Source organism: Ostrea edulis, chromosome 2 (genome assembly GCF_947568905.1).
Source record: "Ostrea edulis chromosome 2, xbOstEdul1.1, whole genome shotgun sequence".
NCBI classification, from domain to species: Eukaryota; Metazoa; Mollusca; class Bivalvia; order Ostreida; family Ostreidae; genus Ostrea; species Ostrea edulis.
This window is the reverse complement of record NC_079165.1, coordinates 23,135,520-23,207,608: the sequence shown is the minus strand read 5'-3', so window position 1 is coordinate 23,207,608 and position 72,089 is coordinate 23,135,520. Positions and strand designations below refer to the sequence as shown.

Below are 72,089 nucleotides of genomic sequence, written 5' to 3'. Positions count from 1 at the left end.
AATACGCAGAAAGTATCTACTGGTAAACATTCATAATCAGAATCCTTCGAATCGTCACTGGTAATCTTTTTAATATTGAAATTGAATCCTCTAAATGCTCTGCTTTTTTCTTAAACAATTTGAAACGTCCCATCCTTTTCATGTCGGTGTTTTAACCAGTTTTGATGAAACCTGACGATAACGAAAAGTGATCAATCTTATAATCTTATAAAGAATACAAAATTAAAAAAACATCAAACATTGATCATTACACACACTAAGGGACCAGTCAATATCTATTGGGGGTGGGATCGGTACAAAATGCAATAGAACACACATTTATTTTGACTTATATACTGATAGCACTCCAACTTTTTTTTGGTTTTCAACACTAATAAGACAGCTATATGCAAGGTGAAGATAACGAACAGTAATCAATCTCACAACTCCCACAAGCAATACAAAATAGATAGTTGGGCAAACACGGAGCCCTGGACACACCAGAGGTGGGATCAGGTGCCTAGGAGGAGTACGCATCCCCTGTTGACCGGTCACACCCGCCGTGAGCACTATATCCTGATTAGGTAAACGGAGTTATCCGCAGTCAAAATCAGTGTGCCAAGAACGGTTTAACAATCGGTATGAAACACGTCAGACAGCATTTGACCCATTGTGAGGTTGTACTGACGAACTAAATCGTTTTAACGACCATAGAATTTACGAAATGCTGACTTTAAACGAGACTGTTGAAACCCCTGTAACATCAACTTGTTTGTCAGTAGCTTACCTGGATTTAAAAACTGACTATACCCAGAACAAGCTCTTGCATATCGAATCAGTTGAGATATATAAACACCATATGCAGGTGATAATGGAATATTGCTACATAAATATGGGAAGATGACGATGGAGAAGCTGAAATCATCCCGTTTGTCATACAGATGAGTTGTCTGTTTGCCGTTAATGTCTACTTTCAATAAAATATCTAAGTATGAAGCAGAAGTCGACGACTCTGTCATGTCCTTAATTTCGAACTCACAGGGATATATCAAATCGAGATATGAATGAATTCTTAATGTAGAACCTTAAACAACAATTTAAGCAAAAAGAAATAAGATGAAATGAGATTTGTAATTTGACCAGACAAATTACCGAACAAACATGACAAAGTGATCAAAAGTTTCTCAGGACCTTGAGTCCCTTAGTTGATATAACATTTCAAGTGATTATTGTGAAGAACTCCATAAATTTTTAAAATGAAATAAAAGTGTTGTTTAATTATACATATATATTTGTTGATCAGATAGGACACACACTTTTTAAATTACAGATCCGATTTATGAAAACATCAACTTTTTTGTATTCTTAAAAGATAGGACATATTTTTTTTTAAAACAAATGGAAATATGGAATGCACCGATCCCAACCTAACCCCCCAATAGATATTGACCGGTCCCTGAAGCCGTGACCTGGTTTCAGGAGGAGAAAGGATCTCCTGTTCATCGGCCACATCCGCCGTGAGCTCTGGATCTGTCCTGATCACGTAAATGGAGTAACCCGTAGTGTAAAATTAGTAAAGAACAGACTGACAACTGACATCAAATTAGTATGTAAAGAACAGACTGACAACTGACATCAAATTAGTATGTAAAGAACAGACTGACAACTGACATCAAATTAGTATGTAAAGAACAGACTGACAACTGACATCAGATTAGTATGTAAAGAACAGACTGACAACTGACATCAAATTAGTATATAAAGAACAGACTGACAACTGACTTCAAATTAGTGTGTAAAGAACAGACTGACAACTGACATCAAATTAGTATGTAAAGAACAGACTGACAACTGACATCAAATTAGTATGTAAAGAACAGAATAACAACTGACATCAAATTAGCATGTAAAGAACAGACTGACAACTGACATCAAATTAGTATGTAAAGAACAGACTGACAACTGACATCAAATTAGTATGTAAAGAACAGACTGACAACTGACCTCAAATGTTCCAAAATTCGTATTTCATTTGCATCCAGTTCACAATCGTTAGCTTTTTCGCGCTCATTGCATATCCTGCGAGTCATTCTCCGGGAATATATCTCATTTTAATAAACATATAACGCGATGCTTGCTTTTCAATGAAAGGTATAAGGTGTTCAGTTTTTACTAAGCTGATCATATTCATCAAAATTTGGATTGCATGAATTCTTTTTCATCTTGCAATGTCGTTTCATTTTTTATGTAAATGGATTCTGTAATCCTATAAGAACACAGTTCTCGCTAAATGGACTCCAAGCAATTCTACCATCCGTTTCCAGTCGCTGTGTATTCTTCATTTCGAATGGCATATGGAATTTTCATATACCATGTCCCCGTCATTAGTTTTTTTCCATTGTGATCTCTTTGAATCTTTGCTACATTAAAATAAACTTAAGTTTGAAATAAAGATTTTCCAAGAGCGGAGTACAATCTATTAACATAAGGAATCTTCTTTGTCGTAAACATATTCATTCTTTTATTCCATCATCTTAAGTTTACGTCTGCACCCTGTATTTCCTACAAATGTACTTCTTGTTTCAACAAATTAAATATCCCAGTATGCGGAACAGTGTTGCGAAGATTTTGCTGAAAGCGGGGATGGTAAGTTTAAATTGTTTCCGTTTTTAAAATGAGGAATGAAAATGAACTCGGAAAGCAAAGAGAACTATTTCATAAAAGTTTTGAATCCAAATCTTAATAGAAAATGATTATCTTAACAATTCAACTTCAACTGAAGAACGATATTTCTTACAAAATGTGTGATAATTGTTGATAATTTCCAACGCTATCAGTAACTTATTGTGACGTCATAAAGGAGACGTCTTGTTTTTACATATTGTGTACTTCTGATTTTCGTTAACTATATATAACTAAGAATGGGACTTTGCATCATGGAGGAGAAAGCAACTCCGTTGACTAATAACACGTTCCCCATATCTAATTAATTTTTACAATTAGATAATTGGTGTAGTGTACAGATTGATAATTCATAGTTTGGTAACAATAACTGTTTTGCAAATAGCTTAAAACAGCATATAATTGTGTACATATGCACTCAAATACACTACACAAAGAAGGAATCAATGGACTTCTTAACACAAAATTAACACCTGTCGTCTTCAGGTGTCAGGTGATTACCTAATTTATGGAAGCTCAAGTAAAGAGGTTAGCAATTACAAACTTCTTTGCTGACGTGATATCATGTTATTAATGAATATTTAAAGCAGACGAGTAACAGAAGGCGCTATATTTTCTATTTCAGTCATATCTTAGCCAAGCTTCAACAACTGAAATAACTTTTGGTAAACAGAAAAAGGTAAGGATTACTTTCATATTTCTATTGTGTTACACTTCGACAAGTCTTTCCATAATTTTGATAAAATGCCATAAATCATCAATATATTATTGAATTAGTTTTTCTGAGCACTATTGTAGACAAAATATCATGTATGATGACTTATGAAAGGCTTAATGGTCGAGGTTTTCAACCGGTCGGTTTTCATCAGGTAAGTTAAGTGCGAGGCGGAGCTAATTTAAGGCAGGTGTGAAACCCCGAGCCAGAGGGAACCTTGTTAGCTGTGTATACCGTGCCAAATAGACAAGGTGTTATCTGTGTTACCTGCATTACTACTGGGGTAGATTTTCAGTCTATCTACAGCTGATGTACCGATCACGTCCCACGCCCCATTATGACTATATATTCAAAAACAGCTCCGAAAGTTTTATTTTTTTTGAATTAGTTTTTCTGGACCGCAAATCAGAATTCCATGACTACCAACGTTGTCTGTGTGACTCGTCCATAGCGCATGGTCTTACAAAAACAGGATATTCGTATTTTCCGACAATTTCTTCAATAACTGGACTATACAAAGAATTTGTTCTTCCTCTGGATCCCAATTCCGACCATTATACACAGGAAAGAGCCCTTATAGCGGTTAATTTCTCTTCCGATAAGTTGAACTCTTGTCGAGGGGAAAATTACGCTTATAAATTTTCAACTGAGTGTAAACAAGGTTTCATTGACGTTCAATGTATTTACTCATAATTAAACTGTTTAGCATAAAATCGATGTCCGTGTAAATTATATTCAACAATCCATAATAATTATTATCAATCGTACCCACTCCTAAACATAACCTACTATATTCTGTTATAATTCATATAACTGTATGCACAGTTTACTACTATTATTGTGTGACTATCTCTACGTGAAAATGCCAAAACCGTTTCCCTATCGAGCAGGTTTACACGGTAAGCATCAAACGATTGCACGGACGCCTCGATCGCCAGATGAGATAGATAAGGTATACACAAAGACTAGGAAGTAAATGTCCGTCCATTTTTAGCATCCAATCTTAATTTTTTCGATATTTTCCAATATTTTCTCCTGATTGACAAGGGTTCACAGACCAGGTAAATTTGAAGGCAGTGCTTATTTTCTCGGTCTTTAAAGCCGTCAATTTTCTTAACTTAAATCTCTGTTTGTTTTCACTAGCGCCTTAACATGAGCTTCTTTCCAGTATGGAATGGCATCATTTTCCTCAACTAGTGGTGTTGTATACGTATAAGGGTGGCAAGTGGTGTCCTGATTCGGCGACTTTAGTTTACAGCGGTAACCTCCATTTGCATTAAATGTATCTAATAGGAGTTTAAAATTGTCTGCTTAGGGCAGCGATTTTGCATTCTGAAGTATGATTTGCTGTGCTAGACAGCAGCTTATACTGTTTAAAACGACGGTAAGTTACACTCCGACTGTACGATAGGATAATAAATGATCTCTTTCTCTTTTTCTTTCTCTCTCTCTCTGGTTAACCTACTCTGAGAAATTGATAAGAACATCGCTCGAAATATTTTCCTAAAATTCAAAATTAATTTTTCAAATATTGGTAACCAAAACTATTATAAGATCATTAAAATCAACTGCAGTGTTAAAAGTTTTTCTATACTAAATCAAAGCATGTACGTTTTTACTATATTAAAACACAGCACAGTTAAGGTTCCAGTAAGGAGGCGCGTCCTAATGCAAGGTGAAGATAACGAACAGTGATCAATCTCATAACTCCTATAAGCAATACAAAATAGATAGTTTGGAAACACGGACCCCTGGACACACCAGAGGTGGGATCAGGTGCCTAGGAGGAGTAACCATCCCCTGTTGACCGGTCACACCCGCCGTGAGCCCTATATCCTGATGAGGTAAACGGAGTTATCCGCAGTCAAAATTAGTGTGCCAAGAACGGCTTAACAATCGATATGAAACACGTCAGACAGCATTTGACCCAATGCGAGGTTGTACTGACGAACTAGATCGTTAAAAAGACCATAGAATTTGCGAAATGCTGACTTCAATCGAGACTGTTGAAACTCTTGTACCATCAACTTGTTTGTCTGTAGCTTGCCTCGATTTAACAACTGACTATAGAAGCTCTTGGATATCGAATCAGTTGAGAGATATAAACACTGAGCTACGGCAACCGATACAATAATTATTAATTTTGTATATTTTGGTGGCAGTACCAGAAGGTTTAACATTGTTTATGGTCAAGTAACATCAACTATGAAAGTTTTGTTAGTTGAAAGGTGAAGATAACGAACACTGATCAATCTCATAACCCCGATAAGATCTGAAGATTTAACAATATATTGGATGAATACACAAGAAATTCACACTGATAATAAAATGGTCATGTGATGACAGCGACATGAAAACTGAGGGTGCAATATCTCATCCGAAAACCACATCATTTTACTTCTATTATCCATAGTTTGGCGAAGAAAAGTGAAAATATCAACAGAAACTATATGGCAAAAGTTCCATGACAATTTTAGGATAGGTTATGTTAGAACATGCATGCAGGTTATCACAGTACTTCTTTCACTCCTCAGGATCCGTGCACGCTACTTCATCTGGAAAGTAATTACATTGAAACATCATACATACGTATATGTCCACATATCCGACCTAAAGATTCGCGAATTCAGCAAGACAGTCCATATATATTTTGTATGTTTGAATTACTGGTTTTTACCATGCAATTTCATATACATCTTTAGTAAATGGATTTGTACCTGGGTAGATAGCTCTGCAAAACATCCCTGGGAAAATCATCATCACCAGTGGGATCATCTTAAGGTACCCCGCGAGTAGAGCTCCAACTTTAGCATGAAACAGATTCCTGGCAGCCAGGGAACGCTGAATAATAACCTATAAGAAAGGGTATGCTAATGATGAATATATAAATTAATAACTTCTACCAAATGAGATTTCATTCATGATAATCTTCCAATCTTGAAATACTGCAATGAATTTATATTGGGTAGTAGCGAATTAGTTGATCAGTCTTAATTGGTAAGAATGAGTAATCGTTGTTCACCCTCAATTTGCGAGAACGTCAAATCATAAGAGCTATACTTCTGTTATCTCTGTATTTAGTGAAATACAAATATGTATTCTCGTATATCAACTATAATATGTGCAACTTCTGCTATCAGATAAAATAATCGTATACCTGATAGCAGCACCAGTACCACAAACAACCAATGCTGGACTGAAGAAGCAAACCAAGCCATGGGTTGTCAGAGTTCACAGGGTCACGAAAAATGTGAAATGAATCACTTTATGACAGTCCACAAGTAGTGTTCTCATTTCGGATTGTATGTATGGATTCCATGTATTTCTTTTAAAATTCTCCATAACCACTAATTTTGTTAAAGTCTAAAATTAAAAGAAGTTAACTTCTGTACAGGAATGCACCCTATTGAACATTAATTCTAACACTTTCATATATATAGTGCTAATGAACATTACATGTTTACCAATTTAATACATAATAAATGTAGGCATGCCATAACTGTTTTCTACAATCAGCGTGACTGTATTGAATTACCTAATTATATATGCGTGTCAAAGGTCAGGGTGGAAAAACAATTTTATCATATATTGCTTTCTTTCATAATCTATAAGTCACCTTAGTAGACCTATTGCAATTGGTTGTCGTCCGTCGTCGTGTGTCGTTCGTCGTGCGTCGTGCATTGACAATCTAACACTCTAACATTCTAAACTTCTTCTTAATAATTCCAATTCCTTTCAAATCTAGTATAAAGCATCTTTGGGACAAGGGGGACATAAATTGTAAAATTCAGGAAGCCTGCACCCCTGGGGCTATAGGGGCGGTGTAAAAACTGCCAAAATTGTCCAATTTAAAAAAAATCGTCTTCTCTACGACTGCACATGTAAAAAAAAAAAAAAAACCCCAATTAAAAGCATAGTAATGTAGTGCAAGTAGGCTTCGACCGAAATTTTAAATTTCATGATCCCTGGGGAAGGAGTTCTGACTCCAGGGCGGGGCCAAACTTATTATATAGTGTTTATGTGTAAACACTTAAATAACATCTTCTTTAGTGCTAATGATGCTAAATTAAAACTAAATAGATATTTAAAAACTGCAGGTAGTCCAATACTGAAATTGTATATTTGATGATAGCAGGGGGTAGGGATTTTGGTATCAGGGTGTGGCCAAAATGGTCAGTTATTAAATGTGTGAACAATAGAAAGATTTAATTTCCTCTTGATAAGTACCATTCCAATTCTTTTCAAATTTAATTTGAAGCATCTTTGCGACAAGAAGGAAATAAATTGTAAATTCCAGGACTCCTGTACCCCAGGGGTCTTAAGGGTGGGGCTTAAACTGCCAAAACTTCCTAATTTCAAAACTCTTCTCTACAGCTGTATATCTCAAGGAAAACTAAGTTCATGGTGATGAAGAGCAGGAAGGCTTCTACCGAAATTGTAACTTTCGGGATCCCTGGAGTGGAGGTTCTGACTCCAGACCAAACTTGGTATATATAGTGTATATGTACAAAACATAAAATGATAGCTGCTTTAATGCTATTGATACTAAATTGAAAGGAAATGGATGTTTAGAAGGAGTAGGTAATCTTTTACCAAAGTTTTAAATTTCATGATCCTGTGGGTGGGGGTGGGGGTGGGGGGTAAAGGTTTGCTTTCAGGGTGGTGCCAAAATTATTATAATGATTTGAAGGACTTTCTAAGGTTACTGATACCGTTAAAAAATCTGAATGCATAAAAGGAATAACAGAAAAAGCAAGTACAAAAATTGTGAATTTCGCAGCCCCAGGGTTTTGTCTCTAGAATGGGTCCAAATTAGTCATATAGTGTAGCATGTTTAATGTTAATACATGTATTATAATATGTAAAGTCATTCATCAGCATATGCACTTTTAAGGGCATTGAAGTTTTAAGAACACGTCTTAGTTTATACTGTTGCTGAATATTAGAGTTTAACTTAGCTATTGACAACAGGATTTTTTTTCTAGAATTCATTGCCTTTGGAACTAGTGGTACCTTTAACTAGTACTCAGGTGACCAATAGGACCAGTGGGCCTCGCGATAAAGATGATCTTTTTCCTTACATTTTTACACGATTTGTTTACATCATGAATACAGAAGACTAAACGTTTACGTTAGGGGCGACATCAAAATTAAAATCTAAATTCAAACAGTTAAGGGGAGGGGACTCAAGTACGTTTCTGTCATCCGACACTTTAGTGGAAAAAGAAAAAAAGGCTAGTGACTGTTAAAACCACATATTGCATTTTAATGAATATTTGATAGTTTTAAGGTACACTTTGATTTGTTAATAAGCAATACAAAATGTATGCAGAGTGCTATTCGTAATCTTATTGTGTTTACTTGTTAGTCGATTAGTTTCAACATTCATGATGTTTAGTTTTAAGGGATGGGGATCTTGGTGAAAAGTATATGAATTTAGTTTTTTGTCAGACGTCAGACATAGAAATTTTTATCTCGACCCTTAGCAGATTTTTTTTTGGGGGAGGGGGGTCTGCTTTAAGAAACTACTTGTCATGCCATGCTATTTACGCTTAGTTGTTGTTGATACCCATGCTATGAGTATCCCACTTCATAAAACAACAATTTACAGTATAATTGTAAATTTTGAATACGAAAAAATTGTTTTAAAAAACGTTATACCAGCTACTTTACATATTACAGTTTGGTATGTTTAGATGGCTTTTACACCAATAATGGTACTTTTACATTAAGAATACATTATGATTAATCAAATGATCAATGAACGTGTAAATTATGGTAGTATTATCCAGGCACATTGTAGCATCCTTTTTCAAAGGGTGGATGAAGACGTTACAAATCATTGACAACTACTAAGATTTGAATGAAAAAAGTATTAAATAACCCTAAAAAAAAAACGAACCATAGAACGTACAGGTAATTTAATCTAAACCTCAAAATTCTAAATTGGGGTGGGGTGGGGTGGGGTGATATTTCAATTGATAAATTAATTCAATCGCTTCACAGTTACATTACTACTCAGTATTGCATGCCACAAAAGAGAAGGGGGGGGTTAAATCAAAATACTTTGCCATTTAAAACAAGAGTTCATTGTCAATGAAATCGGGGTACTGTTATCATTTCTCGATGTAATGCATTGTTTTTTTATTTTAGAGGTCAAGTGACTAACTCCTAGGAGGAGTAAGTATCCCTTGTCGTGAGCCCCATATCTTAACCGAGTAAAGGGTTATCTACAGATGAAAGGTGAGTATAACGAACAATGATGAATCTCATAACTCCTATAAGCAATACAAAATAGAGAGTTGGGCAAACACGGACCCCTGTATACACCAGATGTGGGAACAGGTGCCAAAGAGGAGCAAGCATCCCCTGACGACCGGTCACATCCGCCATGAGCACTTAATCTTGATCAGGTAAACGAGTTATCGCTAGTCAGAATCAGTGTGATATATATGAGTTTGAAGCATTATACGACGTATGTATCGGAAAAAGGATGCTTCACTTTGTGGAAGTCGGACAAGTGGTTTTTCTTGTCATGTTGCAAGTTTGACTGTAATGTTTTCGTGTGCATTCTAAACCTTTTTCTTGACATACATCATAGTAACAAGTTTTCATGAAGCACCCATGACAGCTTCTGAATCGTCATCGCAAAGAACTGAGAATTTCGTAATGTTTCTGAAGTCCTTTATGCATAACATTCTTTTTAAGATCAAAAGAGTGATGCTGTTGTGTGTTACAGACAATATATTATACATCGTTGGGCCCAGCGATTTGTTAATATCATGGGCAGGTAAACATCACCCTTCTGTCTCGTGCGCTTAATACAGTTTCCGTCTGGAACCAGAACTTCGTTTTATTTGTCATTTGTGCGAAATAATGTACAAAAGGAAGCAAGACATCGGGATCAGGGGATCGAACTATAACTATGAGCCCTAACAGCTGTAAATATAGAGTCGGCAAACAGACAATATAGCACTATGCATGTATCTGCTTCTTCATGTGCGATACAGGAACGGCAAAATCAGACACATTGATACCATTGTATTTTCAAATTCTCCGGGGTCCTGAAAGAATTCTACTTCACTTCTTTGTAGTGTATCCTGCTCAAAATATGTACTTTTCATTTTATCTCTGAATCTAATAGAAGCCTGCTTCTTCTTTGAGTTGCTCAAGGATTTTTCCAATTCTGATATGTCTCTTCCAAGAATGATTTGGTGTAACTTGTTTGCACCATAAACACTTGTTTGATGAATGTTTCTGTCGATTTTTCAGCTTATTATGATCGAACACATTCACGACAGTTTTGGCTACATTAAAGGCGTTTAACGTCATACATTATGATTTGTACTAGATTCCCAAACGTATTGCATGTCTATACAATCATACTTTGAATCAAACATATGCTGTTCTATATCAGTACTGTTTGAGAGGAATCAAAGTCGACATTTCACACTGCTATAACCAGATTATCATCTACAAACGATCAAGTCCTCAATAAAAGATACAGTGAAAACCCCCAAAAGTTCATTTCCTCACTTTAATCAAACTTTATCTAAATAAATGACTTGCTAAAACTGTACCACCGGTCAGAAAATGTTGTAGGGAGAGTTTGACAACCATGGAAATTTTTCAGTCGTGGGTGTGCCTGTCTATTAAACTCGAAAAATAAGCAGTTTAATCTAAGTTTGTTACGTCACTAATATCACCCGCCATTTCCTGATGATGAATATAACGAACAGTGATCAATATCATAACTACTATAAGCAATACATAAATAGAGTTGGCCAAATACAGACCCTGGATATACCAGAGGTGGGATCCGGTGTCTAGGAGGAGTAAGCATCCCCTGCCGACCTTCAGAATCCAGTTGCAAGAACGCTAGTTAACTCTAGCTAACAGTTAACTTCCCTCTAACTCTTACATTTAGATACATGTACATGTAGCGCTAACTGGACGATAACTGTCAGTCAAACCCAACTCATCTTCGTGCAGCTGGGTGCACATTTCATGTGTATCAATTGACTACGTGTAGTTATGCCATGCTACATATGTAATGAAAATTCTAAGCTTGCCAATAAATGGTGAAGATAGCGAACAGTGATCAATCTCATAACTTCTATAGGGAATTACAAAATAGAGAGTTGGGCCAACACGGACCTCTCGGTATACCAGAGGTGGGATAATGTGAATAGGAGGAGTAAACATCCCCTGTCGACCGCTCACACCCGCTGTGAGCTCTATATTTTGATCAGGTAAACGGAATAATCCCTAGTCAAAATCAGTATGCGAATAACGACCTTACAATCTGTATGAAATACGTCAGACAATTTAATACAATTGTACAATAAGTATGCAACCCTAAGTAACAATTTGTGACCTATTTGATACATGTAGCTGTGCCATACCTATGGAACGTTTATGTATATAACTTTGAATACATGCATATATCGAAACGATGCTGGTGATATTTTGATCGCTAAAACTTTGATAAAGGTGACCATTGTTTGTGATTATACGGGTGTTGTAACATGTACTAACTGATAATTACAACTACAGAGTGCTGGAAGAAACTTAGTATTAATAGTACTCATGATCACTTATTCCAACTACAGCAAATGATCCTAAAGTCAAGACAATGGTTTGAAAAGCATCTGTATAGATAACAGCTGTCAGACCACCTGTGGATTTATCAATATCATATACTGCATCAGCGGAAGTAAAGAGTTTTCCCATTACATGGTTGTTCCTCATCATCATTAATCAAAGCATTATTCGTGACTGTTCGATTGTTTTACGTCTCTTCGAGAATGTCTTACTCATGTTCGTGGTTGCGAGGAATATGTACAATTTTATTCAATTTAATTTGTCTGTACAAAAATTTATGTTGCAAGATTGTATTCGCATTTTTTTTTTCGAAATTCAAAGTACGTATATAATTCTATAGAAATGTCTACCTAGAACGGTGTATATCCCCGTGACCAGCAAGAGGGAGACTATGGCGACATAGTTATTCCAGCCCAGAGAAAGCTGTATGAATAACGCTTCGGAGAAAATGCTGACCTGATGCCATATAAAATAAAGTACACATGAACTGACAAATCAGCGGCTGATTGAGAATAAGCAGTACGACTCATCAATAGGAACGTCTATTTCTAGATATTAATAAGATACCTAGTAAATAACAATATCATCAATTTGGATGCAAGGTGAAGATAACGAACAGTGATCAATCTCATAACTCCTACAACCAATACAAAATAGATAGTTGGGCAAACATGGATCTGATTTCCTTTTCTTAAAATTCATTTCATTATCTCCATCTTGAGTGTATATCAAATTTTCTCCAATTCAGGGTCCTGTAGGATTCAATCATTTGAGTACAATAATAAAACTAAACCATTGATGAACTTGTCACTCACTATCTTAAGTGTTCATTGATGGGTTTTGGTAGGTGAAGATAACAGTGATCAATCTCATAACTCCTATAAGCAATACAAAATAGATAGTTGGGCAAAGACGGACCTCTGGACACACCAGAGGTGGGATCAGGTGTCTAGGAGGAGTAAACATCCCCTGTTGACCGGTCACACCCGCCGTGAGCCCTATATCCTGATCAGGTAAACGGAGTTTATGTGACGGAAATCAATATATAGGTTAAAATGCAATAACTTTTATTTTGATCAAAGATATGCGCCTCAGGCTTTAGAACAAACAACACAGAAGATGATCCCTGTGTCTTTGAAAGGGGGACATTTCAGACTACCACACTGTGCTTGCACTGGATAGAAAAGGTATCCATCTTTGTTTTCTTGCCCATTTTCTAATTTCTGAGGTTGATCATCCACACAGGTGAAGACAGAGGCGGCTACATGGTCATTGCGTCCGGACATTAAATATCCACTGTACTCTTTTTTCCAGCCAGTATAGCATTCTTTCCTTGCTAGAGAAACAAAGAAAATATATTGAATAATATTATTAACCAATACCATGTTTTTTGCTATACGTCTCGTCGATCCAAGGCAAGAGAGGGGCCTTCCGATCATGAAGCGAACGCTAAAACCACTGATACTCCGTGACCGGTGCTAAGTGATATTGATTATCTTTAAATCGCTAATAAGTTATTCGGACTTAAATGTTCTTAAATCCAAGATAATTTAGCGTGAGTTTTTAAGGAAATAGTGAAATCCAAACACATGTGAAAAAGAAAAACAATATATTGAATTACTTTTATGTATTGAAGTCTTTTATATATCAAATGGCAAAGTACGATATGTAAGTCTGTTCTTTTACCTGGGATAACTATGACAGAGGTTTTGTCATTAGCCTGACAGACCGCACAGGGCACATCCTCATTGTGGAACTTGGAAGTTTTGCGGACTAGATTATAAGTCTCGTACTCGGCACCGTATAAATAACCACCTTTAAGTAAATCCATCTTTTGATCACCTTCCATATACGGATCCTCTGGCAAGCAAATTGGTTCCACGGCACCACCACTGTGTCTATAATGAGACCCCCCAGCATAACCTGTAAAAGCAATACATGTTGCGTTTAAGCTTGTGAGAAGGTAAGGTGTAGATAGCTTACATGTGTATTATCATTATATCATCTTTAGAGCAATGATATACTGTGCAAAATATATTCGACAGTCCTTAAACATTAAACACATAGATTGATAATTCTTGAAAAATCGTTTGAAATAGAAACAAATTACCCGATTTGACATTATTCGTCCAGGTGTACAGATGTACCAACCACAACTCTAAAATCTTTCAAATACTATAATAAATTTGATCTACTAACCACAACGCTAACATTTGTCAGATAATAAAACATTTTTTCGATCTGAGTACAGACGTTTTTCCTAAGCAATAAAATGAATGTAATATCATTCAAACTTTATCATAAATAATTTGTACGTGTAATAAATGTATTGACGCGCTTCGATCATAAAAATACTTAATGAAAGACAGTCATGTATATATATATATATATATATATATATATATATATATATATTCTATGTTTGTATCGGGGTCTTAAAGTAGGTTCTAAACTATTGATACCATATAAAAGGTTAATAGTTATTCTTGGTAAGTACGAAAAATACACATTATTGGTCACCATACCAATATCGGAATATTTACTTTAACTGGACAAAGGTACACATACTACTACAAAATATGCAGAATGCAGAATTATTTTTTTTTTCTAGGAAAATATTTCAAGGGAGATATTTATAAATACATGTATATTTGTCAGTGGAGAGAGAGAGAGAGAGAGAGAGAGAGAGAGAGAGAGAGAGAGAGAGCATTTATATAATCATCTCATAAAGTCGGTGTGTAACTAGAGTTGTAGTAATTGTCCTTTTGTCTGGAAGAGCAGGGTGCATACGAAATGCATTTTACGCCCCGTTATCATACAATAGCTCTACTTACCGTCGTTTTAAACAGAATTAGCTGCTGTCGAGCCATCCAGCACACCATATCAGGCTTCTTCAGAAAGAAAAATCGCTGAACTAACTAAAGATTTTAAAATCCCTATGAGATAATTAAAAGGACGCTTACCGCTGTAAACTACATTGGCACCCTCAGGACAATCACTGCGACCCCAATGGATATACACAGCACCGCTAGGCGCGGAACTTGATACCATTCCATACTGGACATTTGCCACAAGCAGGACTATCACACCAACAACGTAGCTCATTTTAGGGTGCTAATGGAAACGAAAAAGAGATATGTTATGAAAATTGACAGCTTTAAGCCTTTTGTAAGTCATCATACATGAAATTTCTACAATGGTACTCTAGAAAAGTAATTAAATTTTATGACATTTTATTATTTTCATGGAAAGATTTGTTGAAGTGTAATACAATAAAGTACAAAAATATTCCTTACCTTTATCAAAACCCAAGTTTGATCTCAGTTGTTGAAGCTTGGCTAAGATGTGCCTTAAGTAGGCAATACAGCACCTTATGTTACTCATTGACATCGTATATCTGTTTATCGTCTTCGATAACATGATATCAAGTCAACAAACAAGTTTGTAATGGCTAGACTCGTTACACGAGGTATCATAAACTAGATATTCACTTGACTCCTGAAGACAACAGGTGTTACTTTCATATCAAGTGACGCAGGAATACTATTATTCTCAAAAGTGGACTAGAGAAGATGCTCATTGATTCCCTCCTTGTTTAGTATATTTCACACAATTTTATCTGGTTTTAAGTTATTTGGAAAACAATTATTAATAGCAAACTATGAATTATGAGTGTGTACACTACGCAAAATATTTAAGTACTGCTCCACATAAAAGTTAGACCGGTCGTATAATAGGTGTGGTACATGAATATCTTGAAACTGAGAAATTTCTGTTTTAAAACAATTATTTGAGTGTAATATACCTATCAATGGTAAAAATTTACCATGTCCTTCATTTAGTGTGTGATCCCAGATCTGAAACCAAATGCACTTTCTTGTATGAAAATAACTGAATATGTACTATTTTCAGAATTCAATAAATCTTGTTCCCAAATGAATATTAGAAAGTTTAAATTTTTTAGGTAATTACTATATTCATCCTTAATCCTGAGGAGTATCTAAATTTCTGTGTAAATTATTGTTGGCATAGATATCGACTTCGAAAATTTTATAAAAAACCATTATTTGCCGTACGAGTTATGTCCATTTGGTACACAAAACTTAGGTGGCGGTTAAAAATCAAGATGTCAGCATCCACTGATGTCTGCTCTGCAATAGCATTTTGATCGCCCCTGTGGAACATATCACATATTTACACCGGAAACAGCTCTAATTTATTTGAAAGATTGTTCAAGAGCAATTTTAGGACATTTAAGAATTTTGGAATTTGAGTGAGAAGTCCGTGAACCTGGACTACTTGCCATCCGTTCTGCCCTCTGGCATTCGGATTGAGATCAAAACGTTACTGTTTGTGCCAACCACAGATACAGTCATGGAATCTACAGGAAACCATCGCATAAATGTGGATTTCCTGGTCATCCTCTAGATTGCAAGTGTAAGCCACAGAAAGGCATGAATCTGGATGTGTGTTTTGGCTCAATTTGAATGAGGAAAGTTATGTAGACTTGGCAGAGGTGAGTGTTCCTAACAAAATTGATCGTTATTTCTAATAATACCACAGTAGTTTAAAGATTAATTTTCATTTACTATTAAATATACACATACATGTACAATATGCATTTTGTGTTTTTATGATACTATCCACAATACCTTATGGAGAATGATTTGCAGGAGGTATTATTTGTATTATGTGTTTGGTAGACTAGCAACTGATCAAGTAGTTCCATGTGCAATTGTTAGTATTGGTGTATATTTGTATACTTTCAGTGGAATATATTCCTGTGTCAAAGTTCAAATGTAATGACATCATTTCACTGTATTAAACATGCAAACATTTTAGTAAACTAATTTAGGGCGCTTAAGGCAATATAAATCATAATTAGTAATAAACGTCAGAGGAAAAGACAGGAAAATGTCCAAATAGATAGGATACAGGGGTCAAAATTAACTTTTTCTACGTGACAGCCTAATTTTAATAAACATCAGAGGAAAAGACAGGAAAATGTCCAAATAGATAGTATTATGACATAAAAAAAGAAGAAAACAAACTGTAGTACAGAAGTTTGTAGCATTGAGGGATTACATGTAAAATAATTTAGTGGTTGCAATGAATTATAAAATTTATATTGATTACATTTCTGTATGTATGATCACATGATAGTTTCATGTAAAATTAAACTGTATATATATATTTGTATATTGGTGTCATTTCACTGTAATAAATATATATGCAATTATACACACAAAAATTAATATCTGACACATGTATATTTTTAATAAAGTATAAATCAAATTATTTTTAAAATAATTTTTTTAAAGTCAGAGCGTTTATTCTTATTTTAAGAATGATTAGTACAAATTTGTTCATCTTCATTAATAGTAGATGATCTTCACTTGACATTATACATTATCCACATATTTGTTTTCTTTATTTAATGAAGTATAAAAAAAATAATTTGGCAATATAGATCTGTCACTTTGAAATAGAGGACATTTAATCAGTGGAGGAATATAATTCACATCACACATTCTATAAATTCTTTTATTTTTGTCCATCAGTGTTAAAACAAATTTCATATCTTCCACTAACAATTCTACAGTATATCAGTGTATATGACACAGAATTTCAACACTACCTAATATTTTTTCTGTTGCATGTAAAAATGTGTTCAGGTTAAACAGGTACTGTATACGGTACCAATTTTGATGCACCAGATGAGCATTTTGACAAATAATGTCTCTTCAGTGATGCTCAACCGAAATGTTTGAAATCCGAAATAACAATGAAGTTTAGAGCTATTATAGGAAAAAAAAACAGTGTGACAAAAAAGTGGAGTCAAATTCGTCTAAGGATAAGAGCTATGCGTGAAGAAGATAATCCTTAATTTTGAAATGAATTTCTACATATTATTACAGAAATTAAATATACATCCGTATTTTCAAGCTAGTAACAAAGTACTTAACTACTGGGCTGTAGAGACCCTCGGGGACTAACAGTCCACCAGCAGAGGCCTCGACCCAGGGGTCATCATGTCAAACTGATACGGTACCAGTTTTGATGCGCCAGATGCGCATTTCAACAAATAATGTCTCTTCAGTGATGCTCAACCGAAATGTTTGAAATCCGAAATAACGACATATGTATATGTAGACTGAGCATTGTCAAAATATTAGAATTTGAAGGATATTTGTTCAAACTCGAAACCTGCAAATAATGGCGAACATCTGTTTTACCTAATAGACTATTTCAAAAGTAAGAAACTAGTTGGTTAGTCCTTATTCTACATAGATTAGGTAAATTATTGTATTGCAGATTTGTTGGGATTCAATACACTTCCATGTACTATGAACATACTGTAGGCTGAAGATAAACTATTATTTATTTATATTAAACATTATGAACTGACAATCTGCTTACCTCTCTGATTTTGATTAATTATTACAAATTTTACTAGGACCTTTAGGGTATTATGCCTCTGGAAAGTCAGGGAATGTTAAATTTGTTTGTACTTAATTGTCCCACATTACTTATTATTCCATTATCATTGAAGAAAATAATAACAGAATAATCTATAGATCAGTTAACTTCTTTGAATAATGTATGTGACAATTATTGCATGAATTTGTATTGACTATGATTTTTCACAATTGAATACTTTACACTTAAGGTACTCCGTCCCTCAGGTGCAAAAAAATGAAGATGTATTTTTTTACCATTATTGTGAAGCTTTTCTTACGTACTTGTTATTATGACAAAGAATTGATAATTATTTACCATTGTATCCAGGTGATCTTATGAGATAATTGGTCATTATGTATACAGTAAATAATAGAAAACAAAAAGAGTTATCTCAGTTTCATCAAATTGTATTTCATATACTGTATGTCGACTTGTTTGCTGCCTAAACAAAATATCCATTGGGTGAAAGGATTACAAAAATATAAATAAATTGCATTGTATCCAGTAAAATATAAAAGATGATGACTGAAATCAATATGACATCAATTTTCAGAATGTAGAGTTATCTCTCTTCCATGAATTTGGACACAGCAGTAATGATAGATATGCGCTTTGTAATCCTGGGCTTGCCCTGAAAATTCTCTGTAAATAAGCTGTGTATCCCATCATAGCCTCTTCTCTGATGTGCTATCTGCAGGTGTTTGAAACCTAGTCCTGAAAAGATATCTTTTTACACATGCTTTCAGAAATAATGTGATTTTCAACTAATGGCATAAGAGTATGTAGATTTTTTGGGGGAAGTTTCCATCTGCTTTATGATATCAATGATGTACTGCATAGTAAAACTATACTGAAGATAAAATGAGTTAATATTGTGATGCTCAACAACTTTCTGGAGATATCTACAGTCTTCAACTGTACTATTGTAGTTTCTACCACTTCCTCGCTTTTGCCACCCAGCTTTTTCACAGGAATTTCTTGCCAGTGACTCTAGAGCAGGGACAGTCTCTCTCTCTCTCTCTCTCTCTCTCTCTCTCTCTCTCTCTCTCTTCTTCAAATTTCTTGGAGTAAGAATTGGTATGTTTAGCGTGGAAAAGATCTTTGAAACCCCAGCTTCGCCAATGCCTGCATAATTTAAAGCTGGAATAAAAGATTCATATACACCATGCATGCACTTACTGCTCTATTGTACAAACACGTATACTGTAGTAATTGACAACACAAGATCTCACAATCACATCTTTCACATCCAATTTCTGATACTTTACCATTGAGCCAAGGGATAAATCCTCTTTTCTATTCTACATACTATATATATATATACTAGTAGGAGTACTGGTACCTGCTACAACACTACTTGTATCCACATATGACCAGCTTCGAAAACATCTTTTACAGATAAATTGCAAAATACACACACGTTTAGGTTTTTATAAAAATACTTACCAACAGCAAGTTTGGTGTTGATATCAAAAGGACCTTGACCATTCTGACCTATATTGTGTCGTTTACCAGTTGGAATGATCGTCAGTTCGTCGCACTTCCTGCATCTCACATACAGTAAGCTGGCTAGTCCATAACGTCTCTCTTTCTCACAGTCAACAAGATCCAAAGGCGTATGACACAGAAAGCGCCCTCTTTGCAAATGATCCACCAGAATTGAAAATTCAACAACTCTTCTGCCTTGGAACAGATCAAATGTCTCTTTATTTTCATCATATTCATCTACCTGTGCTAGTGGATCTTCGCTGTTGACATCGATGAAGTCAGGGTGGTTGTTATTTCCATGTGCTAATGGTTATAGTAGCAGTAGACGAGGCTTTGAACCGACCTTTCTTATCTCTTTCTCGTATACAATTCCCCTCCATTTCCGTTTGTTTACATCTGTGAATTCTTATTCTTTTTTCAAAGAAGAGTTCCAAAAAATATAAATGCCGGAATTTATGATACGAATAAACTTTTTCCGGATTTTACGCGAGTTACCAAACATTGCTGAGGATTGGAGTCCCTTAATCTAAATGTTTGAAAACCTTTTAAAGAATTTTTAAGATTTAGTGTCGAGGCAATCCTTTGGTTGTGTGAATTCAAGTTCTGTTATGTCATGACCCTTTGAAGCTAGGTTGGGTCATAATATGGGGTCAAAATTTAAAATGTTAACTATCTCAACATTCTCACTAATAATGCAAAAATTGAATCTTGAATCTTTTATATATTATATTTTGGTTTGAATTAATTATTCTGACTAAAGGGCAGCTAAGCTTATAATAATATTTTCTTCTTTTCCAGCTGACAAAGAAAGAACAGACATTTCCAGTATAAGGAAACTGTATGAAAAAATTCTAAGAACAATAGTGTTTGATGTTAAATTTTGTCCATCAATGTCAATATGTACTCCAAATCTAAACTGATGGAATTATTCCCAGGGATTAAAGAACACCAGATTGATAAAGCACATTGACATACATTTATGCATGGTCCTGATGGAAGGTAATAGACAGTTTAGGCTACAAACCATCACAGACAGAAGATGGACAAAACAAAACTGGTTCATGCTGTTGAATTCTTCAGTGATCATACCTTTACACAAATGGTGTCATATGGTACAAGGAACATTACTGGACAGGAAATTACTATACCGAATGTCATTAAAACAGTAATGAACTCCTTTATTAAACCTCTACAAAGTTACTGCTCAGAATCAAGATTTGCACCTCTGGTTATCCGGGAGGGAGGGGGGGGTCCCATACCAAACCATATTATACAAATAAATTGCATATCCTAGTTTGTATTTGACCAATCAGAGACTAGACTATGATATGAATTAAAATAAATTATTTTGGAATATATAGTGTTTCACAAACACATCTTGTTCCTTAAATGTGTTATCAATCTCATGCAAGTATATCTTAGCCTTGATGATACATTTAATGAAAGGTTCAGATCTAAGTTGTAAAAGCGGTCATTTTAAAAGAACTGAAGAAAAAATCTAGAACAATAATTTTTTTTCTCATTGACATGATGTAAAATCTTTAGCTAGGTGATATTGCATTTATTAGACATTAACCCGTGTATGCACGGGTGGATATAAGATAATTATAGTAAATTTGGAAGCAAAAATTAGACATTGGAGATTTGAATTCTTAATTGAATAAAAGAAGAAAGTACATGTATTATTATTGATTACATCGGGCTTTTTGTGATTGTTTCTTGTTTGAAAGTGAAAGTTGTATACTGAATAATGCATAAATTTGACATCTCCATATATAAGTGAAATAGTTTTGAAATTTTATTTTTGAAATTTTAAATATAACCTGGTAGTTATTTCGATGAATGTTGATTCAACTCTTTAAAGAGATATGCAATTATTGCCAATACAATTTGTGATACATGTACAATGTACATATAGAAATCATGTACATTTGAAATAATAATAATAAACAAAACATTGATTTAATTAAAGAGTTTTTTTATGATCTGAGTACAATTGCACATGCACGATGTGTGATAAAAATGAGATTTACTTGAAAACAATGTGAAATTCAGGTTTCCTGTCATTTTAGCTCACCTAAGCATCACAAAGCATCTTTGGATGAAGGAAATTCACGTTTGTTGAAATGAAGGGTCATGTCCCTTTCAAAGGGGAGATAATCACAAAAATAGGGTGGGGTCACTTTAATAAAAATCTTCTCAAGAACCACTGGGCCAGAAAAGCTGAGATTTTCATGAAAGCTTCCTGACATAGTGGTTATTCAAGTTTGTTAAAATCATGACCCCCGGGGGTATGTTGGGGCCACAATACAAGATCAAAGTTATACATGGGAATATATAAAGGGCATCTTTAAAAATCTTCTTCTCAAGAACCATTGGGCCAGAAGAGTGGATATTTACCTGAGAGGTTCCTGATATAGAGTTAGATTCAAATTTGTTCAGATCATGACCCCCCGGGGGTAGGGTGGGACCACAATAGGGAATCAAAGTTTTACATGCAGTTATATAGGAAAATCTTCTTCTCCAGAACCACTAGTCCAATTTCAATCAAACTTAGTATAAACCATCCTTGGGTGAGGGGGATTCATATATTTCAAGCTACATGCGGGAATTTTTATCCAAAATTCAAATTTGCCTCTAAAATAGCCTCTTTTTTTTTTTAGAATGTATCAAATACACCTATTTTTCAGACAGAAATAAAACTATAATGGAAATGTTCAAATCATTAACTAAATATCAAACTAAATAACAAAAATACTACAAAATATTATTTTATGATGATTTGATATGAAATCAAACAACTAAATCCAGCATATTTGAATGAAAATTGTCATTTTTCATTTAAAAATGGACTTATCTATTTTATGACCTGAATGATATGCACGTGTTACCATGGCAATGGGAGTCAAATAACAGCCAAACTATGATGGTTTTACATTATGAAAATACGGATGTATATTTAATTGCTGTTATAAAATTTAGAAATTCATTTCAAAATTAAGGATTATCTCCCTCATGCATAGCTCTTATCCTTGGACGAATTTGGCTCCACTTTTTTTGGCACGCTGTTTTGGCTATATTTAGCTCTAAAACTTCATAGTTATTTCGAATTTCAAACATTTCGGTTGAGTATCACTGAAGAGACATTTTTTGTCGAAATGCGCATCTGGTGCATCAAAATTGGTACCGTATAAGTTTGACATTATGTGAGATTAAGTTGATGTGCCATAAAAAAAAATCGTGACAGTGCGTGTCGGATCCCTTATTTAAATGTTGAAGTGGTTACAGAGAATGACTGTTAATGAGATTGATTGATTGTATATTGTTTAACGTTCCTCTCGAGAATATTTTACTCATATGGAGACGTCACCACTGCAGTTGAAGGGCTGCAAAATTTCAGCCTATGCTCGGCGCTTATGGCCTTTGAGCAGGGAGGGATCTTTATCGTGCCACACCTGCTGTGACACGGGGCCTCGGTTTTTGCGGTCTCATCCGAAGGACCGCCCCATTTAGTTGCCTTCTACGACAAGCAAGGGGTACTGAGGACCTATTCTAACCCGGATCCCCACGGGATGCTGTTAATGAGAAATCATTACAATTTTAAATGCTATTTTTAGTAACAAGTGTGCATTTACACAATTTTCCCCCCCATTTACAAGCTTTTTATGATTTTATGACTGATAGTGTTAGATGTATCCAGTCTTGGGTTTTTAGATTTTTTTTATCTGAGAAAATGTTGAAAAACGGGAAGAATCTAAATTTGACTCATTATTGATTATCTCCCTTTTTCATGGACATTGACTAGATCTTACAATTGACATTAACGTATTTTTTTTATATGAACCGTTTCTTTAAACTCTATATTTCATTACAATAAATTCATTTTAAAACAATTATATCAAATTTGTGCATTATTTAATTTTTTAAATCTTACGATTATACCACGAAATACTTGGATAATAGGCATTGACTATGTCTTAAACTGGGTGATCGTTACTATAGAAACCAAACAGGTGTAAGAAAAAAATGAGGTTATATGTTCGCTTCTAAAGGCAAAAGGTATCAACATGCCAAGTTTCATAAAAATCGACAGACCTTGATGTGCCACTCCCTGCCTGACTCTTATATGGAGTAGTACTTAATTGTAATATATGATTAGATATAGCGGATGTGGCATGATTCAACGGGATTGCTTACTCCTCCTTTATACACAGTCTCATTTTTGATTATATATGGTTAATGAAAATCAGAATGACACATTGTATAAAAACGAGACGACTCCTTTATCACGTTATAACAACATTAAGTTGTAATGTTTGTTATTGTCAACAATTACCACATATTTTGTAGGAAATTCCAATTGTTAAATTGAAGTTGAATTGTTAAAAATAATTGGTTTTTTTTAATAAGACTTGGATTCAAAAATTTGAAGATTGAGTGATCTTTGGCTTTGTAGGTTATACCATTTCCAGTTCAAATTTGAAGAAAAAATGGAAACAATTTAAATTCACCACTCCTGCATTCAGCAAAATCTTCCGCACATTAGGATCTGTAATATGTTGCAACAAGTATATTCGTGGGAAATACAGGGTGTAGACGTAAACTTGAAATAAGATGGAATAAAAGACTGACCATGTCTATAACAAAGAAGTTTGCTTATGTACATGGTATATATTCCTTTTTTTGGGAAAATTTAGTTTAAACTTAAGATTCTTGATGTAGCAAACATTGAAAAATATTAGAAAAGAAAAACATACTGACGACTGAGGCACGGTATTTAAGATTGGACATGTTATTCGAAATAAAACAATACTAACCACTGGGGCACGGTATTGAAGATTGGACATGTTATTCGAAATAAAACAATACTAACCACTGGGGCACGGTATTGAAGATTGGACATGTTATTCGAAATAAGACAATACTGAGGACTGAGGAACGGTATTTAAGATTGGACATGTTATTCGAAATAAGACAATACTGAGGACTGAGGAACGGTATTTAAGATTGGACATGTTATTCGAAATAAGACAATACTGAGGACTGAGGAACGGTATTTAAGATCGGACATGTTATTAGAAATAAGGAACATACAGGAGCTGGAATCGGATGGCAGAATTGGTTAGAATCCATTTAGAAAGAACTGTGTTCTTACCGGATAACAGAATCCATATTCATAGATATGAAAGACAAAAGGACATTGCAAGGTGAAAAAAGAATTCACTCAATCCAAATTTCGATGTCAATGATAAGCTTAGAAAAACAAACATCACGCTAGGTATTATATCCCCGGAGAATCAATGACAGAATACGGAATGAGCGAGAAAAGGTTAGCGAATGCGAATTAGATGCAAATGAAAAATGAATCTTGGAACATTTGATGTGAATTACTAATCTTATTTTACATAGTGCTCTTTATTACGAAATACCCCCTCTACGTGATCAGGATGTATCGAGGGTCCAGAGCGGGCGTGACCAGTGAACAGGAGATGCTTGCTTCTCCTGGAACCTAATCACAACTTTAGTGTGACCAGTGGTCTGTGTTAGAAGTTGACTTTGTGTTCTTTATAGCATTATGAGATTGATCACTGCTCCCTGTCGTCACCTTTGAATCCAGACAATTGAACACAAACTACTGGTGTAGAAAAGCGATATCAATTGGATGAGACGTGCCAAATTGTTTAAGAAGAAGCAGGACATTTAGAGGATTCGAATTTCCAAATAAGTGATACCAGTGGCGAGTCTAAGGATTCTGATGATAAATGTGTTAAGACCAGTAAAATAACTTTTGCGTAGTGTTGCACTGGGAATCATAAAATACGATGCTCGTCGTTCGCGGAGTCGGTATTTTTTTTCAGGTAGGGGTCTAATTTTTTGCTTAGCATGCAAATGTACTAACTCATTTTTTTCATGGTATATATGTAAACTTTATACGGTACCAATTTTGATGCACCAGATGTGCATTTCGACAAGTAATGCCTCTTTAGTAATGCTCAACCGAAATAACAGTAAAGTTTTAGGGCTATTTTAGGGACGAACTGGAAATCATAAAATACGATGCTCGTCAATAACTGATTCAGGAATTTTTTCCAGGTAGGGGTCTAATTCTTTGCTTAACATGCAAATGTAATAGCTCATTTTTTCATACACCATCATGGTGTATATCTTACAAATTCCAGGAGGTCCAAACCCCCGACCCACCTTTAGATCCGCGCATACGTAACTTTAAACGTTGGAGTTGTATTATTCTGAAGCCCAGTTTGAAGTAGTAATTAAAGTTCTGTAGCGAAATGGAGACAACAAACTGCCCATATGCACCTAACGTATAAGTATTAGAATTGCACGTGTACCTTGCAGCTGCAAAGCGACATCTAGACTATTTCTCAGTGGAAATCCATGTGCAGTGGTGAAATGGTGTACATATTTACTATCAGAAATGCAACTACCAAGAATTATTGGTGTTATTGTTTAATGACCTTGAGTACCAAGTAAAGGTCAAAGAGGTGGGGGCTCTAAGGACCAAAAGCAGTCCTATCTCGGAAATGTACCATGTTTTTTTTTCCTGAACACACGTGTATGTATGGCTGTATGTTTCTAATATAATGCTAAATTGTCAAGGGAAGTCAAATTTGGAAGAAAATATAATGATAAAGTTGAGAGCATTCCACGTCCAGAAACATTAGAAATAAGCACACTGATTTTGACTACCGATAACTCCGTTTACCTGATCAAGATATAGGGTTCATGGGGGTGTGACCGGTCGACAGGGGATGCTTACTCATCCTAGGAACCTGATCCCACCTCAGGTGTGTCCAGGAGTCCGTATTTGCCCAACTATGCAAGGTGAAGATAACGAACAGTGATCAATCTCATAACTCCTATAAGCAATACAAAATAGATAGTTGGGTAAACACGGACCCCTGGACACACCAGAGGTGGGATCAGGTGCCTAGGAAGAGTGAGCATCCCCTGTTCACCGGTCACACCCGCCGTGAGTCCTATATCCTGATCAGGTAAACGGAGCTATCTGCAGTCAAAATCAGTGTGCCAAGAACGGCTTAACAATCGGTATGAAACACGTCAGACAACATTTGACCCAATGCGAGGTTGTACTGACGAACTAGATCGTTATAACGACCATATAATTTGCAAAATGCTGACTTCAATCGAGACTGTTGAAACCCCTGTACCATCAACTTGTTTGTCAGTAGCTTACCTCGATTTAAAATCTGACTATACACAGAACAAGCTAGTGCATATCGAATCAGTTGAGATATATAAACACCATATGCAAGTGATAATGGAATATTGCTACACAAATATGGGAAGTTGACGATGGAGAATCTGAAATCATCCCATTTGTCATACAGTTGAGTTGTCAGTTTGTCGTTAATGTCTACTTTCAATAAAATATCTAAGTATGAAGCAGAAGTGGACGACTCCGTGGTGTCCTTTATTTCGTATCTATATTGTATTGCTTGTAGGAGTTATGAGATTGATCACTGTTCGTTATCTTCACCTTTCATCAAACCAGAGACTCCTTTGGTTGAAGAATTCATTAACAGTACCTGGGAGCCACAGTACTTACCGGTGGTACCTGACCTGAATTTGCGTTCTATAATTTTACTATTTTGTAGTCCCCATATCTATCTCGCCATCCTTTGGGAAGCTTACAATATACAGATATGATATCTCATACATTTTATGACATATCTCATATCATGTGGGGATCCGTGTTAGGTTGGGTCAAAAGTACCCCTTCCATGTAGTAAGAGGCGACTAAATGGGGCGTTCATTCGGACGAGACTGCAAAAACTGAGGTCCCAGGTCACAGAATGTGTGGTACGATAAATATCCCTTCCTGCTGAAAGTTCGTAAGCGCCGAGCATAAGACCTAAATTTTGCAATGTTGACGTCTCCATATGAGTGAGAATTCTCGAGAGGGACGTTAAATTAATTTACAATCAATCAATCAATCTATCTTATGAAATATATGAGATATCTTATAAACTTTCTTTTATAAGATATCATATAAAAGTTATGAAATCTTGTAAAAGTTATAATGCAAGGTGAAGATCACGAACGGCGATCAATCTCATAACTCCTATAAGCAATACAAAATAGATTGTTGGGAAAACACGGACCCCTGGACACACCAGAGGTGAGATAAGGTGCCTAGGAGGAGTAAGCATCCCCTGTTGACCGGTCACACCCGCCGTGAGCCCTATATTCTGATCAGGTAAACGGAGCTTTCCGAAGTCAAAATCAGTGTGCCAAGAACGGCTTAACAATCGGTATGAAACAAGTCAGACAGCATTTGACCCAATGTGAGGTTGTACCGAAGAACTAGATCGTTATAACAACCATAGAATTTGCGAAATGCTGACTTCAGTCGAGACTGTTGAAACCCCTGTTCCATCAACTTGTTTTATATATCTTGTAAAATGTCCGAAATATCTTTTATTAAAAACGTCTAGAAGATGTCTTATAACGTTTATGAAATATCTTATAAAGTTTTTATGCGATATCCTATATACTATATAAGCTATCTCATATATTTAATGACATATCTTGTAATGAAAATATATATCTGATATATTTTATAAGACATCTTATATATAATAACGATATCTCATAAACTTTAGAAGATATCTTATTAGAATATATGAGATATCTTTAAAGAAGAATAAATGTGAAAAAGGCGTGTCATGTATCTTCACGTCGCTGGATAAATATCTTTTGATGTATTGCTTTTCTTGCTTAAGTCGCACTTTACAGGAAATTATTTTGTATAGTTGTCCCTATACAGATCTTTTCTTCTTAAATGAAGACAAAAAGCATTTTATCAGATGATATTTTCTGTTCTGTATTTTTGACATTTACATATACATTCACATCGTTGATACAAATAAAATCTATACGATATCCATAAAAACTGGAAGAATTTATTTTAATACAGATGATTTAGAATTTAATGGAAAAGGCCATATAAAATTCCTGTAATGCTAATTCCTATTACAAAATTGACAGCCAATATAGTCCGCCATTTTGAATTTTCAGTTAAAAATATCTTCGCTCGCGCATCGTCAAACACCATCTCTTCTTTGTTTTCCTCTGATGCCAAACCACATATTTCATTCACCCAATGTTTCCAAAGAGAACGGTGGTTCTTGGACTTCCCTACCACGGAAGCAAGATTTTCTTCAGACGCTGAAAAAATATGAAAGTGGATCTTATTTCTTGAATTTACCCATTTTGGTGCTGCAGATCACGTGATAAAAATCATTCCAAACACTGTATGTTCTTAATAGAATCAGAAAATACTGTGTACAGGGAAATATTTGTCCCTCTCAAATCTCTCTTTTAACACAAATATGTCTGGGCGAATTTAAAACGGGGCGAAACTGTCTGTAAGTGTAGAAATAGGGCGGAAATAACCTTGTATACAGTATTCAAATTAAAAGTCACATTACCGATAGTTTTTTCTGAAGACACCTTAAAATTAGTGTCAGGATTAACTTTGACCATTTCGTCTTCGCTCTCCTCATTGCTAATGTGTACAGTGATCCGTGTTTGCCAAGTCAGATTCTTCATCTGGAGATAACAAAGCAAAAGCAACGATGAAAAGTAAAGATAACGAACAGTGCTCAATCACAGTAATCCTTTAAAGAACACAAAATTGAGAATAGGAAAAACAAAGACCCCTGAAAACACCAGATGTGAGATCATGTTGTTTTAAAAATGTTTGTAAAATTAAATCTGTAGATATTTAATACTCAAACAGTATTTTATAATAAATAACATAATAAAGATTAGGCAGCAGGCAACGCCTATATATATCTCCTTTAAGGTATAAGGTAAAGTTCACATAATGATGTACCTAAGAAATTACAATATAGATATGAAGTAAAAGGAAAACATATCATTCAAAGTATAATGATAATATAAGGAGTATGATTTCTTGATATGAATAATAAGCTAACAAAAGAGAAATGTGGGATGGTTAATAGGAACTTTGGGTAATACAAAGGAGAAAAAATGAAATCGAATAAAAATATATAGTGAAAGAAAAACGAATAAGTACTATAAAGCAGGAGAAAAAATGAGAGTACCGACTCAACAGGATAAGAACAGACATACATTAACAAACTCGCATGTATTAAATGCATTTTCAAAATATTTTGCTTTCCAAAATGCATTTCTGAACATATTCAAAACTCTTTATGTTATCTTTGAACTCAAGAATCTCATCACCACTCAGCAATAAGTTTAATAATATGGGAACTTGCAGCTGCATTGCATTTATTGACTCTAAAAGAGTACTGGGAAGTGAACACATTCAAAGAAAAAATGATAAGCATTTTCAGTAGGGTGACCACACGTATCACAAGTAACATTATCTCGTAGAAAAGTTAATAAACTTATTTTATTTTACAAAATAGTATAAGAAATTGCTCCCCAATATCTTCAAGAACTTTTGATACCTTACATTCCTCCACATAATTCATATAAATTGGGAAACTATGATAATCTTAAATTTAGGACCTCATCACATATGAATAGCTTTGTACCTCCAACAATCAAACTATTGAATGACGTACCAACACATATTATAAACTCTTACATCATTTAAAACTGTTACAAAAACTGAATAAACTGTTTAATCATGGTAAACGCAATGCAAACAGTTTGCATTGCCAATTGAGAGATAATGCTAGTAATCTAAATTTTGACTTACATAGTCAATTTCTATGAGAAATCTGTAGATATGATTGAACTACGAATGAATTTTGATTAACATCAACTTTACGGTAAGAATTTCTTCTTTAGTTTTTTTTTTTTTTAGTAGACATCCTATTTTGAGTAAACACCCTATATCCGTTGTTTGGTTTACCTCTTCTTCTGTCTGTGGTTTGGTAAGTAGGCTGATGACGATGCTAGCGACGGAGGTGATTATAACGACTAGAGCACCAAAGTACGTGTAGTGGAGATTCGCGAGAACAGAGGGGCGTTCATCCTCCTCTCCACATTGGGGCGCAGGATATGCCAAATCGAGTCCCAACCTTATTATCCCGCTCATGTGACCAATCAGCATTCCCCAGAAAGCTCCCTATACGCCAAATAAATTAAGTTTTCCAGATTGTAATGTAGACAATGTAAATATGAAACGAATATCAAGAGATTTAAATATGTCCCGAATTCATACTTGTTCCGTCATACGTTTCCAAGCGACAGCGAGAAAAAACAGCGCTCCAATTGGTGTTCCCAGATAGCTCTGAACTGCATTGATGTAGGCAAAGAGTTGCCCTCCTTGTGATGATCTTACCAACGGTATCCATAGAATACTGACCACACAAAGGATCACAATAAAGATTCTAAAATAACATTACATAGGTCAATACACATTACGGTGATATGCGCCATGGTGATCTGCTGAATCTTATCTCGACAACTTACGATATTCTGCAGACAGACAAAAACATAAGGTGCATGCATAATGGTTGCTCAAAGATGGCGAAGGTACTAAAATCTCCCTTCCTTTATATATTCAAGTACCTGCCTACGATCAACAATTCTCTATCTCTTGCTCTAGGGCGCATGGGTCTCCAAAGGTCCATAGTGAAGATAGTACTCGAGCTATTAAAGATGGAAGTTAGGGAACTCATATTGGCTGACAGCATCACGGCCATCAGCAATCCGCGGACACCTAAAAATAGATAGACAATAGAAATTTCATCGTGGAAGACAAACTGATGCTTCGTCTCATTGTACAGTAGTTGTGCAACTGTGAATCGTATTTGGAAGCAACAATTGCAATCGACAACTCGTGAAAAGGTTTAGAGAAAAATAACATGGATCATAAAGAGAAATGACAGCATCTTTATCAGGAAAGATATGCATGACGGCATATCTAATTATTTATCTATTGATTTTTTCCCCACTCATATTGAGACGTCACCAGGTTTAGTTGAAGTACAACAAAATTGGACTTAACATTTAGTCAGCACATCGCAAATTCTATGGTCGTTATAAAGATCTAGTTTGCCAATACAACCAATCATTAGGTTAAATGCAGTCTGACTCGTTTCATACAGATTGTTAAGCCGTTTTGGCACACTGATTTTGACTACCGATAGCCCCGTTTACCTGATCAAGATATGGGGCTCATGGCGGGTGTGAGCGGTCGACAGGAGGTGCTTACTCCTCCTAGGCACCTGATCCCACCTATGATATATCCAGGGGTCCATGTTTGCCCAACTCTTTATTTTGTATTGTTTCTAGGAGTTATGAAATTGATCACTGTTTGTTATCTTAATCTTGCACCTATCCTTAGCGCTCACGGTCGTAGAAGTGAGGTCTCATTAACGTGCCAACGCTTGCCGCGACATGGGGCTTCCGTTTTTAAAGTTATATCGGAATACCCGTGATTCTCACTTCTAAATGCCGAGGGTATGGCGAAAGAAAAATCATTACCGATGTCACATTTTAGGCTGCAAAGGGAATGCTCTACGATAGGGCTAAGGCGATCGGTGCAATAATTTTTTGTTTGTATTTGTGATGGGGCTACCACAAAGAGTCATTATTGTTGATGTTGAGTTATTAACAACAATTATAAACATTTCTTAGATCTGAAGAATAAACATTTATTGGATGAATACACATGAAATTCACACCGATGATAGTATGGTCATGTCATAACAGCGACATGAAAACTCGATGTGCAAGATCTGATCCGAAAACCGCATCCTTTTACTTTTATTATCCATATTTCGGTGAAGAAAGGGTGACCAATATCTAGGCTTAACTTTACAAGTGGTAAATTTTATAAGGCAATAAGATACAAACCATATGGCAAAAGTTCCATGACAAGTTTAGGATAGGCAATGTTAGAACAGCCAACAGGGTTATCACAGTACTTCTTGCACTCCTCAGGATCCGCGCACCCTACTTCATCTGGAAAGTATTTACATTGAAACATCAAACATACGTAAATGTCTAAAAAATCGCGAATTCAGCAAGACAGTCAGTATATATTTTCGATGTTTGAAATACTTGTTTTTACAATGCAATTTCATATACATCTTTAGTAAAATGATTGGTAACTGGGTAGAGAGCTCTGCTAATCATCCCTGGGAAAATCATCATCACCAGTGGGAGCATCTTAAGGTACCCCGCAAGTAGAGCTCCACCTTTGGCATGAGACAGATTCCTGGCAGCCAGGGAACGCTGGATAATAACCTATAAAAACATCTTAATGATGAATTTATAAAATTAATAACTTCTAACACATGCGATTTTATTCATGGTAATCGTCCAATCTCGAAAAACTGCAGGGACTTAATATTGCGCGAGTAGCAAATTTCTTGATCCGTATCAATTCTCAAGAATGAACAATAGTTGTTCCCCTTCAAACTGTGAGAACTTAAAACCGCAAGTGCTATACTTTACAATCTAGGTATTTGGTGAAATACAAATATTAAGGATTTTATTACAGATGACAATTCTACAGTCAGATAAAATCATCGTATACAATAACCTGATCGCAGCACCAGTACCACAAACAACCAATGCTGGACTGAAGAAGCAAACCAGGCCATGGGTTGTCAGAGTTCACAGGGTCACGAAAAATGTGGAATGCATCACTTCGTGGCAGTCCGCATGTAGTGTTCTCATTTCGGATTGAAGGTATGGATTCCATGTTTTTCTTTTGAAATTCTCCATAACCACCAATTTTATTAAAACCTACAGTGTAAAATTAAATAAGTTAACTTCTGTACTGCAATTTATCCTACTGAACATTAATTAGAAGGCTTTCACATATGTAGCTATGCCGTGCTAATAAACATTACATGTATATCAATTTAACGCATAATAAATGTAACCAAGTTATAGATGTTTTGTAAAATCAACGTCGCCATATTAAGAGTATATATACGTGTCAAAGGTCAGGGTGGAAAAACGATTTTATCATAGATATCTTGCTGTCTTTTGATATTTTCTGATGATCTTTTTTCTTATATTTTGAGCGTTCCTGCTTTGAGAAACTATTTGTCATATCATGTTATTTACACTTTGTTGCTTTGTCATCCATACTATAAATATCCCACTTCACACAACAACAATCTACAGTATAATTGTAAATTCTGAATCCAAAAATGTAAAACAAAAGCTCTACTCATTACAGTGTGGTATTATTTGAGGTGAGTTATATTCTAATAATGGTACTATGAAAGGTGAAGATAACGAACAGTGATCAATCTCATAACTCCTATAGGCAATACAAAATAGATAGTGGGACAAACACGGACCCCTGGACACACCAGAGGTGGGATCAGGTGCCTAGGAAGAGTGAGCATCCCGTGTCGACCGGTCACACCCGCAGTGAGTCTTATATCCTGATCAAGTAAACGGAGTTATCCGCAGTCAAAATCAGTGTGCCAAGAACGGCTTAACAATCGGTCTGAAAGACGTCAGACAGCAATTGACCCAATGATAGGTTGTATTGACGAACTATATCGTTATAACGACCATATAATTTGCGAAATGTTGACTTCAATCGAGACTGTTGAAACCCCTGTACCATCAACTTGTTTGTCAGTAGCTTACCTCGATTTAAAACTGACTATACGCAGAACAAGCTCTAGCATATCGAATCAGTTGAGATGTATAAACACCATATATGGGTGATAATGGAATATATATATACATACATACATATATATATATATATATATATATATATATATATATATATATATATATATATCATGATAAGTTAAAAGAGAAATGAAAGTGTAAATCATGGTATTATCCAGGCACGTCGTAGCATCTTTTTTCAGAGCATAGATGAAGACGTTGAGAAAATATTGACAACTTCTAAGATCTAAATAGATAAAACTAATAAAGAAACCAAAACAAAAATATTCTGAAGTTGAACTAAAAGTCCTGCAAGAGTTCCTCATTCACAATATCTTTGTGGTCTTTGGTGACCAGGTCTTCGAATTGTGCTCCTTTGTTGGCTGATCGGTTTCTATATTCATGTAAAGCAGAATTTATGAAGAAACTTCTAGGTGAGAAGAAAAAAATATCTGTAACCTTCAATTCTACATTTAGATATATTGACGTTTTATCTATTAACAATAACTTTCATTCATATCTCGATTCGATATATTCCTGTGAGTTCGAAATAAAGGACACCACAGAGTCGTCCACTTCTACTTCATACTTACACATTTTATTGAAAGTAGATATTAACGGCAAACTAACAACTCAACTTTATGACAAACGGGAGGATTTCAGCTTCTCCATCGTTAACTTCCCATATGTATGTAGCAATATTCCATTATCACCTGCATATGGAGTCTATATCTCTTAACTACTACGATAAGCAAGAGCTTGTTCTGCGTATGGTCAGTTTTTAAATCGATGCAAGCTACTGATAAACAAGTTGATGGTACAGGGGTTTCAACAGTCTCGATTGAGGTTAGCATTTCACAAATTCTATGGTCGTTATAACGATCTAGTTTGTAAATACAACCTATCGTTGGGTCAAATGCTGTCTGACGTGTTTTATACCAATTGTTAGACCGTTCTTGACACACTAATTTTGACTGCGGATAACTCCGTTTACCTGATCAAGATATAGGGCTCACGGCGGGTGTGACCGGTCAACAGGGGATGCTTACTCCTCCTAGGCACCTGCTCTCACCTCTTGTGTATTCAGGGGTCCATGTTTGTCCAACTATCTATTTTGTATTGCCAATAGGAGTTATGAGATTGATCACTGTTCGTTATCTTCACCTTGCATATACAAGTTAATGACAGTGAAGAACCAAACATGCTAATTTCTTTACTTTAATCAAATTTGCATAATGAAATGACTTGCTAAAACTCTACAACCGGTCAGAATAAGTTGTAGCAAGAGTTTTACAACCATGAATTTTTTTCAGCCGTCGGGAAGCCTGTTTAATATACTCGGAAAATAAGCAAAATAATCTAGGTTTATCATCCATCATTTTCTGATTATGCAATGTGTTTCAGGACGACAACTCACTCGTGGATCGTACCCGTATCGTACAAATGATTAAATAATGAAAATAATATTATTGGAATGGTTTTGTCAACATAAACATAATTGAAATTTGTTGGCAAAAAATGAGGACTTTACAAAATCGGGTCGGACAAAATCAACCTCTTCCAAGCAGTTGTTCAATTGTCGACATTTGGCAGAATTACCAGTGAAATGCATTCAGAACTTGTATAATTCCTTACCAAGGCGAATTTTTGCTTGTATTCGATTAAAAGCTAGGACATCTAACTCCATTTTACATTTTATCTTATCAAAAGCACACGCTTGTTGTGCCAAGCGATATAACTTTTGATTGATGCTCACCATCTCCCACGAATACTTATGACACGAGGGTAACTATATGATACAGATGAACATTTTATGTGTATGAATTAGATTCGTGTAGACATGCCATCCTAATGAAGATTCTATGTAGCATTATACAAATTATGTATTGATGAATTTAATACATATAGGCTAGCTATGCAACGCTCAGTAACAATTTATGTGACCAATTTGATACATGTAGTTGTGCCATGCTTAAGGAACTTTGATGTATACAACTTCGATACATACCTGTATCAAAACAATGCTGGTGATATTGCAATCGTTACAACTTTGATAAAGGGTTCTTCATAGTTTGCGATGGGTGTTGTAACATACTTAGATTGATAGTACATATACTCACTAATGATTTCAACTACAGAGTGCTGGAACAAATTTGGTATTGATAGTACTCACTTATTCCAACTACAGCAAACGATCCTAAAGTCAAGACAATGGTTTGAAAAGCATCTGTATAGATAACAGCTGTCAGACCACCTGTGAATTTATCAATATCATATACTGCATCAGCGGAAGTAAAGAGTTTTCCCATTACATGGGTGTTCTTCATCATTATTCATCAAAGCATTATTCGTGATTGTTTGATTGTTTTACGTCCCTTCGAGAATTTCTTACTCATATTCAGACATTTGTGGTTGTAAGACTTCATTCAATTTGTCTGTACCAACATTTATGTTGCAAGATTGTATTCACTTTTTTTTTCGAAATTCAAAGTACGTATATAATTATATAGAAATGTCTACCCAGAACGGTGTATATCCCCGTGACCAGCAAGAGAGAGGCTATCGCGACATAGTTATTCCAGCCCAGAGAAAGCTGTATGAATAACGCTCCGGAGAAAATGCTGACCTGATGCCATATAAAATAAAGTACACATGAACTGACAGCGACTAAGTAGGACTCATCTGTAAGAATGTATATTTCTAGGTATAACTAAGATACCCAATAAATAACAATATCATCAATTAACTAATATACCTAATAAATAACAATACCATCAATTAACTAAGAGACCTGGTAAATAACAATATCATCAATTATCTAAGATGCCTAATAAATAACAATATCATCAATTAAGTAAGATACCTAATAAATAGCAATATTATCAATTAACTAAGATACCTAATAAATAACAATATCATCAATTAACTAAGATACCTAATAAATAACAATATCATCAATTAACTAATATACCTAATAAATAACAATATTATCAATTAACTAATATAGCTAATGAATAACAATATCATCAATTAACTAAGACAGCAAATAAATAACAATATCATCAATTAACTAAGATGCCTAATAAATAACAATATCATCAATTAACTAAGATACCTAATAAATAACATAATCATCAATTAACTAAGATACCTAACAAATAACAATATCATCAATTAACATCTAACAAATAACAATATCATCAATTAACTAATTAATTATAACTAAGGTCACAGCGAGTGTGACCGGTCGACAGGGGATGCTTACTCCTAGGCACTTAATCCCACCTCTAGTATATTAAAGGGCCCTTGTTTGCCCAGCTCTCTATTTTGTAGTCGTTATTGAGATTCATCACCGTTTCCTTACCCTCACCTTTCATATTTCCTTATTTATTTGACCTTGTATCTGAATTCAGAGTTGAGTGTTGCTAAGTTTTTTTGTGTTAAATCGAGTCAGGCTACTGACTAATAAGTTGATCTTACAGGTGTTTCCATGGTCTTGTTTAAAGTCAACATTTCACAAATTATTTTTTTTCGTTTTAATGATATAATTTACAAATACAAGCCATCACTAGATCAAATTCTATCTGACGCGTTTTATCCCAATTGTAAAGACCGTTCTAACCTACTGATTTTAACCACGGAATCCTCCGTGTACCTGATCAAGGTATAGAGCTCACTATGGGTATGACCATTCAACAGGGGATACTAATGCCACATCTGATATGCCCAAGGGTCCTCACTAGCCCTTCTCTTTACTTTGTATTCGTAAGATTTATGAGATTACCAGACTAATCGTTGCTCGTTAATCTTATTTCCCCCATTTTTTATCACTTCGTTATCTTCACTTGCTCATATAGGGATATATCACTGTATACTGTCTGATTTCCGTTGAATGTCCAAACCGATCGGAGCCTCTATATATTCCAGTAACATTGGCACAGAACATTTCATAGGACTGGCTGGATCCGGAGCGGCCGCGGGCATCGCCATGATTTCTTATGAATGGACGGTATTTAAACATACGGAGAAATGGTCTACTCTTATTTAATGAAATAAACTCAACGTGACGTAGCCTTAATTGATATTTATCAAATTAAGCTTAACATAATTGATATCCCTTATCTGGTGTAATTTAACAACTACATGTAGATGCTTATCCGAAATTGAACTTTACAAGCAAGAAAAAAAGACTAGATTTAATCCGAACAATAGATTTATCGGGATTGCTAGAATTTCATTCGTTGTAGTTTACGATTTTCCAGATATCTTCATTGTACCGAAAATCCCAAAATAAAATATAGATTATGCAAATTAGCAAAGCTTATTCCTCCTAGCACATGACCCCACCTCTGGTGTGTCCAGCGTCCGTGTTTACCCGCCTCTTAATTACCTGTATCCTTTATAGGAATTATAGTATGAGATTGATCACTGTTCCTTATCTCCACTTTTTGTCTTAGAGGCATTGTTACAGATAACCATGGACAATGATAGTGTATCATTAGTTAATAACGGCCTAAGATTTAGACGAAAAGGTACCCATAGCTTCGTCTTGTGAAATTCAGCAAATTATGTACATTAATAAACCTGAACCGTAGAATTTTTCTCACATAATAACCAGTGTGAGACAGATTCTACCCGTGCGAGATAGCCATACGAAATTTTTTGTCTTACTCGTACGATATCTTTGCGACGTCATATATTTTCTGATTCATATTAGACGGTGAAGTAAAATATTTTGTATTGTTTTCTTCAAATTTGAATTTGATATTGCTTTCTGGTGTACAACCTTGGGTTTTATAGTTCACACTTGAAGTATAAACCATTTTTGGGTATGTTCTCTCATTCTGTGTGATTAGTTTTTGCATAAATATTCGAATGGGTGTTTTGATAATTTAGAATGTTCTTGAATTAATGCACTAAACTGTGGATAAAATACGAGAAAAATAATCCTCCATTACTTACTCCTGTGAGATAGGGAAATCCGGCGACGAGTAAGAGGCCCTAGATTGTGAATCTTGTCCCTTCGGTGGAATTTCCTTATCTCAAACTAGGTGGAATCTCCCTATCCGACAGTCGTAGTAATGAATGATTCTATTAGTCTGTGATGAAGTTAATTTTCATTTAGTTAAGTTTTGTGGTGTTGTCTGTAAATAGTTGTTTATGCTTGTAAGGTGTTTCCGTAGTGTGAGTGTCGGTCGATAAGGCTATTTTTAGCATACCGGTTTGGTCAGTCAGAGTAGCGGCTGTTTGTCAAGCGTGCGGCCACGTTTTCATGCTGTCCAGCAGGGGTCTTTTCTTGGCGAATTCCAGAAGTTAGTCTGGGTAATGGGTAGCCAGAGAGACAAACATTTTACTGTGTGGGCATAGGTTTTCTCCAGCCGGTAAGCTATTTTTCGTGTGAAAATATTTGCGAGGTTTTGGGTTAATTTTCTCGTGTATTGTGTTTTCTATTTTGTTGTTAACCAAGTCACTTTGTGTATAGGTTTTAGGTTAAGTTATTGCTATTTCAGTGCAGAGGGGATTTAAGAAGCTATCTGGGCCATATCAGGCAGTACTCTCAGCGTTTCAGTAGGTGCTCGGCGTGGGAATCAAAACACGTGAGAGCGCACTGTACATGGGTGTTCCACGTGGTGGACTTGGCAATTATTTTGTGAGCCTAGTGTTGCCATTGGTTCGAAGTCGGCGTTATACCCAGTATCGTTGTTCAGTGAGAGACCTGTGAGTCCGGGACTGGAAGCGGAAGGGTTGTTCGCGCTGTATGGAGGCCTGGTGGTGCCAAGTGTGACGTGGCGTTAAATTGAATTGTGCTGAGTAGCCAAACTTTCATATTGAGTTTCAGTAAATTAACATTTTATCAAAAAGGAATTTGAGAAATTTATACAAAACGTAATTTACTACTGTTTAACTTTTTCTGTAGGTAGCGGAATTAGCAACTATTTGAACCATTATGTAATACATTTATTACCAGTTATATTTTCAGCCTGGAATGATATATTTGTTGTATTGACTATTGAATTGTCTTGACAGTTATACGTTATATGCATTGTCAATATTGCCAGGTTTACTATACCAATTTATATTTTCTTTCTCGGTGAGAGAGTATGGGTGTGTGAATGTGAAAGTGTGATTTCTTTGTTTTTCAAACATCTCTATATTTCTTATCTTATTGCTAAATAAATTTTCTTTTTATTCTACGATTTATCATTTTCTCTATTGCCTACACAAAATCAAAAAGAACTTCATTAATTCACTCGCCATCTTGCGTATTCATTGATTGGTTGTGGTACATGTAGCTTGTATCACATACGTAATGGAAAACAGTGTATAGGTTAAAGTGCAATATTTTTATTTCAATTAAAAAGTGTGCGCCTCAGGCTTTAGAACAAACAACACAGAGGACTACCCCATTGTTTTCGAAAGGGGGACATTTCACACTACCACACTGGGCTTCCACTGGATAGAAAAGGTATGCATCCTCGTTTCCTTTCCCCCCGTGTAATCGCTTGGGGTGGTCATCCACACAGGTGTAGGTGGAGGCGGCTACTTGCTCATGGCGTCCGGTCATTAAATATCCACTGTATTATTTTCCCCAGCCCTCGATGCAGTCTTTCCTAGCTTAAAAAAACCCCAAAGTAAATGAAAGGTGAAGATAACGAACAGTGGTCAATCTTATAACTCCAATAAGCAATGCAAAATAGAGAGGTGGTGAAACATGGATATACCAGAAGTGGGATCAGGTGCTTAGTAGGAGTAAGCATCCCCTGTCGACCGGTCACACCCGTCGTGAGCCCTATAGCTTGATCATATAAACGGAGTTATCCGTAGTCAAATTCAGTGTGCTAGGAACGGCCTAAAAATCTCTTGAAATAATAAGATCAACCAGTATTGTGTTGTTTTGTCTGCTTGTTATACGTTTCTTCGAGAGTATTTCACCAGCTTTTAATTTGGATCTCCGTGTCAACGCCTTTCGCGACCTGAGATCTCCGGTTTAATGTCTCATCCAACAGAGTCGCGATTTGCACTTATCAATACCGAAGGAACATCCACCCATTTTATTTTAGAGGGGCTCGAATTCACGACCTTCCGATCACGAAGCGAACTCAGAAATCACTGACCCACCGTGACGAGTGCCAACGAACATTGAATATCTTTAAACGGCTTGTTGTACTTAAATATTCAAGAGAATTTAGCGTTAAATATTTGGGGAATTATCAAACGCCAACTTTTCGGGACTTGACAGAAGCGAAATGTTTCGGGTGCAAATTAACGCCTAAAAGCCATAGTGAAATTCAAAGAGATATTTGAGAAAGAAAGAAACAATAGATTCTTATGCGTATGATCAGTTTTTGAATCGAGGCAGGATACTGACAAACAAGTTGAAGTTGCAGTCTCGTTTAAAGTAACCATTTCGCAAATTCTGTGGTACTTATTGCAATCTAGTTTGCCAATACGACCTATCATTGGGTCGAATGCTGTCTGTCGCTTTTCTTACCGATTGTTAGGCCGTTCTTGGCACACTGATATATACTAAAGACAACTCGGGTGCTTACTCCTTCTAGGCACTTGATCCCACCTCTGGTATATCCAGGGGTCCGTGTTTGCCCAACTCTCTATTTTGTATTGCTTATAGGAGTTATGAGATTGATCACTGTTCGTTATCTTCATCTTTCATTGAATGACTTTTATGCTTGAAAGTCATTTATATCTCAAGTATTTAAGTCTTTTCCTTTACCTGGGATAACTATGACAGATTTCTTGCCATCAGCCTCACAGACCGCACATGGCACATCATGATTTTGGAACGTGGATAGCTTGCCAAAACTACGAGTCTCGTACTCGGCACCGTAGACAAAACCTCTTTCTGCATGAGTAGTATGATCTTTTCCCCACTGTGGATTCCTTTGTCAACAAATTGGTTCCACAGCACCACCACTGTGATGATAATGAGATCCCCCAGTAAAACCTGTAAAAACAATACAGCTCGCGTTTACGAAAGTGAGAAGGTAAGGCGTTGTTTTTTTTTTACCGTGTAGATTATCATCATATCATCTTTACAGAAATGATATATTAAGCACACAATTTTAGAGATTCCTTATACACAGAAAACAAAATTTATTTTTCTTGAAAAATAGTTTAAAATGATTTTTTCCCAATTTGACAGTCTTCATGGCGGACAAATATATTAACCACAACGGATAACAAAAAAGTTTTCGAATTCATTAGATCATAAAGAATTGTCTCGTTTAAAGCCATTATTCACAAATGAAGCATTTTGCAAAATCTATGGTTGTTATAACAATCTAGTTTGCCAATACAACCTGTCATTGGGTCCAATGCTTTCTGAAGTGTTTCATACCGATTGTTAGGCTGTTCTTAGCACACTTATTTTGACTACGGATAACTCCATTTACCTTATCAAGATATAAGGCTCACGACGGGTGTGACCGATTGACAGGGAATGCTGACTCCTCCTAGGGACTCTATCACACCTTGTGTATATCCAGGGGTCCGTATTTGCCTAATTTTCTATTTTGTATTGCTTGTTGGAGTTATGAGATTGATCATACGTGGATGCATTAAATGTTCTATCAAGCCCCTATCTTTGCTATTCACGAAAATATTATCAGCTGTGAAGGAGAACCTTCAAAAGCACTGTGCGACTACATATGCCAGAAGTGGTGTAAATCAAATGTGGATTCTAAAAGATTCTTGTAGCAACATTGTCTTTGTTTGTAAGACTCATTATCAAAACTGTATTTTAAATGAACATGGCAATAATTCCACTTTTGACAAACAGACTTTTACTCCAACTGCCCTTTTAAAAGATGAAATTCTTCAAACTCATGCTTCTGTTTTGGACACATTTAATATTCCAGTCAATGGGTCGGATGAATATGAATACTGGATTCTTAAACTTCATAAAAACCCTTACAAACATACATTGCTGGATTCAGTAAATGTTTTATCAGGCACCTATCTTTGCTCCTCGCGAAAATGTTAGCAGCTTGGAGGAGAAACTTCAAACGTACTGTGCGACTACATATGCCAGAAGTGATGTAAATCAAATGTGGATTCTAAAAATATCTAAAGAACTTTTAGCCAATTTGAAATTGCAAAACTTTGTTGAAATCAACAACATCAAAACGTATGACTTTCTAACACTTTTCACAACCATTCTTCGCGATGAATGAAAGACTAGACTTTCTGATATTATAGACAGTTGCTTCTTCAAAATAAAAAAATGGAAAACGGAAATATTCATATCTTGTGATCAGTTATTCAAAAATTACTTTGTTAAACACCACTCTATTTCCATGCACAAGTACGCTGAAGTTGATATAAAAAAAATATTCTGGAGTTCCTCAGTGACAGTATCTTCGGAGTCTTTAGTGATCAGGTTTTCAACAGCCTGTTGAAATTTCCATGGGCAAGAATTACGCTTCTTTGTTAGCTGAGATGTTTTTATATTCTTACGAAATAGAATTTATTAAAAAATTTCTACGCGAGAAGAAAAAAATTCTTGCTGTGGCCTTCAATTCGAGAGTTAGATATATCAACCTGTTGAAGGAATTGGGATCACGGTGTATGTGACCTGTCGACAGGAGATGCCTGCTCTTCATGGGCACCTGATCCCATGTCTTGTATATCCGGGGATTCGTGTTTGCTCAACTCTCTCATTTGTATTAGTTATAGGGGTTATGAGATTGATCACTGTTTGTTATCCTTGCCTTTCGTTACTCTTCGTTATTCTCACCTTTCATTTGTACCTGTAAAGAATGTATATACTCGCTTCGATCATAGAAATGTTGAATGCAAGAAAGACGTGCACATGTACTTTCCATGTTCGCATTGTCGCATCTCTTAAGTTTCAAACTAGGTTCTAAACTATTGATACCAAATAAAAGGTTAATTGCTATTCAAAAAGTATTATCTGTCCACATACCTATATATGAATTTGTAACTTAATTGGACAAAGGTCGATATTGTTTCTCCCTGTGTTATTACAACACTGGTAAGTTATTATGAAAAATGACTATGGTAACGATGTGACGCGATAACAGTTTTCTATTTAATAGATGTCGAATGCAGTGTTGTCTTTGGGGTAAAGGTCGATCTAAAGGAAGCCATTTTGATCTTGCATCATCCTGCAAGGATTTCAACTTTAGGAATCACGGATTCAGTTTAGTCTTATTTAATCTTTCTGAATTTTTAATTTCGCTATAAATACTTGGACATGTATGTTACATTACAATCTTTGATTTACGATAGTAAAAACTTGGATGCTTTGATTTAGTATATTAAATACGTTAACACTACAGTTGATTCAAGTAATCTACAGTTTACTGTCATACAGAAATGTTGGTTAGGAATATGTTTAGAAACATTTTTCGTTTTTCGTTTTTAGGAAAATATTTCGATGTTCTAGAGAGGTTTTAATATATATCAGTCAGTGGAGAGAGAGAAAGAGAGAGAGAGAGAGAGAGAGAGAGAGAGAGAGAGAGAGAGAGAGAGAGAATTTATATAATCATCTCATAAAGTCGGCGTGTAACTACAGTTGTAGTAGTTGTCCTTTTGTCTGGAAGAGCAGGGTGCATGCGAAATGCATTTTACACCCCGTTATCATACAATAGCTTTACTTACCGTCGTTTTAAACAGAATTAGCTGCTGTCGAGCCATCCAGCACACCATATCAGGCTTCTTCAGAAAGAAAAATCGCTGAACTAACCCAAGATTTTAAAATCCCTATGAGATAATTATAATGACGCTTACCACTGTAAACTACATTGGCACCCCCAGGACAATCACTGCCACCCCAATGGGTATACACAGCACCGCTAGGCACGGAACTTGATACCATTCCATACTGGACATTTGCCACAACCAGGACTATCACACCAACAACGTAGCTCATTTTAAGGTGCTAATGGAAACGAAAAAGAGATATGTTATGAAAATTGACAGCTTTAAGCCTTTTATAAGTCATCATACATGAAATTTCTACAATGGTACTCTAGAAAAGTAATTAAATTTTATGACATTTTATTATTTTCATGGAAAGACTTGTTGAAGTGTAATACAATAAAGTACAAAAATATTTCTTACCTTTATCAAAACCCAAGTTTGATCTCAGTTGTTGAAGCTTGGCTAAGGTGTGCCTTAAGTAGGCAATACAGCACCTTATGTTACTCATTGACATCGTATATCTGTTTATCGTCTTAAATAATATGATATCAAGTCAACAAACAAGTTTGTAATGGCTAGACTCGTTACACGAGGTATCATAAACTAAATATTCACTTGACTCCTGAAGACAACAGGTGTTACTTTCATATCAAGTGACGCATCGATACTATTATTCTCAAAAGTGGACTAGAGAAGATGCTCATTGATTCCCTCCTTGTTTAGTATATTTCACACAATTTTATCTGGTTTTAAGTTATTTGGAAAACAATTATTAATAGCAAACTATGAATTATGAATGTGTACACTACGCAAAATATTTAAGAACTGCTCCACATAAAAGTTAGACAGGTCGTATAATAAGCGTGGTACATGAATATCTTGAAACTGAGAAATTTCTGTTTGAAAGCAATTATTTGAGTGTAATATACCTATCAATGGTAAAAATTTACCATGTCCTTCATTTAGTGTGTGATCCCAGATCTGAAACCAAATGCACTTTCTTGTATGAAAATAACTGAATATGTACTATTTTCAGAATTCAATAAATCTTGTTCCCAAATGAATATTAGAAAGTTTAAATTGTTAGGTAATTACTATATTCATCCTCAATTCTGAGGAGTATCTAAAATTCTGTGTAAATTATTGTTGGCATAGATATCGACTTCGAAAAGTTTATAAAAAAGGATTATTTGCCGTACGAGTAATGTCCATTTGGTACACAAAACGTAGGTGGCGGTTAAAAATCAAGATGGCAGTATCCACTGATGTCTGCTCTGCAACAGCATTTTGATCGCCCCTGTGGAACATATCACATATTTACACCGGAAACAGCTCTAATTTATTTGAAAGATTGTTCAAGAGCAATTTTAGGATATTCAAGAATTTTGGAATTTGAGTGAGAAGTCCGTGAACCTGGACTACTTGCCATCCGTTCTGCCCTCTGGCATTCGGATTTAGATCAAAACGTTACTGTTTGTGCCAACCACATGTAATCTACAGGAAACCATCGCATAAATGTGGATTTCCTGATCATCCTCTAGATTGCAAGTGTAAGCCACAGAAAGGCATGAATCTGGATGTGTGTTTTGGCTCAACTTGAATGAGGAAAGTTATGTAGACTTGGCAGAGGTGAGTGTTCCTAACAAAATTTAACGTTATTTCTAATAATACCACAGTAGTTTAAAGATTAATTTTCATTCACTATTAAATATACACATACATGTACAATATGCATTTTGTGTTTTTATGATACTATCCACCATACCTTATGGAGAATGATTTGCAGGAGGTATTATTTGTATTATGTGTTTGGTAGACTAGCAACTGATCAAGTAGTTCCATGTGCTATTGTTAATATTGGTGTATATTTGTATACTTTCAGTGGAATATATTCCTGTGTCAAAGTTCAAATGCAATGACATCATTTCACTGTATTAAACATGCAAACATTTTAGTAAACTAATTTAGGGCGCTTAAGGCAATATAAATCATAATTAGTAATAAACGTCAGAGGAAAAGACAGGAAAATGTCCAAATAGATAGGATACAGGGGTCAAAATAAACTTTTTCTACGCGACAGCCTAATTTTAATAAACATCAGAGGAACAGACAGGAAAATGTCTAAATAGATAGTATTATGACATAAAAAAAGAAGAAAACAAAGTACAGAAGTTTGTAGCATTGAGGGATTACATGTAAAATAATTTAGTGGTGGCAATGAATTATAAAATTTATATTGATTACATTTCTGTATGTATCATCACATGATAGTTTCATGTACAATTAAACTGTATATATATATTTGTATATTGGTGTCATTTCACTGTAATAAATATATATGCAATTATACACACAAAAATTAATATCTGACACATGTATATTTTTAATAAAGTATAAATCAAATTATTTTTCAAATTATTTTTTTAAAGTCAGAGCATTTATTCTTATTTTAAGAATGATTAGTACAAATTTGTTCATCTTCATTAATAGTAGATGATCTTCACTTGACATTATACAGTATCCACATATTTGTTTTCTTTATTTAATGAAGTATAAAAAAATAATTTGGCAATATAGATCTGTCACTTTGAAATAGAGGACATTTAATCAGTGGAGGAATATAATTCACATCACACATTCTATAAATTCTTTTATTTTTGTCCATCAGTGTTAAAAAAAATTTCATATCTTCCACTAACAATTCTACAGTATATCAGTGTATATGACACAGAATTTCAACACTACCTAATATATTTTCTGTTGCATGTAAAAATGTGTTCAGGTTAAACAGGTACTGTATACGGTACCAATTTTGATACGCCAGATGCGCATTTTGACAAATAATGTCTCTTCAGTGATGCTCAACCGAAATGTTTGAAATCCGAAATAACAATGAAGTTTAGAGCTATTATAGGGAAAAAACAGTGTGCCAAAAAAGTGGAGTCAAATTCGTCTAAGGATAAGAGCTATGCGTGAAGGAGATAATCCTTAATTTTGAAATGAATTTCTACATTTTATTACAGAAATTAAATATACATCCGTATTTTCAAGCTAGTAACAAAGTACTTACCTACTGGGCTGTAGAGACCCTCGGGGACTAACAGTCCACCAGCAGAGGCCACGACCCAGGGGTCATCATGTCAAACTGATACGGTACCAGTTTTAATGCGCCAGATGCGCATTTCAACAAATAATGTCTCTTCAGTGATGCTCAACCGAAATGTTTGAAATCCGAAATAACGACATATGTATATGTAGACTGAGCATTGTCAAAATATTAGAATTTGAAGGATATTTGTTCAAACTCGAAACCTAGAAATAATGGCGAACATCTGTTTTACCTAATAGACTATTTCAAAAGTAAGAAACTAGTTGGTTAGTCTTTATTCTACATAGATTAGGTAAATTATTGTATTGCAGATTTGTTGGGATTCAATACACTTCCATGTACTATGAACATACTGTAGGCTGAAGATAAACTATTATTTATTTATATTAAACATTATGAACTGACAATCTGCTTACCTCTCTGATTTTGATTAATTATTACAAATTTTACTAGGACCTTTAGGGTATTATGCCTCTGGAAAGTCAGGGAATGTTAAATTTGTTTGTACTTAATTGTCTCACATTACTTATTATTCCATTATCATTGAAGAAAATAATAACAGAATAATATATAGATCAGTTAACTTCTTTGAATAATGTATGTGACAATTATTGCATGAATTTGTATTGACTATGATTTTTCACAATTGAATACTTTACACTTAATCTAAATGTTTGAAAACCTTTTAAAGAATTTTTAAGATTTAGTGTTGAGGCAATCCTTTGGTTGTGTGAATTCAAGTTCTGTTATGTCATGACCCTTTGAAGCTAGGTTGGGTCATAATATGGGGTCAAAATTTAAAATGTTAACTATCTCAGCATTCTCACTAATAATGCAAAAATTGAATCTTGAATCTTTTATATATTATATTTTGGTTTGAATTAATTATTCTGACTAAAGGGTTGCTATGCTTATGATAATATTTTCTTCTTTTCCAGCTGACAAAGAAAGAACAGACATTTGCAGTATAAGGAAACTGTATGAAAAAAATCTAAGAACAATAGTGTTCGATGTTAGATTTTGTCCATCAATGTCAATATGTACTCCAAATCTAAACTGATGGAATTATTCCCAGGGATTAGAGAACACCAGATTGATAAAGCACATTGACATACATTTATGCATGGTCCTGATGGAAGGTAATAGACAGTTTAGGCTACAAACCATCACAGACAGAAGATGAACAAAACAAAACTGGTTCATGCTGTTGAATTCTTCAGTGATCATACCTTTACACAAATGGTGTCATATGGTACAAGGAATATTACTGGACAGGAAATTACTATACCGAATGTCATTGAAACAGTAATGAACTCCTTTATTGAACCTCTAAAAAGTTACTGCTCAGAATCAAGATTTGCACCTCTGGTTATCCGGGAGGGGGGGGGGGGGGGGGGGGGAGGGGTCCCATACCAAACCATATTATACAAATGAATTGCTTATCCTAGTTTGTATTTGACCAATCAGAGACTAGACTATGATATGAATTAAAATAAATTATTTTGGAATATATAGTGTTTCACAAACACATCTTGTTCCTTAAATGTGTTATCAATCTCATGCAAGTATATCTTAGCCTTGATGATACATTTAATGAAAGGTTCAGATCTAAGTTGTAAAAGCAGTCATTTTAAAAGAACTGAAGAAAAAATCTAGAACAATAAAAAAAATTTCTAATTGACATGATGTAAAATCTTTAGCTAGGTGATATTGCATTTATTAGACATTAACCCGTGTATGCACGGGTGGATATAAGATAATTATAGTAAATTTGGAAGCAAAAATTAGACATTGGAGATTTGAATTCTTAATTGAATAAAAGAAGAAAGTACATGTATTATTATTGATTACATCGGGCTTTTTGTGATTGTTTCTTGTTTGAAAGTGAAAGTTGTATACTGAATAATGCATAAATTTGACATCTCCATATATAAGTGAAATAGTTTTGAAATTTTATTAAACTATCCTTTCAAACTAGAACCTGGTAGTTATTTCGATGAATGTTGATTCAACTCTTTAAAAAGATATGCAATTATTGCCAATACAATTTGTGATACATGTACAATGTACATATAGAAATCATGTACATTTGAAATAATAATAATAAACAAAACATTGATTTAATTAAAGAGTTTTTTTATGATCTGAGTACAATTGCACATGCACGATGTGTGATAAAAATGAGATTTACTTGAAAACAATGTGAAATTCAGGTTTCCTGTCATTTTAGCTCACCTAAGCATCACAAAGCATCTTTGGATGAAGGAAATTCACGTTTGTTGAAATGAAAGGTCATGTCCCTTTCAAAGGAGAGATAATCACAAAAATAGGGTGGGGTCACTTTAATAAAAATCTTCTCATGAACCATTGGGCCAGAAAAGCTGAGATTTTCATGAAAGCTTCCTGACATAGTTGGTATTCAAGTTTGTTAAAATCATGACCCCCGGGGGTATGTTGGGGCCACAATACAAGATCAAAGTTATACATGGGAATATATAAAGGGCATCTTTAAAAATCTTTTTCTCAAGAACCATTGGGCCAGAAGAATGGAGATTTACCTGAGAGGTTCCTGATATAGAGTTAGATTCAAATTTGTTCAGATCATGACCCCCCGGGGGTAGGGTGGGACCACAATAGGGAATCAAAGTTTTACATGCAGTTATATAGGAAAATCTTCTTCTCCAGAACCACTAGTCCAATTTCAATCAAACTTAGTATAAACCATCTTTGGGTGAGGGGGATTCATATATTTCAAGCTACATGCGGGAATTTTTATCCAAAATTCAAATTTGCCTCTAAAATAGACTTTTTTAGAATGTATCAAATACACCTATTTTTCAGACAGAAATAAAACCATAATAGAAATGTTCAAATCATTAACTAAATATCAAACTAAATAACAAAAATACTACAAAATATTATTTTATGATGATTTGATATGAAATCAAACAACTAAATCCAGCATATTTGAATGAAAATTGTCATTTTTCATTTAAAAATGGACTTATCTATTCTATGACCTGAATGATATGTACGTGTTACCATGGCAATGGGAGTCAAATATCAGCCAAACTATGATGGTTTTACATTATGAAAATACGGATGTATATTTAATTGCTGTTATGAAATTTAGAAATTCATTTCAAAATTAAGGATTATCTCCCTCATGCATAGCTCTTATCCTTGGACGAATTTGGCTCCACTTTTTTTGGCACGCTGTTTTGGCTATATTTAGCTCTAAAACTTCATAGTTATTTCGAATTTCAGACATTTCGGTTGAGCATCACTGAAGAGACATTTTTTTGTCGAAATGCGCATCTGGTGCATCAAAATTGGTACCGTATAAGTTTGACATTATGTGAGATTAAGTTAATGTGCCATAAAAAAAAGTGTTACAGTGCGTGCCGGATCCCTTATTTAAATGTTGAAGTGGTTACAGAGAATGACTGTTAATGAGATTGATTGATTGTATATTGTTTAACGTTCCTCTCGAGAATATTTTACTCATATGGAGACGTCACCACTGCCGTTGAAGGGCTGCAAAAGTTCAGCCTATGCTCGGCGCTTATGGCCTTTGAGCAGGGAGGGATATTTATCGTGCCACACCTGCTGTGACACGGGGCCTCGGTTTTTGCGGTCTCATCCGAAGGACCGCCCTATTTAGTTGCCTTCTACGACAAGCAAGGGGTAATGAGGACCTATTCTAACCCGGATCCCCACGGGATGCTGTTAATGAGAAATCATTACAATTTTAAATGCTATTTTTAGTAACAAGTGTGCATTTACACAATTTTTTTCCCCATTTACAAGCTTTTTATGATTTTATGACTGATAGTGTTAGATGTATCCAGTCTTGGGTTTTTAGATTTTTTTTATCTGAGAAAATGTTGAAAAAAGGGAAGAATCTAAATTTGACTCATTATTGATTATCTCCCTTTTTCATGGACATTGACTAGATCTTACAATTGACATTAACGTATTTTTTTTTTATATGAACAGTTTCTTTAAACTCTATATTTCATTACAATAAATTCATTTTAAAACAATTATATCAAATTTGTGCATTATTTATTTTTTTAAATCTTACGATTATACCACGAAATACTTGGATAATAGGCATTGAATATGTCTTAAACTGGGTGATCGTTACTATAGAAACCAAACAGGTGTAAGAAAAAAGTGAGGTTATATGTTCGCTTCTAAAGGCAAAAGGTATCAACATGCCAAGTTTCATCAAAATCGACAGACCTTGATGTGCCACTCCCTGCCTGACTTTTATATGGAGTAGTACTTAATTGTAATATATGATTAGATATAGCGGATGTGGCATGATTCAACGGGATTGCTTACTCCTCCTTTATACACAGTCTCATTCTTGATTATATATGGTTAATGAAAATCAGAATGACACGTTGTATAAAAACGAGACGACTCCTTTATCACGTTATAACAACATTAAGTTGTAATGTTTGTTATTGTCAACAATTACCACATATTTTGTAGGAAATTCCAATTGTTAAATTGAAGTTGAATTGTTAAAAGTAATTGTTTTTTTTAATAAGACTTGGATTCAAAAATTTGAAGATTGAGTGATCTTTGGCTTTGTAGGTTATACCATTTCCAGTTCAAATTTGAAGAAAAAATGGAAACAATTTAAATTCACCACTCCTGCATTCAGCAAAATCTTCCGCACATTAGGATCTGTAATATGTTGCAACAAGTATATTCGTGGGAAATACAGGGTGTAGACGTAAACTTCAAATAAGATGGAATAAAAGACTGACCATGTCTATAACAAAGAAGTTTGCTTATGTAAATGGTATATATTCCTTTTTTGGGAAAATTTAGTTTAAACTTAAGATTCTTGATGTAGCAAACATTGAAAAATATTAGAAAAGAAAAACATACTGACGACTGAGGCACGGTATTTAAGATTGGACATGTTATTCGAAATAAGACAATACTGAGGACTGAGGAACGGTATTTAAGATTGGACATGTTATTCGAAATAAGACAATACTGAGGACTGAGGAACGGTATTTAAGATCGGACATGTTATTAGAAATAAGGAACATACATGAGCTGGAATCGGATGGCAGAATTGGTTAGAATCCATTTAGAAAGAACTGTGTTCTTACCGGATAACAGAATCCATATTCATAGATATGAAAGACAAAAGGACATTGCAAGGTGAAAAAAAGAATTCACTCAATCCAAATTTCGATGTCAATGATAAGCTTAGTAAAACAAACATCACGCTAGGTATTATAACCTCGGAGAATCAATGACAGAATACGGAATGAGCGAGAAAAGGTTAGCGAATGCGAATTAGATGCAAATGAAAAATGAATCTTGGAACATTTGATGTGAATTACTAATCTTATTTTACATAGTGCTCTTTATTACGAAATACCCCCTCTACGTGATCAGGATGTATCGAGGGTCCAGGGCGGGCGTGACCAGTGAACAGGAGATGCTTGCTTCTCCTGGAACCTAATCACAACTTTAGTGTGACCAGTGGTCTGTGTTAGAAGTTGATTTTGTGTTCTTTATAGCATTATGAGATTGATCACTGCTCCTTGTCGTCACCTTTGAATCCAGACAATTGAACACAAACTACTGGTGTAGAAAAGCGATATCAATTGGATGAGACGTGCCAAATTGTTTAAGAAGAAGCTGGACATTTAGAGGATTCGAATTTGCAAATAAGTGATACCAGTGACGAGTCTAAGGATTCTGATGATAAACGTGTTAAGACCAGTAAACTAACTTTTGCGTAGTGTTGCACTGGGAATCATAAAATACGATGCTCGTCGTTCGCGGAGTCGGTATTTTTTTTCAGGTAGGGGTCTAATTTTTTGCTTAGCATGCAAATGTACTAACTCATTTTTTTCATACACCATCATGGTATATATGTAAACTTTATACGGTAACAATTTTGATGCACCAGATGTGCATTTCGACAAGTACTGCCTCTTCAGTAATGCTCAACCGAAATAACAGTAAAGTTTTAGGACTATTTTAGGGACGAACTGGAAATCATAAAATACGATGCTCGTCAATAACTGATTCAGGAATTTTTTCCAGGTAGGGGTCTAATTCTTTGCTTAACATGCAAATGTAATAGCTCATTTTTTCATACACCATCATGGTGTATATCTTACAAATTCCAGGAGGTCCAAACCCCCGACCCACCTTTAGATCCGCGCATACGTAACTTTAAACGTTGGAGTTGTATTATTCTGAAGCCCAGTTTGAAGTAGTAATTAAAGTTCTGTAGCGAAATGGAGACAACAAACTGCCCATATGCACCTAACGTATAAGTATTAGAATTGCACGTGTACCTTGCAGCTGCAAAGCGACATCTAGACTATTTCTCAGTGGAAATTCATGTGCAGTGGTGAAATGGTGTACATATTTACTATCAGAAATGCAATTACCAAGAAGTATTGGTGTTATTGTTTAATGACCTTGAGTACCAAGTAAAGGTCAAAGAGGTGGGGGCTCTAAGGACCAAAAGCAGTCCTATCTCGGAAATGTACCATGTTTTTTTTCCCCTGAACATACGTGTATGTATGGCTGTATGTTTTTAATACAATGCTAAATTGTCAAGGGAAGTCAAATTTGGAAGAAAATATAATTATAAAGTTGAGAGCATTCCACGTCCAGAAACATTAGAAATAAGCACACTGATTTTGACTACCGATAACTCCGTTTACCTGATCAAGATATAGGGCTCATAGGAGTGTGACCGGTCGACAGGGGATGCTTACTCATCCTAGGAACCTGATCCCACCTCTGGTGTGTCCAGGAGTCCGTATTTGCCCAACTATGCAAGGTGAAGATAACGAACAGTGATCAATCTCATAACTCCTATAATTAATACAAAATAGATAGTTGGGCAAACACGGACCCCTGGACACACCAGAGGTGGGATCAGGTGCCTAGGAAGAGTGAGCATCCCCTGGTAACTGGTCACACCCGCCGTGAGTCCTATATCCTGATCAGGTAAACGGAGCTATCTGCAGTCAAAATCAGTGTGCCAAGAACGGCTTAACAATCGGTATGAAACACGTCAGACAACATTTGACTCAATGCGAGGTTGTACTGACGAACTAGATCGTTATAACGACCATATAATTTGCAAAATGCTGACTTCAATCGAGACTGTTTAAACCCCTGTACCATCAACTTGTTTGTCAGTAGCTTACCTCGATTTAAAATCTGACTATACGCAGAACAGGTTAGTGCATATCGAATCAGTTGAGATATATAAACACCATATGCAAGTGATAATGGAATATTGCTACACAAATATGGGAAGTTGACGATGGAGAATCTGAAATCATCCCGTTTGTCATACAGTTGAGTTGTCAGTTTGCCGTTAATGTCTACTTTCAATAAAATATCTAAGTATGAAGCAGAAGTGGACGACTCTGTGGTGTCCTTTATTTCGTATCTATTTTGTATTGCTTGTAGGAGTTATGAGATTGGTCACTGTTCGTTATCTTCACCTTTCATCAAACCAGAGATTCCTTTGGTTGAAGAATTCATTAACAGTACCTGGGAGCCACAGTACTTACCGGTGGTACCTGACCTGAATTTGCGTTCTATAATTTTACTATTTTGTAGTCCCCATATCTATCTCGTCATCCTTTGGGAAGCTTACAATATACATATATGATATCTCATACATTTTATGACATATCTCATATCATGTGGGGATCCGTGTTAGGTTGAGTCCAAAGTACCCCTTCCATGTAGTAAGAGGCGACTAAATGGGGCGTTCATTCGGACGAGACTGCAAAAACTGAGGTCCCAGGTCACAGAATGTGTGGTACGATAAATATCCCTTCCTGCTGAAAGTTCGTAAGCGCCGAGCATAGACCTAAATTTTGCAATGTTGACGTCTCCATATGAGTGAGAATTCTCGAGAGGGACGTTAAATTAATTTACAATCAATCAATCAATCTATCTTATAAAATATATGAAATATCTTATAAACTTTCTTTTATAAGATATCATATAAAAGTTATGAAATCTTGTAAAAGTTATAATGCAAGGTGAAGATAACGAACAGTGATCAATCTCATAACTCCTATAAGCAATACAAAATAGATTGTTGGGAAAACACGGACCCCTGGACACACCAGAGGTGAGATAAGGTGCCTAGGAGGAGTAAGCATCCCCTGTTGACCGGTCACACCCGCCGTGAGCCCTATATTCTGATCAGGTAAACGGAGCTTTCCGCAGTCAAAATCAGTGTGCCAAGAACGGCTTAACAATCGGTATGAAACAAGTCAGACAGCATTTGACCCAATGTGAGGTTGTACCGAAGAACTAGATCGTTATAACAACCATAGAATTTGCGAAATGCTGACTTCAGTCGAGACTGTTGAAACCCCTGTTCCATCAACTTGTTTTATATATCTTATAAAATGTCCGAAATATCTTTTATTAAAAACGTCTAGAATATGTCTTATAACGTTTATGAAATATCTTATAAAGTTTTTATGAGATATCCTATATACTATATAAGCTATCTCATATATTTAATGACATATCTTGTAATGAAAATATATATCTGATATATTTTATAAGACATCTTATATATGATAACGATATCTCATAAACTTTAGAAGATATCTTATTAGAATATATGAGATATCTTTAAAGAAGAATAAATGTGAAAAAGACGTGTTATGTATCTTCACGTCGCTGGGTAAATATCTTTTGATGTATTGCTTTTCTTGCTTCAAGTCGCACTTTACAGGAAATTATTTTGTATAGTTGTCCCTATACAGATCTTTTCTTCTTAAATGAAGACAAAAAGCATTTTATCAGATGATATTTTCTGTTCTGTATTTTTGACATTTACATATACATTCACATCGATGATACAAATAAAATTTATACGATATACATAAAAACTGGAAGAATTTATTTTAATACAGATGATTTAAAATTTAATGGAAAAGGCCATATAAAATTCCTGTAATGCTAATTCCTATTACAAAATTGACAGCCAATACAGTCCGCCATTTTGAATTTTCAGTTAAAAATATCTTCGATCGCGCATCGTCAAACACCATCTCTTCTTTGTTTTCCTCTGATGCCAAACCACATATTTCATTCACCCAATGTTTCCAAAGCGAACGGTGGTTCTTGGACTTCCCTACCACGGAAGCAAGATTTTCTTCAGACGCTGAAAAAATATGAAAGTGGATCTTATTTCTTGAATTTACCCATTTTGGTGCTGCAGACCACGTGATAAAAATCATTCCAAACACTGTATGTTCTTAATAGAATCAAAAAATACTGTGTATAGGGAAATATTTGTCCCTCTCAAATCTCTCTTTTAACACAAATATGTCTGGGCGAATTTAAAACGGGGCGAAACTGTCTGTAAGTGTAGAAATAGGGCGGAAATAACCTTGTATACAGTATTCAAATTAAAAGTCACATTACCGATAGTTTTTTCTGAAGACACCTTAAAATTAGTTTCAGGATTATCTTTGACCATTTCGTCTTCGCTCTCCTCATTGCTAATGTGTACAGTGATCCGTGTTTGCCAAGTCAGATTCTTCATCTGGAGATAACAAAGCAAAATCAACGATGAAAAGTAAAGATAACGAACAGTGCTCAATCACAGTAATCCTTTAAAGAACACAAAATTGATAATAGGGAAAACAAAGACCCCTGAAAACACCAGATGTGAGATCATGTTGTTTTAAAAATGTTTGTAAAATTAAATCTGTAGATATTTAATACTCAAACAGTATTTTATAATAAATAACATAATAAAGATTAGGCAGCAGGCAACGCCTATATATATCTCCTTTAAGGTACAAGGTAAAGTTCACATAATGATCTACATAAGAAATTACAATATAGATATGAAGTAAAAGGAAAACATATCATTCAAAGTATAATGATAATATAAGGAGTATGATTTCTTGATATGAATAATAAGCTAACAAAAGAGAAATGTGGGATGGTTAATAGGAACTTTGGGTAATACAAAGGAGAAAAAATGAAATCGAATAAAAATATATAGTGAAAGAAAAACGAATAAGTACTATAAAGCAGGAGAAAAAATGAGAGTACCGACTCAACAGGATAAGAACAGACATACGTAACAAACTCGCATGTATTAAATGCATTTTCAAAATATTTTGCTTTCCAAAATGCATTTCTGAACATATTCAAAACTCTTTATGTTATCTTTGAACTCAAGAATCTCATAACCACTCAGCAATAAGTTTAATAATATGGGAACTTGCAGCTGCATTGCATTTATTGACTCTAAAAGAGTAATTCTTTGTACTGGGAAGTGAACACATTCAAAGAAAAAATGATAAGCATTTTCAGTAGGGTGACCACACATATCACAAGTAACATTATCTCGTAGAAAAGTTAATAAACTTATTTTATTTTACAAAATAGTATAAGAAATTGCTCCCCAATATCTTCAAGAACTTTTGATACCTTACATTCCTCCACATAATTCATATAAATTGGGAAACTATGATAATCTTAAATTTAGGACCTCATCACATATGAATAGTTTTGTACCTTCAACAATCAAACTATTGAATGACGTACCAACCCATATTATAAACTCTTACATCATTTAAAACTGTTACAAAAACTGAATAAACTGTTTAATCATGGTAAACGCAATGCAAACAGTTCGCATTGCCAATTGAGAGATAATGGTAGTAATCTAAATTTTGACTTACATAGTCAATTTCTATGAGAATTCTGTAGATATGATTGAACTACGAATGAATTTTGATTAACATCAACTTTACGGTAAGAATTTCTTCTTTAGGTTTTTTTTTTAGCAGACATTCTATTTTGAGTAAACACCCTATATCCGTTGTTCGGTTTACCTCTTCTTCTGTCTGTGGTTTGGTAAGTAGGCTGATGACGATGATAGCGACGGAGGTGATTATAACGACTAGAGCACCAAAGTACGTATAGTGGAGATTCGCGAGAACAGAGGGGCGTTCATCCTCCTCCCCACATTGAGGCGCAGGATATGCCAAATCGAGTCCCAACCTTATTATCCCGCTCATGTGACCAATCAGCATTCCCCAGAAAGCTCCCTATACGCCAAATAAATTAAGTTTTCCAGATTGTAATGTAGACAATGTAAATATGAAACGAATATCAAAGAGATTTAAATATGTCCCGAATTCATACTTGTTCCGTCATACGTTTCCAAGCGACAGCGAGAAAAAACAGCGCTCCAATTGGTGTTCCCAGATAGCTCTGAACTGCATTGATGTAGGCAAAGAGTTGCCCTCCTTGTGATGATCTTACCAACGGTATCCATAGAATACTGACCACACAAAGGATCACAATAAAGATTCTAAAATAACATTACATAGGTCAATACACATTACGGTGATATGCGCCATGGTGATCTGCTGAATTCGTCTTATCTCGACAACTTACGATATTCTGCAGACAGACAAAAACATAAGGTGCATGCATAATGGTTGCTCAAAGATGGCGAAGGTACTAAAATCTCCCTTCCTTTATATATTCAAGTACCTGCCTACGATCAACAATTCTCTATCTCTTGCTCTAGGGCGCATGGGTCTCCAGAGGTCCATAGTGAAGATAGTACTCGAGCTATTAAAGATGGAAGTTAGGGAACTCATATTGGCTGACAGCATCACGGCCATCAGCAATCCGCGGACACCTAAAAATAGATAGACATTAGAAATTTCATCGTGGAAGACAAACTGATGCTTTGTCTCATTGTACAGTAGTTGTGCAACTGTGAATCGTATTTGGAAGCAACCATTGCAATCGACAACTCGTGAAAAGGTTTAGAGACAAATAACATGGAGCATAAAGAAAAATGACAGCATCTTTATCAGGAAAGATATGCATGACGGCATATATAATTATTTATCTATTGATTTTCCCCCTACTCATATTGAGACGTCACCAGGTTTAGTTGAAGTACAACAAAATTAGATTTAACATTTAGTCAGCACATCGCAAATTCTATGGTCGTTATAACGATCTAATTTGCCAATACAACCAATCATTAGGTTAAATGCAGTCTGACTTGTTTCATACAGATTGTTAAGCCGTTTTGGCACACTAAATTTGACTACCGATAGCCCCGTTTACCTGATCAAGATATGGGGCTCATGGCGGGTGTGAGCGGTCGACAGGAGGTGCTTACTCCTCCTAAGCACCTGATCCCACCTATATATATCCAGGAGTCCATGTTTGTCCAACTCTTTATTTTGTATTGTTTCTAGGAGTTATGAAATTGATCACTGTTTGTTATCTTAATCTTGCACCTATACTTAGCGCTCACGGTCGTAAAAGTGAGGTCTCATTAACGTGCGAACGCTTGCCGCGACATGGGGCTTCCGTTTTTAAAGTTATATCGGAATACCTGTGATTCTCGCTTCTAAATGCCGAACGTATGGCGAAAGAAAAATCATTACCGATTTCACGTCTTAGGCTGCAAAGGAAATGCTCTACTATAGGGCTAAGGCGATCTGTGCAATAATTTTTTGTTTGTATTTGTGATGGGGCTACCAAAAAGGGTCATTATTGTTGATGTTTAGTTATTAACAACAATTATAAACATTTCTTAGATCTGAAGAATAAACATTTATTGGATGAATACACATGAAATTCACACTGATGATAGTATGGTCATGTCATGACAGCGACATGAAAACTCGATGTGCAAGATCTGATCCGAAAACCGCATCCTCTTACTTTTATTATCCATATTTCGGTAAAGAAAGGGTGGCCAATATCTAGGCTTAACTTTATAAGTGGTAAGTTTTATAAGGCAATAAGATACAAACCATATGGCAAAAGTTCCATGACAAGTTTAGGATAGGCAATGTTAGAACAGCCAACAGGGTTATCACAGTACTTCTTGCACTCCTCAGGATCCGCGCACCCTACTTCATCTGGAAAGTATTTACATTGAAACATCATACATACGTAAATGTCTAAAACATCGCGAATTCAGCAAGACAGTCAGTATATATTTTCGATGTTTGAAATACTTGTTTTTACAATGCAATTTCATATACATCTTTAGTAAATGGATTGGTACCTGGGTAGAGAGCTCTGCTAATCATCCCTGGGAAAATCATCATCACCAGTGGGAGCATCTTAAGGTACCCCGCAAGTAGAGCTCCACCTTTGGCATGAGACAGATTCCTGGCAGCCAGGGAACGCTGGATAATAACCTATAAAAACATCTTAATGATGAATTTATAAAATTAATAACTTCTATCACATGCGATTTTATTCATGGTAATCGTCCAATCTCGAAATACTGCAGGGACTTAATATTGCGCGAGTAGCAACTTTCTTGATCCGTATCAATTCGCAAGAATGAGCAATAGTTGTTCCCCTTCAATTTGTCAGAACTTAAAACCGCAAGTGCTATACTTTACAATCTAGGTATTTGGTGAAATACAAATATTGAGGATTTTATTACAGATGAAAATTCTAGAGTCAGATAAAATAATCGTATACAATAACCTGATCGCAGCACCAGTACCACAAACAACCAATGCTGGACTGAAGAAGCAAACCAGGCCATGGGTTGTCAGAGTTCACAGGGTCTCGAAAAATGTGGAATGCATCACTTCGTGGCAGTCCGCATGTAGTGTTCTCATTTCGGATTGAAGGTATGGACTCCATGTATTTCTTTTGAAATTCTCCATAACCACCAATTTTGTTAAAACCTACAGTGTAAAATTAAATAAGTTAACTTCTCTACCGCAATTTATCCTACTGAACATTAATTAGAAGGCTCTCATATATGTAGCTATGTCGTGCTAATAAACATTACATGTATACCAATTTAACGCATAATAAATATAACCACGTTATAGATGTTTTGTAAAATCAACGTCGCCATATTAAAATTATATATGCGTGTCAAAGGTCAGAGTGGAAAAACGATTTTATTATAGATATATATCTTGCTTTCTTTTGATATTTTCTGATGATATTTTTTCTTATATTTTGAGCGTTCCTGCTTTGAGAAACTATTTGTCATATCATGTTATTTACACTTTGTTGCTTTTGTCATCCATACTGGGAGGTGGGATCAGGTGCCTAGGAGTAGTAAGCATCCCCTGTCGACCGGTCACACCCGCCGTGAGTCCTTTATCCTGATCAAGTAAACGGAGTTATCCGCAGTCAAAATCAGTGTGCCAAGAACGGCTTAACAATCGGTATGAAAGACGTCAGACAGCAATTGACCCAATGATAGGTTGTATTGACGAACTAGATCGTTATAACGACCATAGATTTTGCGAACTGCTGACTTCAATCGAGATAGTTGAAATCCCTGTACAATCAACTTGTTTGTCAGTAATTTACCTCGATTTAAAAACTGACTATACGCAGTACAAGCTCTTGCATATCGAATGAGTTGAAATATATAAACACCATATGCAGGTGATAATGGAATATATATATCATGATAAGTTAAAAGAGAAATGAAAGTGTAAATCATGGTATTATCCAGGCACGTCGTAGCATCTTTTTTCAGAGCGTAGATGAAGACGTTGAGAAAATATTGACACCTTCTAAGATCTAAATAGATAAAACTAATAAAAAACCCAAAACAAATATATTCTGAAGTTGAACTAAAAGTCCTGCAAGAGTTCCTCATTCACAATATCTTTGTGGTCTTTGGTGACCAGGTCTTCCAACTGTCTGTTGGAATTCCCATGGCCACGAATTGTGCTCCTTTGTTGGCTGACCGGTTTCTATATTCATGTAAAGCAGAATTTATGAAGAAACTTCTACGTGAGAAGAAAAAATCTCTGTAGCCTTCAATTCTACAATTAGATATATTGACGACGTTTTATCTATTAACAATAACTTTCATTCATATCTCGATTCGATATATTCCTGTGAGTTCGAAATAAGGGACACCACAGAGTCGTCCACTTCTACTTCATACTTACATATTTTATTGAAAGTAGATATTAACGGCAAACTAACAACTCAACTTTATGACAAACGGGATGATTTCAGCTTCTCCATCGTTAACTTCCCATATTTATGTAGCAATATTCCATTAGCACCCGCATATGGAGTCAATATCTCTTAACTACTACGATAAGCAAGATCTTGTTCTGCGTATGGTCAGTTTTTAAATCGATGCAAGCTACTGCTAAACAAGTTGATAGTACAGGGGTTTCAACAGTCTCGATTGAAGTCAGCATTTCACAAATTCTAAGGTCGTTATAACGATCTAGTTTGCAAATACAAGATATCGTTGGTTCAAATGCTGTCTGACGTGTTTTATACCAATTGTTAGACCGTTCTTGAAACACTAATTTTGACTGCGGATAACTCCTTTTCCTGATCAAGATATAGGGTTCACGGCAGATGTGACCGGTCAAGAGGGAATGCTTACTCCTCCTAGGCACATGATCCCACCTCTGGTGTGTTCAGGGGTCCATGTTTGTCCAACTATCTATTTTGTATTGCCTATAGGAGTTATGAGATTGATCACAGTTCGTTATCTTCACCTTGCATATACAAGTTAATGACAGTGAAAAACCAAACATGCTAATTTTTTTACTTTAATCAAATTTGCATGTAAAACGTTGCTCACCATTTCCCACGAATACTTATGACACGAGGGTAACTATATGATACAGATGAACATTTTATGTGTATGAATTAGATTCGTGTAGACATGTCATCCTAATGAAGATTCTATGTAGCATTATACAAATTATGTATTGATGAATTTAATACATGTAGGCTAGCTATGCAACGTTCAGTAACAATTTATGTGACCAATTTGATACATGTAGCTGTGCCATGCTTAAGGAACTTTGATGTATACAACTTCGATACATACCTGTATCAAAACGATGCTGGTGATATTGCAATCGCTACAACGTTGATAAAGGGTTCTTCATTGTTTGCGACGGGTGTTGTAACATACTTAGATTGATAGTACATATACTCACTAATGATTTCAACAACAGAGTGCTGGAACAAACTTGGTATTGATAGTACTCACTTATTCCAACTACAGCAAACGATCCTAAAGTCAAGACAATGGTTTGAAAAGCATCTGTATAGATAACAGCTGTCAGACCACCTGTGAATTTATCAATATCATATACTGCATCAGCGGAAGTAAAGAGTTTCCCATTACATGGTTGTTCCTCATCATTAATCAAAGCATTATTCGTGATTGTTCGATTGTCTTACGTCTCTTCGAGAATGTCTTACTCATGTTCGTGGTTGCGAGGAATATGTACAATTTTATTCAATTTAATTTGTATGTACCAAACTTTATGGTGCAAGATTGTTTTCACTTTTTTTTTCGAAATTCAAAGGACGTATATAATTATATAGAAATGACTACCTAGAACGGTGTATATCCCCGTGACCAGCAAGAGGGAGGCTATGGCAACATAGTTATTCCAGCCCAGAGAAAGCTGTATGAATAACGCTCCGGAGAAAATGCTGACCTGATGCCATATAAAATAAAGTACACATGAACTGACAGCAATTAAGTAGTACTCATCAGTAAGAATGTATATTTCTAGGTATAACTAAGATACCTAATAAATAAAAATATCATCAATTAATTAATATACCTAATAAATAACAATACCATCAATTAACTAAGATATCTGGTAAATAACAATATCATCAATTAACTAAGATACCTAATAAATAACAATATCATCAATTAACTAATATAGCTAATAAATAACAATATCATCAATTAACTAAGATACCTAATAAATAATAATATCATCAATTAACTAAGATACCTAATAAATACCAATATCATCAATTAACTAAGATACCTAATAAATAACAATATCATCAATTAACTAATATACCTAATAAATAACAATATCATCAATTAACTAATATATCTAATAAATAACAATATCATCAATTAACTAATATAGCTAATAAATAACAATATCAATTAACTAAGACACCAAATAAATAACAATATCATCAATTAACTAAGATACCAAATAAATAACAATATCATCAATTAACTAAGATACCTAATAAGTAACAATATCATCAATTTGAATGTGCTTTTCTTTTGTTAGAATTCATTTAATTATCTCCCTCTCTAAGGAATACCATCAATAACGTTCACTTGGCATAACAATGTAATAGTGGATTTAACATGCTGGCCTATTATGAATTAATGCTTTACACCTGTAAATAAGATATTTTCCTACCGCTAGTTTGGTTATGATGTACAGGACAAGGGACACCATGCTCATGTAGATGCGAATTCTCTGGCCCCCAAATCTCTTCCCAAGATACTCTGGTAATGTGTACACCTAAAGTGTCCGCAGAAACAGAATGGTACTTATGTGTCAAATACAAATAAAGTATATCATCTCTTTGGGAAGCTTTGTTTTTATCAGGTATGAATACTATTTTACCTTTGCCGAAATATAAACCGGAAGGAAGAACCATGCTGCTAGAGCAATGAGTGGGAGGCCCTGAAATAGACACACCATTCTCTTGTATAACGCGGTGACTACACAGTCAGCCAATAACACGTCGATGTCTCTGAATTTAACCATTCTATTGTCGATATTGTGCTTCAAAGTTTTCACTGTATAAAGGTTTATTTTTATCTGAATGTTAAGATTGAAGATCATGTGATCCTACATTAAATTAATTTGTCATATCTAAGCTATTGATAGATGTGTATCATACATTCTTTATATGGAGAAATGGTGTACACTTTGCTAATTTGCATAATCTATATTTTATTTTGTGATTTTCGGTACAATGAAGATATCTGGAAAATCTTAAACTACAACGATTGAAATTCTAGCAATCCCGATAAATCTATTGTTCGGATTAAATCTAGTCTTTCTTTCTTGCTTGTAAAGTTCAATTTCGGATAAGCATCTACATGTAGTTGTTAAATTACACCAGATAAGGGATAACAATTATGTTAAGCTTAATTTGATAAATATCAATTAAGGCGACGTCACGTTGAGTTTATTTCATTAAATAAGAGTAGACCATTTCTCCGTATGTTTAAATACCGTCCATTCATAAGAAATCATGGCGATGCCCGCGGCCGCTCCGGATCCAGCCAGTCCTATGAAATGTTCTGTGCCAATGTTACTGGAATATATGGAGGCTCCGATCTGTTTGGACATTCAACGGAAATCAGACAGTTCACAGTGATATGAGCAAGTGAAGTAAACGAAGTGATAAAAAATGGGGGGGAAATAAGATTAACGAGCAATGACTAGTCTGATAATCTCATAAATCCTACGAATACAAAGTAAAGAGAAGGACTAGTGAGGACCCTTGGGCATATCAGATGTGGAATTAGTATCATGTAGGTAAGAACGGTCTTTACAATTGGAATAAAACACGTCAGATAGAATTTGATCTAGTGATGGCTTGTATTTGTAAACTATATCATTAAAACGAAAAAATAATTTGTGAAATGTTGACTTTAAACAAGACAATGGAAACACCTGTAACATCAACTTATTAGTCAGCAGCCTGACTCGATTTAACACTAAAACTTAGCAACACTCAACTCTGAATTCAGATACAAGGTCAAATAAATAAGGACATATGAAAGGTGGGGGTAAGGAAACGGTGATCATTCTCAATAACGACTACAAAATAGAGAGGTGGGCAAACAAGGGCCCTCTAATATACTAGAGGTGGGATTAAGTGCCATGGGGTAAGCATCCCCTGTCGACCGGTCACACTCGCTGTGACCTTATATGTTAATAAGGCAAACGGAGTAATCCGTAGTCAATATCAGTGTGCCAAGAACGGTCCAACAATCGGTACGAAAGACACCAGGGAGCACTTGATGTGTAAAGCGCTAAAAATAACCAACAACATTAACATTATAAAATTGTCAAATTTTCGGGAAGAATGCACAAGTCGTTCCGAAAACTTGACAATTTTATATTGTTCGTTTCGTTGGTCATTTTCATCGACCTTGTATCTGCTACAACGATCCGACACTTCTACACAGTAGGTATAATGAGACAGTGGATGTTAGTGCTGTTTTGTATTATCATTCATACACTACATCATCTTGATCCGCCTGTATTCCCCTTTCCCTGTTTGTTTTATGGTTTTCTCAACTATCCCTATCATTTGTATGTCATGTATGATGTCGTGTATGATGTCATGTATGATGTCGTGTATGATGTCATGTATGATGTCGTGTATGCGTTTTGTCGTATTGTTCCCGATCTTTTCATGTATTTTTGTATTCTTAGAGCGGCAATTCAAGTACAACCTATCTAACTTCGTTTTGGTCTTGATTTTTCAAGTAATTATTATTTTGTTGTTCAGGAGTCTTTTACGCAATTTTTGTATTTCAAATTTTTATTATTTTACTGGTAAATATAATTTAACGTACAACTTATCTTGTAGGGGACACGGCGGATGTGGCCGGTCAACATAGGGTAATCACTCCTCCTGGTCACCATTTACAAGTATCACTTAAGAATTCTTAAAAAGTGATATGTAACATAAAAGTTTTGTTCGAGAAGAAGACAATTTGAAAGTGAATAAGTGCCAGGAAATGCTAAGAATGCAGGGTTTTTGTACCCTAAACACCAGACACCCGGCCTATTGGGGGATTTATTTCAGTGCAAAATCAGATCACATTGATTGTTAGACCGTCCTTGGCACCCTGATTTTGACTACGGATAACTCCGTTTACCTGATCAAGATATAGGGCTCAAGGCGGGTGTGACCGATCGACAGGGGGTGCTTACTCCTCCTAGGCACCTGATCCCACCTCTGGTGTGTCCAGGGGTCCGTGTTTGCCCAACTATCTATTTTGTATTGCTTATGGGAGTTATGAGATTGATCACTGTTCGTTATCTTCACCTTTCATCTGGGTATGGCGATTAGAATGACTAGAACTTTGGAAATAAGTATTTAAAAAAAATCATATATAAACTATCTCCAAGTGAAGATTGGAAAGTGGAATGAATTTCACTCGGGAGATAAGCATTTAAAGAAAATAAAACACATTGTATCTTTACTCGTGCTATATGGTGTCACGACACTAAAAATATTTCCGATCCCACTCATTGAAACAAATCCATATTCATGAAGGGAAAATGATAGAGAACAGAAACATGCGTTATCATGATAGTTTTTTTTTGTTATAACAGATGTTCGGCGTCAGAGCACATATACTTATATTTTCACCTCGAAATTTGCAAAGTAGATAAGATAATTTAATAAAATAGGTCGCATACACTGTGCAAACAATTATCAAAATCTTACAGGAAACCATGTCATCTGTCGTCCCGCCAAAAAGTAGCTATTCACTGTTCCACGAGCATGTCGCCAAAATGCCTAAAATCGAATATAAATCTAGTTTACGTTGATAATTGCTTACTTTAAATATATACAACATGTACAAAATACTTATAGTTTACTTTGTAGAGGCATTTTTGGGCTTTACTAGATAAAGAGATATCTACATTAATTTTGAATATGCATAATTAGAAGCCCGATGCTTGGATATGCGTTAACTATTTTATGATACTTATTTTGCAAGCTGTTTGGCAGAAAATGAAATAACAAATATCATCAGTAATTAATCAACATTTATAATGCACTTCTGCAGTGCCTAATTTCCTATGTTTGCAGTTTTTCCTTAGTACATTTTACCAAATATATCGACCATTACTTCTAGTTTTTCTGCAATGTTTTATCACGTAAAACATTTTTTTTCAAATTGTAGCATAAAGATACTTACCCATAACCCCACAGCAAGCACGGCCAGGAAATAAATAATGACCACTAGAATGTCTGACCAATGGTTCAAACCTCTGGCCACCATTCTAACTTTGTTTTATTTAGGACAGATTCTAATTCCACTCGATCTCCTCCGTTAAGCGACACCTATAAATATTTTAAAGCAAAAACTTTATGCAATTCAAGCATAACTACCATACTTTGCAAGGTATATATACTGGTGTGTACGTCAAGATAATTCAGTACTGATAATGAAATGTTGGTAACGGTGGAATGCAGTTGACCATCATGATTGACTGAGTTGAAGGTCTATTGTGCTATGATGCGCATGTGCACAGATAATATGTTACATGTTTTATAAATATTAAGGTAAAATCCCCCTGTTGCATGTTTTACAAACATTAACGTAAAATCCCATAGGCTTCATTTTACATGTTTTACAAACATTAATCGGAGTTCCCTATCTGTCACGTGTTTATAAACATTAATCGCAGATCTCTACCTGTTCAATATACAGATATCTCCAGGCGCTTTTATCTATATGATCAGGGTCAGTTGTCATCAGTGTGTATTTCACAGTTCCGTCCCTCAGACAGGCGACTACACTTCACTGTATCGTAGAATCGGACATTTGATCCTGCAATCTAATTATTGTGGCGTATGTTTTATTTTCACTTATTAGCAATTCTCATATTTCGGCTTTGTGAATTTCTTTGGGTCGTAATGCATGATCTAACGCTAAAATATAACACTATTTAAAAGCACAAACGCACGTACGCATAACATAAAAGGAATTCATTAATGGTCGTGAATACATTTTTTGTATTACTTTATAACTTGAATATCTCTCCCTTTATAACTTGAATATCTCTCCATACATTTGATCCCCGTGGGTATCCGGGTTAGAATAGGCCCCAAGTACCTCTTGCTTGTCGTAAAAGGCTACTAAATGGGGCGGTGCGTCGGATGAAACCACAAAGAACGAGGCTCCGTGTCACACCAGATGTGGCACGATAAAAATCCCTTCCTGCCCAAAGGCCATAAGCGCCGATTATAGGCCTATCTTTTGTGATCCTTCGCCGGCAATGGTTTAGTTTAGTTTATTGAAACCTTGAGAGTCAGATCATTGGTATAATGCAATTATATGGCAATCAAGTAACAATATACTAGTGAGTGTAATCGTGTAAAATTACCTATGTGACTAAATATGCAGGATGTACAAGTATATAAAATATTTACATGAGTATATTAGGCTCGGTGTCTTTATTAAAAACCTTGCTAAATTACATGTTTTTCTGTTTCTCATTGAAAAAAGTTGCACAAGTTCGAGTAAAATGATATCGTTTGATGTATATTTGTTGTAAATCAGAATAATAAGGACACGGCAGAACAAAATGGTATTCGCCATCAATTTCGATTAAATCACATGTCTAACATTTTCTTTGAGACCTTGCTATGTTTGAGTATCGATCTCTCTTTATCTACAGCTCATGTTCTAAACTACCTCAATATTGTAGCAACATTATCTGGTAAACATTTTCTTAAATAATACTGAAGATAAAACATATCAGGTAGGTGCTTGTATAGATTACATTGTCGCGACCTTTCAAAAACTGAATGCATCTCTTGTATAAATGAATCATTTAACAATTGATTAAAACTATAAATAACTGATGATTTCTGTTCAACATACTGGGTATTCCAAATATATCCAAGTCCCAAATTCTGTAGTAAGGTCCTGATATCAGTTAACCAATTGTGATACAAATCTAAAAACTCAACTTTATGACAAACGGGATGATTTTAGCTTTTCCAACGTCAATTTCCCATATTTATGTAGGAATATTTCATGATCACCTGCATATGGTGTGTATGAAAGGTGAAGACAATGAACAGTGATCAACCCATAAGCAATACAAAACAGAGAATTGAGCAAACACAGACCCCTGGGCACACCGGAGGAGGGATCAGGTGCCAAGGAGGAGTAAGCATTCCTGTCGACCGGTCACCCGCCGTGAGACCTATATCTTGATCAGGTAAACGGAGTTGTCCGCAATCATAATCAGTGTGCCAAGAACGACATAACAATCGTTATGAAAAATATCAGACAACACTTGACCCAATACGAGGTAGTATTGGCAAACTTGATCGTTATAACGACCATAGAATTTGCGAAATGCTGACTTTAAACGAGAGTGTTGAAACCCCTGCACCATCAACTTGTTTTTCAGTAGCCTGACTCATTTTAAAAACTGGCCATACGCAGAACAAGCCCCTGTGTATCAAATCAGTTGAGATATATAAACACCATATGCATGCAATAATGGAATATTGCTACATGTACATGAATATGGGAAGTTGACGATGGAGAAGCTGCAATCATCCCGTTTGTCATAAAGTTGAGTTGTTAGTATGCCGTTAATGTCTACTTTCAATAAAATATCTAAGTATGAAGCAGAAGTGGACGACTCTGTGGTGTCTTTTATTTCGAGTTCACCGGAATATATCAAATCGACATATGAATGAAAAGTATTATTGTTAATAGATAATACTTCGCCAATATATCTAAATGTAGAATGGAAGGCCACAGCAAGAGATTTTCTCTTCTAACGTAAATGTTTGTGAATAAATTCTGCTTCATTGGAATATAAAAACAGGCAGCTAACAAAGGAGCACCTATCGTGCCCATGGATATTCCAACAGACTTAGAAGACCTGATCATCAAAGACCATGAAGATATTGTCAATGAGGAACTCCAGAATATATTTTATTTCAACTTCAGAGTACTTGTGGGTAGAATCAGAGTGGTGTTTAACAAAATACTTTTTTGAATGACTGATCACTAGATATGAATATTTGTGTTTTCCATTTTTGTTGAAGAAGCAACTTTGCATGATGTCAAAAAGTCTAGTCTTTGATTTATCGTGAGGGATA

General features: G+C 35.2%; 3 protein-coding genes and 1 long non-coding RNA gene across 4 annotated transcripts; all 4 read right to left on the bottom strand.

Moving 5' to 3' along the window:
- Positions 1-13,030: 13,030 nt before the first annotated feature.
- Positions 13,031-15,405, bottom strand: LOC125681020 (short-chain collagen C4-like). The gene is made up of 4 exons (XM_048920902.2): positions 15,277-15,405; positions 14,944-15,094; positions 13,667-13,903; positions 13,031-13,316 (listed from the first exon to the last, which is right to left on the bottom strand). Exons 2-4 carry the CDS (start codon positions 15,083-15,085, stop codon positions 13,072-13,074), a joined length of 624 nt encoding a protein of 207 aa, XP_048776859.1. The 5' UTR covers positions 15,086-15,094; positions 15,277-15,405; the 3' UTR covers positions 13,031-13,071.
- A 13,468-nt stretch (positions 15,406-28,873) lies between these two features.
- LOC130051421 (sodium/myo-inositol cotransporter 2-like) lies at positions 28,874-38,557 on the bottom strand. The gene is made up of 11 exons (XM_056153337.1): positions 38,443-38,557; positions 37,088-37,249; positions 36,741-36,821; positions 33,468-33,673; positions 33,042-33,169; positions 32,777-32,892; positions 31,487-31,637; positions 31,137-31,305; positions 30,825-31,040; positions 29,404-29,524; positions 28,874-29,140 (listed from the first exon to the last, which is right to left on the bottom strand). The coding sequence occupies exons 1-11, from the start codon at positions 38,555-38,557 to the stop codon at positions 28,902-28,904; spliced, it is 1,704 nt and encodes a 567-aa protein (XP_056009312.1). The 3' UTR covers positions 28,874-28,901.
- A 2,335-nt stretch (positions 38,558-40,892) lies between these two features.
- On the bottom strand, positions 40,893-45,717 carry LOC130052178 (uncharacterized). The gene is made up of 4 exons (XR_008800555.1): positions 45,671-45,717; positions 45,338-45,488; positions 42,300-42,530; positions 40,893-41,182 (listed from the first exon to the last, which is right to left on the bottom strand). It is a non-coding gene; the product is annotated as an uncharacterized LOC130052178 (long non-coding RNA).
- Positions 45,718-57,194: 11,477 nt separating this feature from the next.
- On the bottom strand, positions 57,195-69,385 carry LOC125680536 (sodium/glucose cotransporter 4-like). Its single transcript, XM_056156433.1, has 15 exons — positions 69,157-69,385; positions 68,679-68,750; positions 66,443-66,547; positions 65,825-65,884; positions 65,615-65,719; positions 64,768-64,873; positions 64,417-64,497; positions 61,902-62,107; positions 61,468-61,603; positions 61,211-61,318; positions 59,922-60,072; positions 59,568-59,736; positions 59,255-59,470; positions 57,828-57,948; positions 57,195-57,564 (listed from the first exon to the last, which is right to left on the bottom strand). The coding sequence occupies exons 1-15, from the start codon at positions 69,238-69,240 to the stop codon at positions 57,326-57,328; spliced, it is 1,959 nt and encodes a 652-aa protein (XP_056012408.1). The 5' UTR covers positions 69,241-69,385; the 3' UTR covers positions 57,195-57,325.
- Between the last annotated feature and the right edge of the window lie 2,704 nt (positions 69,386-72,089).

What these genes read in the sequence shown, in the direction of transcription:
- LOC125681020 (XM_048920902.2), bottom strand. Translation starts at nt 15,085, where the DNA reads ATGAGCTACGTTGTTGGTGTGATAGTCCTGCTTGTGGCAAATGTCCAG. An exon ending in TGCCAATGTAGTTTACAGCG is followed by an intron (nt 13,904 to 14,943) that starts GTAAGCGTCCTT and finishes TTGCTTTTACAG; the next exon opens with GTTATGCTGGGGGGTCTCAT. An exon ending in CTCTGTCATAGTTATCCCAG is followed by an intron (nt 13,317 to 13,666) that starts GTAAAAGAACAG and finishes TTGTTTCTCTAG; the next exon opens with CAAGGAAAGAATGCTATACT.
- LOC130051421 (XM_056153337.1), bottom strand. Translation starts at nt 38,557, where the DNA reads ATGGCGATGCCCGCGGCCGCTCCGGATCCAGCCAGTCCTATGAAATGT. An exon ending in GGGGATATACACCGTTCTGG is followed by an intron (nt 36,822 to 37,087) that starts GTAGACATTTCT and finishes ATAAATTCACAG; the next exon opens with GTGGTCTGACAGCTGTTATC. An exon ending in GGAAACGTATGACGGAACAA is followed by an intron (nt 31,041 to 31,136) that starts GTATGAATTCGG and finishes TTTGGCGTATAG; the next exon opens with GGAGCTTTCTGGGGAATGCT.
- LOC125680536 (XM_056156433.1), bottom strand. Translation starts at nt 69,240, where the DNA reads ATGGTGGCCAGAGGTTTGAACCATTGGTCAGACATTCTAGTGGTCATT. An exon ending in CATGGAACTTTTGCCATATG is followed by an intron (nt 60,073 to 61,210) that starts GTTTGTATCTTA and finishes ATCTATTTTTAG; the next exon opens with GTGTCCGCGGATTGCTGATG. An exon ending in GAATTGTTGATCGTAGGCAG is followed by an intron (nt 59,737 to 59,921) that starts GTACTTGAATAT and finishes ATGTTATTTTAG; the next exon opens with AATCTTTATTGTGATCCTTT.